At 51.4% G+C, this 60,948-nt stretch overlaps 1 protein-coding gene across 1 annotated transcript; it reads right to left on the bottom strand.

Annotated features, from left to right (window-relative positions):
• Nucleotides 1–751: 751 nt before the first annotated feature.
• On the bottom strand, nucleotides 752–49,927 carry Ntsr1 (neurotensin receptor 1). Its single transcript, XM_004669492.2, has 4 exons — nucleotides 48,841–49,927; nucleotides 9,863–10,064; nucleotides 7,278–7,368; nucleotides 752–6,243 (listed from the first exon to the last, which is right to left on the bottom strand). Exons 1-4 carry the CDS (start codon nucleotides 49,555–49,557, stop codon nucleotides 5,994–5,996), a joined length of 1,260 nt encoding a protein of 419 aa, XP_004669549.2. The 5' UTR covers nucleotides 49,558–49,927; the 3' UTR covers nucleotides 752–5,993.
• Nucleotides 49,928–60,948: the final 11,021 nt, after the last annotated feature.

Genomic DNA, 60,948 nt, shown 5'->3' with positions numbered 1-60,948 from the left:
AACCACTGGCTAGAGACCCTCAAGACTGGCATTTTGAAGTTCCCTCGTAGGAGGAGGGTACAGAGGACCATCAGACCTCACCTGAGACCTAGCTGGCCCACTTCCTCCTGTGTGTGCCTCCCTGCCAGCTGCACGTGATTCTGCCCCAGCTGCACAAGGTCTTGAGGCGCTGGGCTGTAGAGTATGTGGAAGGTTAACTAAAGAGGGCACCCATCCATGCAGCTATGGGGAGGGTGAGGCTTTCTGGTGATGTGGCTGCTCCCATAAGTAACTCCTTGCCCATGCTCTGTAAGTAAGCCCAATGTACTCATTGGTTCACTAAGTTGGACTTTGATGGAATCGTATTTTGGTCTGTCATTGGTTCCCTATCTCGCAGGAAAGACATGTGCTTATGTCTTTCCAGGGAGAAGTCACACAATAGCAGATGGGACTGGCCCCTGAAGTCAGTGGATCCCTTCATGATCTCAAGAGTTCCTCTGCCTAAAACATTCCAAGCCTTAGCCTAGAGGTCATTCATCAGGAGGCTTCCCGTGCTCCTCTCCTTCTTGGCTCTTGCTCTTTCCTTCTTGTCTTAACCTCCTCTTTCTCTTCCCCCTTTCCTTCCTGCCTTTCCATGCTTTACTTTTAGCCCAGGGCCAGCATCTAGGCTGGGCCCCTAGTGTCTGGGCTCCTGTCTTCACACTGCCAGGCTTGGTACTGTTTGGGGTGTTCTAGTCTCCCTTTTTGCTGGCTGCAACTATTGAAATTGGGGTTTAAGTATAAGTCACTTATTTATTAGAGAGGTGGCCCCAGGAAGAAAGGAGTGGGAAAGGGAAGAACAGGGAGGAGAGCCCATACAGGAGTGGAGGCTAGTGTCCTGCTGGACAGCTGAGCCTTGGCCTAGACCAAGTGATTTGTTAGATTCTTGGTTGCAATAGAGGCACAAACTGCTCTTGAGTTCACATGTTACTGTAACAGATGAGGGAGGAGGAGGGGGAGATGAGGGAGAGAGAAAATGGGGAACATGATCCAGGGAAGGAGCAAGAGGGACTCAAAGAGTGAGAGAGGGCCAGAGAGAGGGTATTTATGGGAAAAGAGAGGAAACTACCCTGCATTGGAGGGGTGCTGGGTGATGGGCTGGCTGAGGTAGGGACTTGGGGGAGGTGGCAGTCCCTCTTCTTAGCTCCAGGTTTCCCTCAATTACCATAATGTGTTGGTTCCAGAACCCCAGACCTTATCTACACCTGGCCAGGCACAGGGAGTGGGAGCTCCGGGACTCTTAATGGCTGCTCTCGGGGAAGTAGGAAGTGGGGTCTTCATCCAGCTCCTATGTGCAGGTGGGCGCAGTCAGGCTGTGCTTGCCCTTGTGAGTTGGGAGCTGGGGCCTCTTGTCCTGCGAATCCTGCCCAGCTGCAGCCTGGCCCCCAGCAGCTGTGGGTCTTGAGCTGGGACAGTCGGGAGAGGAGGGGTCAGAGCTGAACTAAGGGCGCTTCCCTCCAGGACCTGGAGAACTTCTTGTTCTGGACCTGGAGGTACTTCTGGGCCTGGCTGGGGATTCCCAGGCTCCTCAGTGGTTCTGCTAATCTCATTAGTGAGTAGCTTAGCAGGGTCAGAACCAGCAAGTCTCGCAGACCCAAGGAATGCAGTATGCATGCACAAGTGTATATGCACTCTCATCTGCACGTGGCATGCCTGGGTATAACTGTGTTTCACACACCAGTATGTGTGGCTGGTATATGTATCTATGTGTGTACATGTGCCTGCATTGTGTGTGTGTGTGTGCGCGTGTGTGTTGGGGAGAGCCTCCTGCCCCTTGGAGCAGGTGCTGATAATGTCTTTTGTTTGGGGCAGCCTCCTCTGCCCTCTTTGCCTCTGCTCGCCTTTTGCACGCTCCTCTGACGTGGGCCTCCTGCTTTCCCTTGGCCTACTCTCTCTGTGCTGCATCGTTCTTTCACAGACAGCCTGGACATGGTTTCCATGGTGTTCTGATAAAAACTGGAATTCAGATCATAATTGCAGGGAGTGGTGGGGGAAGGGAGAAGAGTAGAGAGAGGAGCTTTGCAGACACAGGAAGCCTGGCTTTCTTTCTTCCTTCAAATGTGTTTAGAACATAGAATTTGCTCCCAAGCCTTGCCTTGTTGCCTAGCAATGGGGATGGAGATGGTGGATCCTCAGTCCAGGTCCTGGAAAAAGGACCAAACTCAGAAGACCAGTGGGGAGGGGCTTGGCCAGGGCTCTGGATTTACTCAGGGTGGGTATTGGGGATGTGTGTCCAGGGTCAGGATTGCCTGCTGGTTGTCCCTACATCCCACTCCTGGGACTGGCCTGGGATTCTGTTGTCAGTATTGCATTCCTTTAATGTTTTTAGTAACACATCTCTTGGATCCATGTATCAGCCAAGTCCTCACTTCTGTGTGTGAATGGGAGTAGAGGGACTCCCCTGCAGAGTGTGGGAACCTCACACCTTCATCTCCGGGCCAGCCATCAAGGGCAAGTTAGCCTGAGGGAGCCAGGCTGCGTTGGCTAGAGAATGGAAGCTAGAGAGGGCACTGGATTGTCCTTATACTTTGGGGAGCACCCCACTCCACTAGAGCAGTTAATGGGATGCAGACCCAGGGTCCCAGGAAATCTGGCTTCACAGGTCCAGGCAGGGCTGGGAGAACCTACTTGGCAGTCTCAGGTGGCTCTGACTGCTGAGCACCATGGAGGAAGGCCAGAGAAATCCCTGAGGCCTCTGTTGGAAAACCTTTATTCATGCCTAGCTAAAGATGGCACTCAGTGGTGGACAGAGCTGTGCCTGTGCCATCAGCCTGGACTGGGTGAGTGTCTTCTATGGGAAAGGGAGGTGGAGGTGAGGGCAGAAAAGGTACCCCAATTCAGGAGGCATCTCTTGTGGATGTGTGTTCCATCCATTTGGTCAGGGTAGCTCCAGAGGGTGGCCCTGGCTCTTCAGCTCATTTTCAGCTAGTATGTGTAGCTGGTATACATGCGTGTATCTGTGTGTGTACATATGCCTGCATAGTGTGTGTGTGTGTGTGTGTGTGTGTGTGTGTGTGTGTGTGTCTACCCACACCATGAAAATGAAAATCTAGGCAACATGATTCCTATCCCCACTTGTCCCTCTGGCACCCTTCGTATCACAGTCCCCTTCAACGTGGCCACCAAGGGGAGAAAGCAACCTTTCTCCTTCCCCGGAGAGGCAGAGATGGTGCAGGCAGCTGGGAAGGTGGAGAGGAGTGGGTGGCTATTGGGCTGGGTCTCTGTGGCAGAGAACTGGGGGTGGTAATGTGAACAGAAGACCCAGAGAGGCCAGGAGGTCAGTGCTGCTCAGGCTGCAGAGTCAGAATCGGGGCAGTGGAGTTGGCGATTTAAGCAGGAGGGTGGCGGCTTCTGAGGCGAGGTGGCGGCTTCTGAGGCTCGCTGGCCCTAAACCAGGTCTCCTTTACTATTTGCTGACAAGACAGGAAAGTGTCTATCAATGCACTGTTTCATTGGCGGGTCTGTCATCCAAGGCCAGCTGCTCAGACTGGGGTCAGTTGGTAAGCATTTGAGTGTAAGCTGAGGGACATTGCTCCTTCCTCTTTATGCAGACTTCTTACTTTAAGTAGAAGTATATTGTCTAAAATCTGAGAATTTTTTAAATAAAAGTTTAACCAGAGTTTCAAAACAGCCATGGTTCAATTGCCTGGGTAGACATTCCCACTAGGAGCAAGCATGAGGCTGAGCAGCAGGTGGGTAGGGAGAGCGAAGGGCTCCTGACCTAGTAGGAAGGTGGCCAGGGGATGTGAGCAACACTCAGGGTGTGGCGAGAGTCAGGAGCTGGCATCTGCTGCATCAGCTCTTCTGAGTGGATTCCTGGGTGCGCACATGGATGCATGCAGGCCCGTAACTGAAGAGTCCAAAATTGGCGATCCACAGTACGCTTTATTGAGATGGTGGTGGTAGGGTATTTTTCTTTGACTGTAGTGTGGCAGGGTGGGGGCATTTTAAGGGATGTTTGAGGCACATACTGGGATTACATTTCACCACTAGGGCTATATGATTATGGACTCATGGCTGAATATTCCAAGGACATATGCCTGAAGACACCCAGTCAGGGTCATGATGTGTCTGGTGGATGTATGTCCTACTTACATTGAACACACTGATAGGAAGGTAAGGACGACACCGAAGACTTTCTGTGACAGCTTGGACCTCCCCTTAAAACCAGCCACAGCATTTCTGGAGACTGGATGATTAGGTGTCAGTTCTGTCCCATCTTGGGAATGTCCCTCTGTCCACAAAGGCTGGTTCTTCCAGGACAGTGTCATCCAGCTGAGATGGGGAAACTGGGGCTTAGAGAATGGTAGCCTGCACAAGGTCTGGGGGCTTAGGGGTGGAATCTGGGGTCAGGTTGCCTGATCCAGTCCAAGTCCTTCTGCAGAAATCCCTGGGCCTGGGACCTCTCCTCCACTGGGTGGGGTGGCCACACAGGGGTAGATAGGGCTCGGGTGTGGAGAGGCTCCTTCTGGGCTGGCCACACCTCCCTGCAGCCAGCCAGGTCCTGATCTTGGTGACCTCAGGGGTCGCTTAGTGATAGCGGGAGTTTGTGGAATTCCAGCAGCCCAGCAGTTCATTAACAGTGTCCAGGTCTGGTGGCCAAATATATCCCTAGAAGGTGAAGTGGACAATCCTGGGTTGGAACTAGGCCTGCTGTGTCCCAAGGTAACATTGTTGTCATAGGCCAGCTGCCTGTCCACCCATCTCATTCCCAGATAACGGGGCCCAAGGCAGTAAAATGTCCTTTGAAAAAGACAGACTTGCTCTTTGGCCTTCCTGCTGCTCCTATTTCACTCATCCAGGTGCATCCTGGGGCCTGTCTCTGGGATTCAGGCAGTCTTATAGCATCCTGGTTGGTCCTGTTCTCTTTTAGAGACAGTTCCCAGAGACCAAAGGCGCCTGCCTGTCCTTTCTGGGCGCCTGGGGCCCAGGCCAGAACCACTGCCTGGCAGCTGGTGACAAATGGACTCATAGCTCAGCCAGGACTGCTGGCCAGCTGGGTGCCTTGATGCTTGCGTCCTTATCTGCGGTGCCCGGCACCTTGTTGGGGGCCTGCCCCGACCACTCCTGGTCCACGTACCCCTTCTCAAGGGTTCCACTCTGGAGCCAGTGCTGTCTGCTGCTGCACCTTAGCACAGATGTCCCCACCAATGCCACTGGGGCAGGAAGAACCAGGGCCTCTGAACTTCCATCCCTCAAGAGGACAGGTCCTATTGCCTGCTACATGGTAGCCCTGCATAGCCACCTGGGCTGGGCTCGGGGGAGGAGGAAGGTCCAGGTTTGGGTCATTGCCAGGCCACTCCCTTTTTATCCTTTTTTTGGGGGGCATGGCTGCCAAGGGTGGGGACAGGGGGCTGGATCTCCGCACATTCAGTCATGGGCCCCAGGCCTGAAGGAGAGCATTAGGGGCTTTGCTGGATCACCCTGGGAGAGGCAGCTTGCTGGCCTGCATGGCAGTGTCTAGATATGAGCCCCAGAGCCAGGGGACCCACTGGACCTGGGCTTAGAACAGAGGCAAAAGGTGGCTGTATGGATGGAGCCCGTGCCCCAGGTCCAGGCCCTGTCCTCTGTCACTGTCTGACCCCCCTGGTGGGGGGCAGATGCTGCTGTCAGGATAACAACAGCCCAGCTGCCTGAGGGCCTGGCCCCAACTCAGTCCTTTCATTTCCTTCTTTCTAAACATCCATTAGTCTGGGAACAAAGGAAGGCGCCCTTGCTGAGCACTAATTTCTCCTTGTTAAAGGCCCTTTTTGGGTCTGGGAGAGGAACAGCCTCTGATGTGACTTTTAAAGGGTGGAGGTAGACAGGGGCAGGGAAGGAGGGGGAGAGGAGGGGGAAAGAGAAGCTTAAAGACACAGGCCTGGGTGCCAGGCTGGCCCCAGGCCTCACCAGCATGGTCCAGTTTTGCCACTGGCTGGACCCCTGGAGGCCCGGACAGGATGCTGCCCTGAGCACAGGTTGAGGCCTCCTTGGGCCTAGTACAGCGTCTCCCTTGTGGCACCGCTGGAGAAGGCATGGTTGCTAGACACACTGTTGGGCTTCCTCGAGAACGCAGGCCTCTTCCTCCGGCGCCGCCACCCAGGGCAGAGGCAGGCCAACGTGGACAGGAAGACCTGGCGGAAGTTGGCAGAGACCAGGTTGTAGAGGACAGGGTTGACGGCAGAGCTGACGTAGAAGAGCGCATTGGTCAGCATGTAGAAGTAGTGGTAGGAGTCATACAGGAACCTGGCGGGGGAGAGGCACTCGGCTCAGACCCTGCCCGCCCTTGGCACACGCAGGAACCCAGGCGTGGGCCCCAGCGGTCATCGTGGCCAGCGGTGGCTTGGGACCACTCTGAGGGCTTTCCTCCTGGGGTATTTGGTGAACAATACCAGGGTCTGGCTCTGACCACCCTCTTGCCTGGACTGGGCCACATCTCCCCGCAGCCCACCCAGACTGTGCGCAGAGCACTACTGAGAATCCTAGCCTTGTAAGGCGGCCAGGCCCACAGCTCCCTGGCTTAATCACACAGGCAGGAACTACAAGGCTCCAGTGGCTCTTCACCTTGCCCCAGCTGGCTTGCAAACCCCGTGTGGATCTCAGTCCCTTGCTGGGCAGCCCTGGGTTTCAGAAGCCTTTACTTAGCATAGCTCTTGTGTCCTCTAAAGTGTCCTCTCTGGGACTTGAAGCCATGTCTCCCACACCAGTGCCCAGAGACCCTGTAACTGTCATCTGGCAACCATAGTGAGGGAAAGAGCTTAGTGTGGCCCTTCGGCTGGCATCTGGGACGTGCACTCAGGGAGGGGTCTCACTACCTCCTCATGGAGGGCTCTGCCCTGACTCAGTCGTGCAAACTGTGCTCCTGTTGAGCCACCTGCTTTGCTCTGGGCGCTTGGTCTTTGCCGGAAAGCAGAGACCTCTGTGACCGAGCCTCGTAAGAACTGGGCACCAAAGCTACAAGTTGCTCAGTTGACAACATCCTCCAGGTGGTGTCCTGATTTGCAGCTGGGAGTTGAGCCCATCTGTCATGCCCTGGCTTTGCCCATGACTCTGCTGAGTTTGCTATGCCAGCTCACTACCTGTGTGACTCTGCCGAGTTCTCCAGTGCAGCCTGGCCTGAAGGCTACCAGTGCTCAGGAAACCCTGCCTTAGACCTGACACAAATATTCTGGCAGTACTCTGAGGGCTCTGACCTGCCCCCCTCACCTCTCATGCACTCAGCCTCGCAGCCACGGTGCTCTCAGAAGCTCCGCCCCCACCTGCCGGGCCCAAGTACTCACGGGGTCCACTGCTCATCTGAGATGTAGCAGAACATGAGGCGCCGGACATGGTAGGGCAGCCAGCAGACCACAAAGGCGATGACCACGGCACCTGCAGGACAGAGACAGGCCTCAGAGATGCAGAGGGCCACGGCTGCAGGAGAGCCAGTGGGCATCCTGGGATCATTATTTTTTATTTTTTACTTATTTTTTTTCTTTAATTTTTTTTGTCTACTAAAGTTTAATTTTATTTATTTTTTATTTTTATTAACATTTTCCATGATTATAAAATATATCCCACAGTAATTCCCTCCCCCCCACACTTTCCCCTTTGAAATTCCATTTTCTATCATATTACCTCCCCAACTCAATCATTGTACTTACATATTTGCAATATCATTATTTTTTTAAAACATTTTTTTAAACAGGATCTTACTCTAGTCCAGACTGACCTGGAACTCATGGCAATCCTTCTACTTCAGTCTCCTGAGTGCTAGGATTAAAGGCATCACCACCATGCCTGGCAAGGGGATAATGATTTTTTGAAATTATTTATTTGTGTGTAATGGGTGTGCCAGGGCCTCTTGCTAATGCAGACAAACAGCAGATTTTTGCACCACTTTTTGTGTTCATATTACATGGGTGATGGGAATTGAACCCAGGCCAGTAGGTTTTGCCAGCATCTTTAATTGTTGATCCATCTTCCCAGCCCCCAGCCCTTGTTTTGTTTGTGAGACAAGGAAGGTTTCACTATGAGTTCCAGCTGGGCTCAAACTTGCCATCCTCTTGCCTCAGCCCTCTGAGTGCTGAGGTCGAGCTGGGCAGCACTGTGCCTGATTTTTATTCACAAGCTGTCCCCATAGCCACATGGTTCACACACACAATGGGATCTCATTCCATTGCATGGGAGCACCATACAATGGAATAATGCTGAACCTTGAAAAGGAAGGCAGGGGCTGGAAAGATGGCTTAGTGGTTAAGGCATTTGCCTGAAAAGCCAGAGGATCCCAATTCGACTCTCCAGGACCCACGTAAGCCAGATGCACAAGGGGGTGCATGCATATGGAGTTCGTTTACAGTGGCTGGAGGCCCTGGCATGCCCATTCTCTCTTTCCCTCCCTCTGCTTCTTTCTCCCTCTCAGATAAATAAATAAATAACTTTTTTTTTTTTTTTTTTGTTTTTCGAGGTAGGGTCTCACTCTGGTCCTGGCTGACCTGGAATTAACTCTGTAGTCTCAGGATGGCCTTGAACTCATGGCAATCCTCCTACCTCTGCCTCCTGAGTGCTGGGATTAAAGGCATGCGCCACCGCGCCCGGCGTTTTTTTTTTTTTTAAAAAAGGCTATCTGAATACATGCTCCCACATGGATGCACTTTGAAGGGTTTATATGCAGTGAAACTGAGCAGACACCAGGGGAAAACCTTGCATGATTCCCTAAGGCCCCGCAAGGGCCGGAGTCACAGATGGGCCAAGGGCAGCTTCAGTTTGGGAAGATGGAGAATTTTGCAGGTGGGTAGTGGAGATATGATGGCTGCTCAGCAATGTGAGTGCTCACTGGTGACACTGATTGAGACAGTGTAATTAGACTGTGTGCTTTTAATATAAATTAAAGAAAAACAAGCACTTTCCCTCCATTCACTGCTTGTGGTCAGGTGTCCCCAGCAACGAGAAACTACCACTGGTCTCTGGGACTCCTCAGCTGTCCTGTGGTGCCTCACACTGGGAGTGTCACAGTTGGCAGACAGTCACCCAGAACAGGCCAGAAAGAAAAACCAGGAAGGAGCCCATGGTCTTGTCTGTCCCGCCCATCACATCTACTCAACACTTATCACTTCTGGAGGCTGTACCAATAGATGGAAGCAGCCTTTCCTTCTGCCCAGCTTCCTTCCTTCCTTCCTTCCTTCCTTCCTTCCTTCCTTCCTTCCTTCCTTCCTTCCTTCCTTCCTTTCATCCTTCCTTTCTTTTATTTCCTTTATTAAATCATTATATTTATTGAAGGAAGTACAGAGTTAAGGAGAGGCACCCACGTGGCTAGAGATCCCATGTGGAAGGCCTGGGAAAAAAAGCGTGGGAAGAAAAAAGAAAGTTCAAGGAGCTCCTGCCATGTTGAGAGCTGGAGAAGATAAAGGAGCCCATGCAGAGAGTAAGGGCTAGGGGGCCCTCCAGCTGGGACTGAACCCAGGCCACTGCCCAGCTTTCTTGCCAAGCATCTTCTGACCACAGAGCCTTTGCACAGCATGCCCTCTGCCTGGAGCTCTGTTGTCAAGACCAGCTTCTAACTCTAAAGAGCTGGATGTCAGCTCCCAGTGGACCTTAGCTGCAGGCAATAGGCATGGCTTCACTTCTTGTGAACATCCCTAGTGTGTGTACTGGCTCCTCAGTGGAGCCCTGCTCCCCAACACAGGGCTGAGCGCACATCTGAGAGCGAGTTGTCCTGCCCAGAGTTGGTACACAGCCCTCCTGATGAGGGAGTAAAGTTGGCAAATCAGCCCCCAGTGCAGCAGGCACTGGTGGGCTCAGCTCCATGTTCTATCCCATGTCTTCATATACTGCACCAGGTTGGGCCCCACAGCACTGCCCACCTCCCAAGGTTCAAGTTACATACGTAAGACGCGGACACCGTGGCGCAGGGCCTGGATCCGGCCGGGATCAATGGACATGCTGAACGTGCTGTGCTGGGCGCCCACCGTGCCTACCCGGCCCTGCTCAGCAGCCTGGCGCACCATGACGGTCAGCTTGTTGGCAATGACAGTGTTCAGGACTGAGATGACCACCATGGGAAACACGAAGGACATGAAGGTGTTGACCTGAAGAGAGCAAGAGGCAGCTGTCAGACCTGGGCAATGGCGTCTCAGTGGGGCCAATGTCTTGCCCAGGCCACTGGCTCAGAAGTGGTTGGACCTGGATTTGTCCCTTGGCCTTTGTGAATCCAGCCTGGCTCCATCAGCACTATCCAGCTGACATGCCATGCTTAAGCAGGCCCATCCACAGAAGGCATTGGCAGAGCTGCCCCCCCTGATTGTCAGGAGAGGAACTGAACGTGAGCGTGGACATGGCCCATTTGGGAACATGTACAGAGTGTGGCCAGTGCAAGTCTATGACCCGTGGGGAGGACAGCATAGCTGTATGCTGGGCATGAGGGCCATGGGTGCCCAGCTTGCAGGAGGCTGGCAGAACTTAGTAGGTTCATTCCTGAGCTGCCTTGGGGCCAAGATGAGACCTTGCTGAGAGCCTGTCTCCCACATGCAGCTCTGGATCCCGACCCAGAGGCCCCAGGGAGGAAGTAACCCTCTTCAAGTTCCAGTCGCACAGAGCTCTTTCCGCAGGGAGGGGACAAGCTTCTCAGGGGACTTGGACTCTGCCCGTGCCTCCCAGCTCCGACTCACCCCTAGACCCTTTGTGCCCTACCTCACCCCACAGCTGTAACCCTTCTGATGCTAGGGTGAAGTGTCCTTCCACACTCTCCAAGGAGCTCCAGAGCCCAGGGTTGTTCCCACTTTATTCTTTCAGATGCTCATAAGGTCATGGCCAGGGGGCAGGTGGGAAGCCCTCTGCTGCTCTGGGGCCAGCTGAGCACCATCCCAGGAGACGTGCTGATCTAGTTTCTGGTGAGTCACTACAGCCTAGTAGAATTAAATAGCGAGTGTATCCAACACAGATTTAAAATGTCAAAACATTTAAAATACCACACCTCGTTCAACACAAACGGCAGGCAGCTGTCTCAGGCCAGCAGGAGCCAGAGCTGAGCAGTGAGGTCGGAGTCTGGCCCCAGGCCCCAAGCAGTCCCCCATGCGCCTGACCCTGAAGTTCCCAGGGTGAGCCTTTCTCTTACCTCTGCTAGGTATAGTCCCCTCCCCCCAGGCTGAGTGTCTGTCTCTAACCCATCTGGATATCCCAGCACTGGCCACATGGAGTGGCCCTGAATAACACTATCTCATAGACTCTTCTAGCTTGAGGGCCACACTGAGCTGGCCAGCAGCATACTCAGGTGCCACCCCACCCAGCCTGAAGCACCCCAGCACCTTGCAGTGTGCCTGGAAAGGGAGCATCATCCAACCTGGCCCTGGGTGCCCTGGGTACATAGGAGAGCTGACTCTAAACCGTCCTGATTCGTGACTTTCAAGCAGCAGGGAGGGGCATGGCCAACAGCAGAACTGCAGGTGGGGACAGTGCTGCCCAGGACCAGCTGTGGGAAGAACTATGTTTTCACAGCCAGGGTCTCTACTTGCCGCGTGAGGACGCCGGACACAGCTGGCAGGCCTCGGGAGCAGCAGCACCTCTCGTTGTCTCTGTCTCTCCTTCCATGTTCCCGTTTCCACCTGTCTGTCTCTCCCTGCATCTCTATCTATCTGCCTCTCTGTGTGTCTCTTTCTCTCCTTGTGTCTCTATCTCCTCATGCCCATCTCTCCTGTCTGTCTCCCCATGTCTGCACTTTTTGTGTCTGTCTCTCTGTATCTTTGTCTCTCCCTATATCTGTTTCCCCATGTCTCTTTCCCTCAGTCTCTCCTTAACCCTCTCTCCATGCTATGTCTCTCTTTTTCTGTCTCCATCTGTATCTCTCTGTATGTCTCTGTCTCTCCCTGTCTCTCTGTGTGTATCTCTGTCACTCCCTCTTTCTCTTTCTGTGTCTGGCAGGCACACCAATGCCCATGGCTGTTAGGCACTGGCTATGGTATCCTGGGGCCAGATGGGTGCTCAGCCACCATGTCTGTGGGCCTCTTTGGCCAGGTGTGAAGTTGGGCTGGGTTTGACCAAGAAGAGGCCAGGGGAGAGAGCAGCACCAGGACAGGACAACTGAGGGCACACCATCTCCTGGTGTCCCACCTTCTCCTCCTCCTTGGCCACTACCTTGCCTCTTGGCTCTGGGTTGGGGCACCAGGTGAAGAAGCTGGGAAGCAACAGAGCCTCTGGGAGCTGGGGTGCTGGAGATTGGAGTGTGAACCTGAACCCCAGACAGACAGGAGTGGCTCCAATGGCCCCCAGCCCACCTGCTCTGGGCTTTATGCCATCACTGGACTTGTTGAGGGCTTAGAAAACGTTTGCTGCTACTTAGCACACATCCCATTCTGTCCTTGAGCACCTGTGACCTTGGGCAGTTTGTGAAAATTCTTCAGGAATATATACAAATATACAAAGGGAGCAAGCTGGGGCTTCTGCTCAGGAAGCTGGTATGGGCTACTCCGAGGGACTAGAGCAACCTCCGCAATATCCATGCTTTTGTGGGGGAGAAGGGAAGCAGAGTGAAGGGCTAAGAGTAAAAAAGAGAACCAAAGATTGCTTAGTGGTTAAGGTGCTTGCCTACAAAGCCAAAGGACCCAGGTTCAATTCTCCAGGACCCATGTAAACCAGATGTACAAGGTGGTGCATGTATCTGGAGTTTGTTTGCAGTGGCTAGAGGCCCTGGTACACCCATTCTATCTATTTGTCTTTCTCTCTATTTGCCTTTCTCTCTCTCAAATAAAGAAAGGGAGGGAGAGAGGAGCAGGGAGAGAGACAGAGAGAGAGAAAGAGAGAGAGAGAGAGGGAGGGAGGGAAAATGGGTGTTCCAGCCACTGCAAACAAACTCCAGACACATGCACCACCTTGTGCATTTGGCTTATGTGGGTCCTAGGAAGTTGAACAGAGGTCCTTTGGCTTTGCAGACAAACACCTTAACTGCTAAGCCATCTCTCCAGCCCTATTTTTTTTTTAAAGTTTTTATATATTGGGGCTGGAGAGATGGCTTAGCAGTTGGGGGTGCTTGCCTGCAAAACCTAAGGACCCATGTTTGATGCTCCAGATCCCATGTAAGCCAGATGCACAAAGGTGAGGCAAGCACACAGTCACACATGACCAGTAGGTGGCACAAGTGTCTGGAGTTCAATTTCAGTGGCTGAGGCCCTGGTGCACTAATTCTCTCTCTCTCTCTCTCTTAGAGAGATTTCTTAGTGGTTAAAGGTACTTGCTTGCAAAGCCTGATGGCCCAGATTTGATTCTCCAGTACCCTTATAAAGCTAGATGCACAAAGTGATGCATGTATCTGGGGTTCACTTGCAGTGGCAAGAGACCCTTGTGTGCTCATTCTTGTTGTCTCTCTCTCTCCTTGAAAATGAATGAAAAGAATAGAAAAAAGTTTGGTTAGAGATGGGTGCAGCCTCTGGACACAGATGGTGCAGGTGGGGTTACACACAGCTGACCTGCCAACAGCTGAGGGTATACTTGGCTGGTGGAGTCCTGACATAGGCTGCCAACAGTTGGCCTTGACCACTGGGGGGAGGGGTCTCATCACATCTGCTTTTGACCTCAGAACAATTCCTTGTTTTGCACTGGGGACTTTTTCTCTCTAGTTGATCCCATCGTGTTTAGATAAAGAGATAATACTGCTCACTGGTGCCTTAGCAGCAAGCAGCCCAGGGGGAGTGGGAAGGTGCTCAGGGAGTTACAAAGCCCAGGGGCTTAGATAGACAGAGGAGCACAGTGAGAGAAGAGACCTCCTGTGCAGACCCTCCTAGTGTGGTGACTGCTGGGACCAGCCTGTGCTGGCCTGGTCGGGGACTGCCCCTGAGCACGGGTAGATGACGAGCACCAGCCAGGTCAGGCCAGGCTCCGCAACGGCTCTCCGCTGCTGGACGGACTGCAGAGAGAAGACAGCAGCCCTTCTGACACGGGCAGTTCCTGTGCCCCCCCTGCCTCCTGGGCTCCCTTCTTCAAATCTGTTAAGGTCAGGGATAATGGAATTAGGAATTGTAGAAGTTATGAATGTTAAGGTTGTTGACACAGCCTTATTAAAAATAGCAAACACTGAGAACAACTCAAAAGTCCAGCAATGAGCTGGCCAGTCCATCCCGCTGTACCTGTCCATGGGACACTGGCCGACCTCAGGGGATGGGTGGCCAGGGATAACAGTTTAAGGAGAAAGCATGCAAGGAGAGCAATGGGAAGTAGCTTTGCCTCCAAGGGCTCCTCTAAGGCTCAAGCTTGGCTCTGAAAAGAACCCTAAGGCCCACATGGGCAGGGGCCAGCAATGCAAGCCTCTAGGAACGTCCTCTGGTGTAGAGCCAAAGGAACTCCCTCACAACACCAAGTGGAAGTACCCAATGTCCAGTGCCACCTGTGATAGGTTCCCTGCGATGACCAACAGCCCATATCACCCCAAAGCCACCCGACATCTTTTGGCCTAGGCCTGGGAAATATAAGAAACAAAACATCTGGTGAGTCTATTTTCACAGCAGCAATGGGATGCCAGGCCCAGAAAGCAGAAAGGGGCACGCAAGGTTACACGGCCCAGGATTTGCCACGATGACTCTACCAAGGTGTGTCCTTAGAGCTGGACTGGAGAAGAATACAAAGACGGAGCCTCCCAGGAGACCCTCAAGATGCTGAGTCTGGAAGGAGAAGACTTAAGGAGCAAGGAAGTTGCTGGAGCGACTTGCCCTAGAAGGTTCTGAGGAGTGGTAGGACAAGGAGGTCATGTCACTCCAGTCACCACTCAAGCCTCCGTCCTTCCGCACCTGGTACGCAGGGCCGGTGGCTTTCACCCAGAACAGCTGCAGTTGAAGCTGGATCTGGAAGCCAAAGCTAAGGAAATTGCACTTGGAAACACCGTGACAGAAACTTGACCATGGCCAAATGAGGTAGGTCCAGGGTCCTCATCTCTGAAAATGAGCATGCTGGCCACTGCTACTCACTCCTGGGGGATAGCTGCCAGGTTTTGGGGAACATGTGGCCAAAGGCTGGGAGTCATTGGGCACCTTTTGGGATGGACCTGGCCAATAGCTTCTGCCCACTTCCTTCCTCTCCCATGGGTTGCTGTCCTCTTCTGACTTGGAGTTGCTGGGTCTCTGGCCCTAGACAAGAGGTCAGAACCATGGACAGTATCCAGCAAGCCATGGCAGCTGACCATCAGCCTTGAGAATGTGGGCAGGGCCCTGCCTCCCCTCTGGTGAGCTGTGGAGCAGCCAGCAGCCCCCTCAAACCCCTCACCCCACTTCTCTGGGCGCAGGGAGCCTTGGATGGGGGAGTAGGTGTCTTTTCTCTCCTGGTGGGTAGAGACTCAGAGGCTGCTGTCTGAGCGTGAACTTAGCAGGACAGAAAACCCTCACCAACCACATCCTGTCTGTGCCTGGCTGCATTACAGGCCTGGCACCAGTGTGGCTGTGAGGAGACCACTAACGTGGCCTGAAGGCCTCAATCGGATTAGGGAAATGGACTTCCCAACAGCTCTGCCCTTGTCCACCTGACCCCAAGTCCCTGGGGAAGACTTAGTACAGCAGGATGGGTGCAGAGCCTGGGCTTGGTCCAGAGCCCTCAACACAGGTTGGCATGGGGAAGCGTGTTTGCTGGGCCGAGATTATCAGCAGGAGTGGCAAGCTGCCTTAGGGTTTCTACGCCTCTCAAAGATGGCATGTAGCCATCTACACTGGGGAACTAGCTGTTGGAGATAGGGGGTAGATGCTAAAGATTTGCTCCACCTTCAACTATCTGTTGGCCAAAAAGCCCATTAGAATGCTCAAGTCTGTGGGACATGTGCTAAGTAGTAGCAAACATTTTCAAAATCCTCAACAAGTCCCGTGGTGGCACAAAGCCTGGAGCAGGTGGCCTGGGGGTCACGGGAGCCATGGTGCCAGGTCCCGCCTTTGCACTCAACCACGGTTGACCAGGAGGCAGGCTGGCTGGTGCTAATGTGCCCTTTGTTTCTATGTCAGGAAAGTGTGGCCTGTGCCATGCCCACTGAACTGAGTCCACAGCTATGTCCACTTCAGGCTGCGACCATAGACCTCCCCTCTCCTGAGGACACGTGTCTTTCATAGTGGCCTCCACTTTCTAAGAAGCTGTACCGCATGCCTGCCTCTGAGACTGGAGCCAACTCAGTCCATTTTGCTGATACACTTTTTGCTTGCTGTGCCTAAGATGCAGGGTGCTAATGTGACTTTGAGGGGCTAAACACAGGGCCGGTGCATTCAGCACAGTGCATCTGGAGCCACTGTGCTTGCAGAGTGCTTGTGTCCTTGACAGAGGCGGAACCATCCAAAACAGTTCTCCGCTGTGAGCCAGGAAAGCCTGGGGACCTGTGGACATTGGCTTGGATTTCCAGCATTTGTGCAAAGCTCTCAGATGGGCCCAAGGAGGCGAAGCCCTACAAGGCTAGGACAATGCTGTTGGCTGGGATCTAGCAGTCATGAGCCGGATGTCACATTGCATCTCAGAGTACAGGTTCAGTGCTGGGTGTACAGCACGTGGCCCTTTCCCCTGCCCCCCATGCACCACCCACCATGCTGTTCCGTTCCTATCATGGCTAGCAGCTGAATCTCCAGCCCAACAATTTGCCGTGTATTTTCTTGCCATGTAATTGTGTGGGCAGTTCAGCAAATATTCTGCCCATTCCTCCCAACATCTAATTACCATCCACCACCAAAGCTGGCCACTATGCTTCCCCGTGGACATCTGGCTCTTCAGCATTGGAGTCTCAATGGGATTAGTGCTCTGTCCTTGCTTAGTAAATCTGATTATGATGGATACAGAGCAGAGTGTCCTCAGCCACTGGAAGAGGATTTGGGGGTGGCCAGTGTGAGGGAGGAGGCCGGAAAAACATGCTCGCAATCCTCACCCTCAGAGCCTCAGGCATGATAGAGGACTCAGACCAAATCAGACTCTGGCCTCTTCCTGCTTGGCAAAGTTCTAGGACTCTCCTCTGGCTAGGTTACACTTTGTGCCTCACCCTAACCACCTCCTTAGCATGACTCTGCCCCTGAGGGTAGATAGGAGCAAGAGCAACTTAGAAACGGTAGCAGGAGTGGTGCTGGACCTGCTCAGAGCCAGCTTGCTCGCCTGTGTGGAGTCTGATGTTGATAGATGTGGAACTCAAATGGCAAATTACAAGGGTACTGTGGCCCATGTGCCATGGGACAGGGTGGACAAAATGTGCCACCCAGGAGGACCCCAAAGCACTTCTCTCACTTAAAACCACTTTGGGGGTTGGACAGTTAGCTCAGCTGGTAAAGTACTTGTTCTGCAAGTACAAAGGACTGAGCTGGATCTCCAGAACCCACATTAAAGAAAAAGCCAGACTGCAGAGATGGCTCAGCAGTTAAAAGCACTTGCTTGGAAAGCCTGATGGCTCAGATTCGATTCCCCAGTACCCATGTGGAGGTAGGTGTAGAGTGACACATGCATCTGGAGCTCCTTGGTAGTGGCAAGAGGCCCTGGCACACCCATTCTTTTTTTCCTCTCTTTCTGCCTGCAAATAAATAATTTATTATTTATTCATTTGAAACAATATTTATTTCTCATTTAAAGTCAAAATCAGCTGGGGTAGTACACACTTATAGTCGCAGTGTTAGGCAGGTGGAGACAGGACAATCCTTGGGGGTCACTGGACAGTCTATCCTACTTGGTGAGTTCCAGGCCAGTGAGACACCCTATCTCCATAAGAGGTAGACCAGCACCTGAGGTATGTGTGCACACATGTACACATCTACATCATGAACACACACGTTCACACAAGGCTGCTTTTCCCTGGTCCTCCCAAGTCCAGGTCTATACTAGGTGTCACATTGGTTTGTCCTTCATGGCCACATGGGGCTTTTCTTCCCGCTAGCAGGGGCTTCTCCATTTTATGAATAGCAGGCGTGGTAACTCAGGCTCTCCACATGAGCGACTGCAAGTCGGATGGTGGCGGGTGGAAACCCTTGGCTTTTCTCTCTCGATGGGGAAGAGGAAGTTTGGCTAGATCTGATCTTGCCAAATGACTCTGAGCTCCTTCCTGACTTGAACTGGGCCCTTCCCTCTCTGAGCAGGAGAGGATGGCTGGTCCACCCTGCAGCTCCTTGGCCCTGATCATTACCTGCATGACCCTCAGTGAGCTCTAAAGCCAATGGCCAACCCACCCTCTGAGAACCCACTGGGGCAGTAGGGAGGCTGATGCCCGGGGATTGCTCACTTGTTGCATGACGGGAGCTGATGTTCTGAGTCTTGGGGCCAGGGACCTAGGGACCTCTTGAGAGCCCAGACACATGACTCTTGGGTCCTGTCCGTTGGCTTCCTGGAGTCTCAGGATGGTGGGTCAACAGCTGAACTTTATCCCACAGGAGTTCAGAGGGAGGCAAAGTGACTCCAGGAGCCATAGCTGAGCTGTATGGGCCTCCCCTGTGGTCAGCTGATTGCCAATTACTGTTCCCAGCTGGGCACAAGCCCCAATGCAGGCTGCAGACCTAAGCAGGCTCGTCTGGCTCTGCCTGGATTATTCCAGAACTTATGGCTGCATTTGCCTCCTGCCTATTCATCTTCCTGTGGACCCACTCACTCCCCTCCCCCATTCTCCACCCTCTGGCACCCTCTAAAGCATCATGTACCTCAGGCATTATTAAATACCTGCGTGCAGAAGTAGAGAGCAGAGCAGGTGAATAAGGTCCTAGTTTGCCATCTCCTATCTGAAGACATGCTCATATGGGACATGCACAGTATGCTGATTGTGAGGAAATGGGGACTTGAATCTCCATGGAGCCAGTGTGACTGCAGAGAGGGCCCAGTGTGTGGCAAGAATTTAGAGGGTCAGAAGAGGAATCAGACAGTTGAGTGTGAGAAGATGCCACCTAGAGACGTCAGGACACTGTCCTCCACCTGCCTTTGTCTTCCCCTTCACAGGCCTCGATCACAGCTTCTGATTCGAGGGTGACCAGTGGGCACTGGCTGGCGGCACAGGTGGCTGAGGATCTGACTCACTCTCAGGGAGCCTGGAGAGAGAAAACCCCTCTCAGGCTAAAAGGGAAACATTCTGTCTTTCCCTTCTTACCTGGGTGGTATAAAACATCTCTAATTTCTCTCTTGGTTTAATGGTTTAATCCAGCCCCTCCTTACCCTACTGCCTGACACGCGCTGAGGGTGGCACCCCCACTGCTGTGCACCCAGTGCTGTGGGAGCTGAGCCTGCTCCAGGCCAGGCAAGGCTCCTTGCATATGTCTCCACTGCCTACCGTGTCCCAGGCCAGCAGCAGATTTGACATTTTTCATCTGATAATTGGAGCCTTGCCCCTATAGACATTTCCCAGCAGAACCTGCTCCTGTGTCACTCAACAAGTTTCTCTTCCTGCAGGCACTCAGCATCCTAATTTCCACTGACTGTCACAGGCTGTCAGTCACCTCCACTAGGAAGCCTTGTCAAGCACATCCAAGATGTACGTGGAACAAGATTTGTTCCATTCCAATGGAACAAGTAAGCCGCGGAGCAGCGGCTCTCCCAGCCTCCCTCCCAGGCTGACTCAGATGAGCTCGGCTTGCAGGAACACAGGACAGGAGGAGAAGGAAGAGGAAGGAGAGGATGAGGGGATGAGAAGGGAGGAAGGAGGAGGACAAGGAGGAAGAGGGGAAGGAGGAGAGAGAAGGAGGAGAGGAAGGAAAGGAGGAGGGGGGAGGGAGGAGGAGGGCTCCATGTTTCCATTTGTCTCTGGACAGGCTAAGCCACATAGAGCCGAACCGTCTGCTCTCCATGCTGCCGGCGTTCATCAGCCATTGATGTGGATGCTAATTGCAGCCCCAGGAAGCCTTGTTCCAGGCACAGGCATGCACCACATCCAGCCCAGCTCCCTTAGGGTGGCTGCCCTGCCCTGCCAGTCCTGATCCTGTGCGGTGAGATGAGTTTCCGCTGGTGGCTTTGAAATAGCCACTCGAAGGCACTCAGGCCTTAGCCTGCAAATTTCTCCTGACCACAGTGGCTCAGGGAAAATCCACACCAAGGCTGAACTAAGTGGTGATGATGCATTTTCACGCTTGGAAGACAAAGCCGAGGTCTGGAGGGGCAGCAGGGAGGTGGTTCATGCAGCCATTTGCTCAAGACTCACACAAGCCAGGCCCTGTGTGCTGCTCTGTCCCCAGCCGGAGCTCTATGCCCCACTAGTGACATGCTTGCTCGTACACCTCAGCACAACAGCCCCATGTCCTTGAAGCTGTACACAGGGATGCAGAGAAGCATATGCACACTGAGGCATGAATCTGCATGAGCACCCACACTCAGGTAACCCCCAAACCTCACAGGGTTCCTAGAGCCTTGCAGCCATCACGGAGGTGACTGAAGTGGAACAGGGGCTTTGCTGGAGTCCGACTGCGTTGCAGGACCAGCCTTCCAGCTCCATGAGCACACAGTGCTCCAAGTCGGTATGTTGCAGATTGCTTTGTTACATAGCAGAGGCTGACAGAGCCACTGCCCGAGGCAGCCCTGCCCAGCCTGCCATGTTCTCTCTGTTCAACCAGAATATAATCCCACCTGTAAGGGCTGCCAAGATGTTCTAAAGGGCTGAGGGGCACCGTGGGATGGTAGGCAAGGGTCTCCTTCCTCTCTCAGTTGCCTGAGGATTGAAACTAGCTATCTTCTCAACAAAAAATACTTTTAATAACAACTGGTGTTGCTTTTTTAAAAATGTTATTTATTTATTAGAGAGACAATAGGCATACCAGGACCTCTAGCCACTGCAAATGAACTCCACCATGCACCACCATGTGCATCTGGCTTGAGTGGATTCTGGGGAATGGAACCTGGGTCCTTAGGCTTTGCAGACAAGCATCTTAACTGCTAAGTGTTATCTCCAGCTCCAAGATATTTTATTTTTAACAGAAAGAGAAAATGAATATGGGTGCACCAGAACTTTCAGCTGCTGTAAAAAAACTCCAGATTCATGTGTCACCTTTTGTGTCTGGCTTTATGTGGGTGCTGGGGAATTGAACCTGAGTCCTTTGGCTTTATAGACAAATGCCTCAACCACTAAGGCATCTCAAATTATTTATTTATTTATGAGAAAGAGAGAGAGAGAGGGAGAGAGAATGGGTACACCAAGGCCTCCAGCCTCTATAAATAAACTCCAGATGCATGTGCCTCCTTGTGCATCTGGCTTTACATGGGGACTTGAACCTGGGTCCTTTGGCTTTATGGGCAACCACTTGAACCACTAAGCCGTCTCTCCAGCACCCAGCTTTTTTGAGGCATGGTGTCCCGGTAGGTTGGCCTGGGACTCATGGTGACCTTGCTACCTCAGCCTCCTCAGTGCTGCGATTATAGGCTTGAACCACCATGTAGAGCTTGGAGCACAGGGTACAGTTTTCTTTTACATTGGCTTCTTGTGAGAAAACTTTGTCACTGGATTCAAACTGCAGGTCCCACTGAGGACCCAGCAAAAGATCCTTAAACCTTGGAAGAGAAGAGCTGGCTTATAAGCTGAGCCTGGATGCTGGGCCAAGTCAGGACACTGTTCCCACTCCTCAGGGGACTGATGGCTGACCAGGTCCACAGGGCTGTCCAGAAGGCACTAGCAATCAGCATCTGACAGTTCAGCTTTACTTGGCATAAGTATGTATGTCTCTACATATACATGTGTGTCTGTGTGTGCGTTTGTGTTTCAGAAGTGCCTATGTCCATGTGTCCGTGTATCCATGTTGTATGCTTGGGTGTTTCTGTACATGCATGTGTCTGTGTGTGCACGTGCATATCCATCTGTGGGGCTTCCATTTGCTGCAGGGTCATGTAGAGCCCTGACTACCACTTTGAGAGGCAACATTTTGTGGCTGCAAGACTCCAAAAGGTCCTGGGACCTGGACGCCACTGCGTGGCCATGGAGAGGGATCTGTGGAATCATTACTCATGGATGGTGGTCCCATTTCCCCACCCCTCTCAGGAGGATCTTGTGTCATTCCCTGGTAGCTGCATACCAGGCCCACAACCCCACTGAAGGAAGGGGCTCTCTGGGCGAGTCTGTGCCCTGTCTGCTCCCCTGCTGCTGCTTTCCCAGCCTCAGCCGTGGCTGCCCACCAGCACACCAGGCGTCCACACTACCGGAGGGCTTCTTTGGGCAGAAGAGGAAGAGAGATTTGGGTTCTTGTCTTTTTGAAGAAAAAGCGACTCATGCTTTTCAACTGCTTGTGCTTAGGTATTGAGGAGTGGGGCTGCCTTCCAGCCCCTGTGGCCTTCCCACTGCCAAGCACTGCCACCCAGACCCGGGCTTGGAGCAAGTCTGATTGCCCATCTGGCTTAAGGACTTCGCAGAGTACTGCAGCCAGCCCTTGGGGGGCGGTTAGGGGCCAAGCTTCCACCTCCCTTTCACCTTAACAAGCCTCCGTGCCTCACCCATGGGCAGGCTGCACAACAAGCTTCCCAGCAAGCCGGCAGGGGCCTCCACCATCACCCCATGCCGATTCCCACTGAGGGCACAAGCTAGTGGATTAGATGGCAAGCACAGGCTGTGAACACAGCCGTGGGGAGGGGATGGCTGGTATGGGACCCAGAGCGGGGATTAGAACAAACCCCTTGGAAGGACACTTTGAGCTGGGAACTCTTCCACTCCTCTGCCTTCAACCCTCAGGTGTGAGGGTGCCCTTTACCCCACACCAGCCAGGGCCACATCTGTCCAGTGACGCACGCTGCTCTCTCTTCTACCTCCATGTCACCCTCCTATCACAGTGACATGGTGGGCTGGGGGCTGCCTGGCACCCACCTGATTGCTGGCCTAATGAGCTCGAAGTGGGGAGGCAGGTGCAGGAACTGTAAAGGGAGGTGTTCCTCTGAGCTCGCACTGCTTCCCTCTGCATCCTGCCGCACCCACAAAAGAAATCTCATCTCCCTTCTAATAATGAGTTTGTCACAAAGACATAATTGGTTCATTTGTTAGACTGAGTGTCTCCAGGCTTTACGTTGGTTTTGTGTTGTATTTTGTAGAGTCGTAATCTTGCTCAAATGCCACCAGGCTTTGAGGCAAGCAAATGAAGCATTCATCCTCCCCTGCCAAGGCCTCCATCCTGGCTCCCACTTCCACCACAATCACGGAATTTACAAGATCGTTGTGGTTGTGAATGGGGCTTCCCAGGGGATTTTTGTGGTTGTGAATTGAGCTGCCCAGGGTGCTCCGCCTGTGTGTCAGTCTGTATTGGGACAGACTGACCTTCCAGTTTCAGTCTAGCACAGTCTCTTCTGGGCGTCTGATGCTCCCCTCCTTAAGGCCCAGCAGGCCAGGGGTAAACTGAGGACCTGGATGCAGGGTTACAGGGTGGGACTTGGCCCTGAGCAGAAAGTGGGAAAGGGAGCTGTGTCTTCCACATGCACCACTCATGACAGAGTGCTGGCTTGTTCTGAGTCGCTGCCATCCTCCATCCTCCCCTAGGACTGGCTGGGGACAGAGCCTGCTCATTTCATCCAGAGCTAGTGAGCACCTCCTGCCTGAGGTGGCCAGGCAGGCTTTGGATTCCCTAGATAAGCAGTCACGTGGCACAGGCAGCTGGTCCTTGTCCTGAGGCAGGGGATTGACAGGATATAGGCTGTAAGGAAGAGAAGCTATACTATAAGGATAGCTTTAATATTTATTTATTTGCAAGAAGAGAGAGAATGAGTGTGTACACCAGGGCCTCTAGCCACTGCAAACAAACTCCAGGGGCATGTGCCATTTTGTACATCTGGCTTTATGTGGGTACTGGGGTAGTGAACCCAGATTATTAGGCTTTAGGTAAAGTGTCTTAACCACTGAGCAATCTCTGTAGCCCTAAAGGTAGTTTTTGAAATGAATAGGATTTTATTTTTGATAGGCTCTTGCTAGCCTGGGCTGGACTTGAACCCTTGATCTTCCTATCTCAGCCTCCCAAATACTGGGATTTCAGACATCTACCACCACACCTGGCTGAAAATAATTTCAGTAACTTATTTAACTCAGTATATCAGAAACATTGTCATTTCAGCATGTGACACTCTTAGTGACCCATGCATTCTCTCTTGTGTGCTGACACCTTGAAATCTGTGCCAGTTCATCTGAACAAGGCAGTCCACTGGGTCTCACTGGTGATTTTTAGGGTGTCCATCCAATGGCCCCACAGGGTGGCACCCAGGCCAGGCACATTGTCCTCTTGCCACTCTTCTGATGTACCCTCAGCCCACCTCTGGGTCAGGCATGACCTCAGACCTCTATGTGACCCCTACACAGAACATGTGCACCTATACATGGGTCATTCATCTTGAACCACTTATAGAATAAATGTATAAAAATGGGTGGGGACATGCCTTCCAGAAGTGGATTTGGCCTCCCTTCTGACTGTTCTAGGGCCCCATGTAGCAGGGCTGGAGTGAGCCAAGCAAGCTGCACAAGACCTCACTGGGTAAGGGTAGGGCGCGTGCTCACACCAGGAGTTTCACTGGCGGTCCTTTCTCCCTTTAATGTTACTGCCACCAAGACTGTACAGTGGACCTCAGTTGGTTGATCCAAGCCAGGGGCCAGGGACTGGGGATCAGGCAGATCAGAAAACAGGTTCCTAGCATCCCCAGCTGTGCACCTCTGAGTTCCATAATGGGGGGATGGTCAAGCGCCCCAGCCTCTGGGCTGTATCTGCTCAGCACCATCTTCCATGTGAGGAATTGGCTCCAGGCTGCCAGAATGCTTTATTGAGGTGTATGCTAATTATGTACTCATGGCAGCAATGACTCCTCACAGTAACTGCTTGTCACCAGAAATCTGCTCTGAGACTGTAACTAGAGGAGGGACTAAAGTCAGGCAGTGACATACATGCCTGTAATCCCAGCACTTGGCAGGTAGAGGCAGGAGGATTAGGAGTTCAAGGTCATCCTCAGCTACATAGTGAGTTGAGGCTACTCTAGGCTGCATGAGATCCTGACTTAAAAAGCAGAAGGAAGGGCTGGAGAGAAGGCTTAGTGATTGTCTGTGAACCTAAGGACCCATGTTCAACTTTCCAGGTCCCATGTAAGCCAGACACACAAGGTGACAGCAGGCATGCAAGGTCACACATGTACACAAGGTGGCACACGTGTCTGGGGTCTGATTACAATGGCTGGAGGCTCTATTGCACCAATTCTCTCTCTTTCATAAAAAAGGCCAATCTGTTGGGCTTGCCTCAAAAAAAAAAAAAAAAAAAAAAAAAAAAACCTTTAGGAAGGGGCTTAGCAGTTAAGGTGCTTGGTTTCAAATTCAAAGGACCTAGCTTCAATTCCCTAGTACCCACACAAAGCCAAATGCACAAGGTGGTATATGCATCAGGAGATTGTTTGCAGTGGCTAGAGGCCCTGGTGCACCCATTCTCTCTCTCTATCTGCCTCTTTTTTCTCTCTCTCTCAACTAAATAAATAAGTAAAATATTAGAAAAAAAACTGAAGGGAAAAAAAGAATGGGATCCAGAAGGTAGACTGTTTCATGATCCCCCCCTCACCTCTTGCAAGCCTTCCCTCTGAGCTGTCATGAGACAACTTTAAGCGTGTCCATCACACTTGATTTTTTTTTTTTTTCTCTGGGATCTGGAATGAGAAGGTAGTGGTGGAATTTGGGATTCCACCTGCCTGGGAGAAACCAAGCTGAGATGCTGTGTGGCCATGGACAGGAGCTCTCAGGGCCTCAGCCAGTTTCCTTGGAGGGAATCACAATGTCAGGCACCTGTTTAGCACTAATTTTCACCTTCCCGTAGAAGCTGCATGGTACAGAGGGCCAGACGCTCCTCCCTCTTGTGATGGTTAAAATCAGAATGCATTTTCTCTGACAGATCCTCTGTAAAAGATGGCCACAGGCGCTCATGACATTTAAATTGCTTGGCATTTGCAAGTACAATGTTTACATGAATATTCAGAACCCTGCTCTGCTCTGAGAGACAGACACTCAGCCTCCCCAGAGTGCTTTGCCACTGGGCAGTGAGATGGCAAGTCCTATTGACTCCTGTAGAACATCCTAGAACCTGAAAGCTGCCCAAACTGCTGCAAATGTTGAATACTGGGTCACCCCACTCAAGTCTGGGGAGAGACAGTGAGGAGAGGCAAGGGGGCAACAAACCTGGGGATGAGGGGCGGGGTCTTTTGCCTCTCAAGCCACAGCTGGCTAATTGGGTCTGGTATCACCCAAGGGCTCCAGTCCCTTGGTGGCATGGCAGGGTCGCTGGGCCTGGCCAGGAGACCCCACATAGTAAACAGGGCCTGTTTCTCAGCTATACCCAGGGAGCATGGGCTTCTCTCCCAACAGTCATGGACCATGAAGGGTCAAGCTGTCGTGTCCATAAAGCATAGTTGCCACATCTCAGAAGCAGTAAGAACTCAGGGTCAAAGGACTTGGCACAAACATCTGACTTTTGGCCCCAGTTCTCCACCAGCTGGCTCAGTGGCATTTCTGCTGCATGGCTCCACGTCCCTTCTTGCTTATAGGTGACACCATGCATACATTTCCAGCTCAGGACCTCAGCCACTGGGAGCTGGAGGTGCTCCAACTGAACCAAAGTAAGAGCATTAGTGGTCCCAGGCCAAGTTGCTGTTTAAATTGTCTTGCAGTTGAGAGCTCAGGGACTCTTTTTAGAAACACCAACGTGGCTCCCACATGTGTTTCTCAGCTCTCTGCCAATTTGAGCTCATGCAACTCTCTCAGCAGTCTGGATGGGGAGACTGAGGCAAGGAAAGCTCAGCCACCAGTTAGTGAGCGTGTCCCAGCTGAGCTGCTATGCTGTCTTGCCCCTGTGGTGGGGGGTCCTACACAGAGTTCTGGGCAGTCCCAGTACTACTAGAACATTCTGGAAACTTCACCACATTGATGTGGTTTCTTTTATAGCACCTTATTTTGAATTTCAGCTCTTCACAAGGGTGTGCCCTATAGGCTTATGGAGTGAGGCTCCCCCAGTGTAGCAAGTGAGCATACATCCTGGCCCACTGAGTCTGCAGAGGCCTCTACAGAGCATGCAGGAGCTCATTGCATATGAATGTGCCACCCTCAAATGGTCAGAGCTAGCCAGACTGAGTTAAAGAAGTCACATTCGGGCTGGGAGGTCGCTTGGTGATTAAGGTGCTTGCCTGTGAAGCCTAAGAACTCATGTTGAATCCCCAGGTCCCACATAAGCCAGATGCACAGTGATGCAAGCACACAATGTCACACACGTGCACAAGGGAGTACACACGTCTGGAGTTCATTTGCAATGGCTGAAGGCCCTGACATGTCCATTCTCTCTCAACCACCATGTTCAAAAAAAAAAAAAAAAAAAAAGAGCTGAGTGTGGTGGCACACGCCTTTAATCTCAGCCCTCAGGAGGCAGAGGGAGGAGGACTGCCAAGAGTTTGAGGCCACTCTGAAACTACATAGTGAATTTCAGGTTGGCCTGGGCTAGAGTGAGACCCTACCTCAAAAAACAAAACAAACAAACAAAAAAAGAAGTCACATCCTAGAGAGTTCTACTCCAGGCTGCTTGAAAGTAGCTCTCACCTTCCCCATTAGCTCCCAGGCAAAGCTACAGGAAAGGAAATGGCTGGTGCCACCACATGTAACTGTCAGGGGTCACAGTCCCAGGCACCATGCAAATGCCACAGCTGGCATGCCAGTAAGCTTTCTGTTCCTGAGCCCACCTGAGAGATAACCACTGTAGGACTGGTTACACTTGAAACTGAAGATGGAAAATCAACAAACCCAATACCCGGCCCTTTTACACGATCAGTACAACAAACAAAGCTCTAGCCAGGCTAATACAGGGAAAGAGAGAGAGGACCAAAGTGAAATCTGGATCATAAATGGAGGAGGGGTGGTCTCTGTTGACACAATGGACATCAGAGGGTGATGAAGGATCCTATGGGCAGCTCTGTGCAAACAAATTTGATAGCTTAGATGAAACGGACCAATTCCTAGAAATGCACAATTCACCAAAACTCCCGGAGAAGTGGACAACTGAGGCAGGCCTTTATTAAAGAAATGGAATTGTTAGTTAATAACCTTCCAGAACAGGAAGCACAGCCCTGGTGGCTCACTGGGGAATCCCACCAAACATTTAGGAGCAACTGACACCATCCCTTTATAGTTGAAGGAGAAGGAACACTATACAGTTCTCTCTAGGAGGCCAGCATTGCCCTAGTACCAGAGCCAGCTGTGAGGAAGGAAGAATGATATCTGTGTCTCTCAGGAGTATAGATGCAAAAACCCTTAACAAAATGTTAGCAAATTTGACTTGATGATACAAATGCTATGGTTTGGATGTGCTCCCCAAAGTCTGTCTATTGGAAACTTTTAAAATTTATATTTTTATTTATTTACGTGTGTGTGTGTGTGAGTGTGTGTGTCAGGGTCGCTTTCTGCAGCAAAGAAACACCAGATTCATGTACCACATTTTGCTTCTGGCTTTATATGGGTGGTGGGGAATTGAATCTGGGCCAGCAGGCTTTGTAAGCAAGTGCCTTTAACTGCTGAGCCATTACTCCAGCATGTACAAACTTAATCCTCAGAGCACGAGCATCAAGAGGTGGGGCTGAGTGGAAGTATGTAGCTCTTGAGAAAGAGCCCTCAGGAGTAGACTACTGTCATTAGGTCAGAGTGAGTAAAAGCAAGTCTGGTCTCTTACACCATGCCAACTTGACCTCATAGTAGACATCCTGGCTGTGGTAGCTTGAATAGATGGCCCCCAATATATTCAGTGTTTTTATTAGTCTGTAGTTTACATCTGCAGCCACCTGGCTGGAGGTGGTGTCACTGGGTGGATCTTAAGGTCTAGCCCTAAGGTGTGGTGGTGGGTTTGAAATTCAAATCTAAAGATATACAAAATGTGCATAGCTGGAGTTCTTGAAGTGTGCTGTGCAGTGTGGCTTTTGGCTTGTGGCTTCTCTCTCTCTGTCTGGACCCATGAAAGCAGGCCAGCTTCTTCTGCCATTATTATGGAACTTCCCCTGGATCTGTAAACTTCAAGAAATATTCCTTCCTCCGTCACTCTGCCTGGTCTGGACATTCATCTCAGCAAACCTGAAGCTGTCTGCTATACTGGCCAATAAGATAAGACAAGAAAAGGAAATAAAAGTTATATATATGTTGGGAAGAAAAAAATCTTTGTATGTAAATGTCATAATTTTCTGTGTATAAAATATCAACAAATAGGACTGGAGGGATGGTTTAGTAGTTAAGGCAGTAGCCTGCAAAGCTAAAGGACTCAGGTTTGATTACCCAGGACTCACATAAGCCAGATGCACAAGGTGATGCATGCTTCTGGAGTTCATTTGCAGTGGCTGAAAGCCCTGGCATGCCCATTCTTTCTCTCTCTCTCTCTCTCTCTCTCTCTCTCTCTCTCTCTCTCCCTTTCTGTCTGTCTGCCTCTTTCTCTCTCAAATAAAAACAAAAAGAAAAATACCAACAAATAAACTAATTCTTGGTAGCAACATGTGCTACAAGCAACAAGTTGTAGGATATAGAAGTTGTAGGATATAGAATTAATGCACAAAATTCAACTTCTTTCCCATGTGCCAACAATGAACAATTAGAACTTGAATAAAAATGCATTACCATTTATATTAGCATGAAAAAGATGAAATATGGACTTGGGTGTGACTCAGAGATGGAACACTTGCCAAACCTGTGCAAGGCTCTGGATATTCCATCCACAAACCACTATAAAACAAAACAAAAACCATGAAATGCAAAAATATGACATAAAAACAAAATTTGAAACAGTTTAAGTAAAATATAACAAAATATGCATGAAGTCTATCTAGAAGGAAAGCCATAAAATTATGATTATAAAAATCAAAGATCTAAGTGAGTGGATGGATATTCCATATTCATGAATAGGGTTCAACTCAATCCCACTCAAAAATACCAGAAGGAGGGCTGGAGAGATGGCTTAGTGGTTAAGCGCTTGCCTGTGAAGCCTAAGGACCCCGGTTCAAGGCTCGGTTCCCCAGGTCCCACGTTAGCCAGATGCACAAGGGGGCGCACGCGTCTGGAGTTCGTTTGCAGAGGCTGGAAGCCCTGGCGCGCCCATTCTCTCTCTCTCCCTCTATCTGTCTTTCTCTCTATGTCTGTCACTCTCAAATAAATAAAAAATGAACCAAAAAAAAAAAAAATACCAGAAGGAAAGCCGGTCATGGTGGCACACACTAATCCCAGCACTGGGGAGGCAGAGGTAGGAGGATCGCAGCGAGTTCCAGGCCACCCTGAGACTACATAGTGAATTCCAGGTCAGTCTGGGCTAGAGTGAGACCCTACCTTGAAATATTGAAAAACAAACAAACAAACAAACATACCAGGAGGTTACTTTGTGGCTGTAAATAAAGTGACTGTGAAGTTTGTGTGGAAAGGAGGATGCAGACCAGTCAGCAGAAACTGGAGGAGGGAGGAACTGAGGACAGAGGCCACTGATTCCAAGGCTTACTACAAGGCTATGTGATCACAACGATGTGGCCAATGGAGCGGATGGAGAGCCCAGACATGCACCCACACAGGATGGTCAGCTGCTCTCTGATGAAGATAGTCTATGCAGAAAGTGTAACCCTTCCAACAAATAGTGCTGGACCCACTGGATGAGCTTGTGTGAAAAGAATGGTCCTGTATGTTTCAAAAAGCTAAGTTAAGATGGTTCATGGACCAACTGTGAAGTGTAGGGCAATACAACTAGATGACAAAACAGAGCAAAGGCTGAGGTGACTTTGGGGTTGATAATTAATTAGTTAATTAGATTGGTTGGTTAGTTTTTGTTGTTGTTGTTGTTTATTTTTTGAGGTAGTGTTTCACTCTAGCCTAGGCTGACCTGGAATTCACTCTGTAGTCTTAAGGGTGGCCTTGAACTCACAGTGATCCTCCTACCTCTGCCTCCGAAGTGCTGGGATTAAAGGCGTGAGCCACCATGCCTGGCCAGTTTTTTTTTCTTTTCTTTTTTATTTTTTTTGAGACAAGGACTCACATGGCCCAGGCTAACCTTGAACTTGCTATGTAGTTGATAATGACCTTGAAGTCTTGTTCCACCTGCCTCCATTTCCGAATGCAGAGATTATAGGCATGTGCCACCATCCCTGGCTGACTTTTAGATACATTGGAGGCATGATCCATGAAACTAAAAACTAATGAATTAGACTTTATGAAAATTAAGATACTGTTAAGAGAATCAGAAGACAAAGTTGAATATGGTGATTCATATCTAAAAATCCCAATATCCAGAAGTCTGAGGCAGGAGGATGGTAAGTTTGAGACCAGGCCTGGCTACAAAGTGAGAACTTACATCATAAAAAGAGAAACAAAACTTGAATAAGAGCTGGGTGTGGTGGTGCACCCCTTTAGAACCAGCACTCGGGAGGCAGAGGTAGGATTGCCCTGTGAGGATGCGAAAGTGTGCAGCTGCTGTGGGAGAGGTTGGCAGAGCCCTACAAAGCTAACCCTATTCTCATCAGGCACTTCAATGCTGGCACTCCTTGGTATTTACCTGCGGGAGTTGAAGACACATCCACACACAAAAGCCCTGCCCAGTAGCATTTGCAGAAAACCGTCCTAAGGCGGAAGTGGTATGCACGCCGCCACGCCAGCACTTGGGAGGCTGGGAACGAGGGTCACTCACTGTTTCAAGATCAGCATGGGCACATGGCCAGATCCTGTCACAAACAAATGCAAACCTGTTCTAAAGACTGTCTATTAATAATTATAACTCCCAAACCCGAAGTCCCCAGGTCCTTGGCCTACAGAAGCCTTGGGGCCTGCCTGCATTCTTCAAGGTACCTGGGAGAAACTCACCAGGGGTCGGGCTCTTGGCCCAACCAGAGGTCACTCACACCGAGGGCTGCACATCTGAGACAGCTCCCCACAGGTAGGAGCTATAGCTTTCTGTGCTTGTAGGGTTCTGTTTCTTCCTGAGGGATGGAAGCCTCAGGGCTTCTTTCCCTGCCCAGCCCTCCACCAGTGTCCTGTGTTGGAACGCTCTGTGTCAGACACTCACATGGCCCCTCCTGGGACCCAGCATAGCAGACAGGCACACGTTTGGGTAACTCTGCACGGTGGTCCCAGAGGAAGGGTGTTTAAACATTTTTTTAAATTTAATTTTATCTATTTGACAAGAGAAAGACAGGGAGAGAGAGAGGGAGAGAGAGAGAGAGAGAGAGAGAGAGAGAATGGGCGCATCAGGGCCTTCAGCCGCTGTCAATGAACTCCAGGTGCATGCACCACTTTGTGCATCTGGCTTACATGGGTTCTGGGGAATTGAACCTGGGTCTTTGGCTTTACAGGTAAGTGCCTTAACTGCTAAGCCACCCCTCCAGTCCAAGAAACGGTGTTTAAAATACACTGTGAGTGTTTGGGGCCAACTCAGCATCCCAAGGTGGACTTCCTCTTGCCCACAATCCCTAGCTAGGGCTGGACCAAGGCCTAAACTCTTGATTTCTGTTTTGAGGCAGGGCCTCACTGTACCCAGCTTCACCCAGAGCTCACTCTGTAGCCCAGGCTGGCCTTGAACTCATTGAGATCCTTTGCCTCAGCCTACCTAGTGTTGGGATTATAGGCATGACCATGACTGGCTTCATCTCTTAATTTTGCATGCAGCTTTTTCTGACTCTAATCAAAAGTGGGGAGATCAAGCCAACTGGGCAGTTCTGGGTTGCTTCAAAATAAGCTAACTCAAATGTTTCCACACCTGCCAACATCCCTACATCCTGAGTGAGGACTTTACTGAGGACTGGTACTACATACAAGTGGCAGAGCCTGGATCGCAGCTGGATGGGCACCTGGCTGGGCTGACCAGATAACTAGTGGGTTTGACTCCAGCATCAAGGAGCTGGCATTAGCTGGACTGAAGCAACCATGCTGAACTCTGCTTGGCAGAGACCCTGGCTGCCTGAGACTGACTCCTCTCTTTTCCTTTCAATTTTTAAAAACTTTTATTTATTTATTTAAGAGGGAGAGAGAGAGAGAGAGAGAGAATGGGCATACTAGGGCCTCCAGCCACTGCAAACAAACTCCAGATGCATGTTCCAGCCTATGCATCTGGCTTACATGGGTACTGGGGAATCTAACCTAGGTCCTTAGGCTTTGGAGGCAAGTGCCTTAAGCCCTCGGGCATCTCTTACAATTTTTAAGCAAGATTCACCACAGAGGCAAGCTTCAGCCAGCACGTACTGTATTCCACAGAGCACTTGTCCAACCCATGTGATAACAGCCCAGGATAGAAAGGCAATGAGACCATAAACTACTTCATTTTGCATCAAAACCCAAACTCTGGTGAGAGAATGAGAGTTTTTTTTTTTTTTTGCCATTTTTAAAAGCAGAATTATGGGGCTGGAGAGGTGGCTTAGTGGTTAAAGCACTTGCCTGTGAAACCTTGGCCTCTCCAGTGCTGGGGTTATAGACATACACTACCACCCCTGGCTCTGTGCTTGGGTTTAAAGCTAGTTGACTGATAGCTTTAGAGCACATCAGAGTGGCCCATCCAGAAGCCCATTTTTTTCTGTTAATTAGTTACAAAGGTCAGGGGAGAATGTCATTCAAACCTCAAGGGAGGCCTGTAGGAAGGGTTGAGATGGGTTCTGGTGTCAATCGCAGCTGCTCGCCTTCTGCCTGGTGATGCTGCAATGGTTCCGGCCTGTCTGGAAGATGGCAGGTTCCCAGCCAGAAGGCAGATCCAAAAGGTCCATTCTATTACACCCAGCATGCTCTACTGTATCTTGGCCCAGGGCAGGGACCTGGCATCAGCATACTACTAAAGGAGGTGGATGGGACAGGGATCTGAGGGTACAAGGCACAGCCTCCAGTCTACCAACCAGTGCATGCTGTGTCCTCCCGGACTCTGGTCCTCTGGCCTATGACTGAGGGTCCTCTACATCACATCACAGCCACTCGACCACCGTCTAGTTCCATTCCTCCTTGCTCCCTCTGGGCTCCCCTGGGCCTCAAGGAGAAACAATGGTAGGAGCTGATCCTAGTAACCCCCAGGGCTACTGGCCTTCAGTATCCCCATGGTGACACTTGCCCTGGCCTGGCCCTGGCCGTACTGGTCTGAGACACACTCCTAGTTCTAGAATGGAAGTAAGGACTCAGGCCATGACATCACCACCCTCCTCTTACTGTGGCAGTGATAACCTCTGTGTTGCCACTAAATCAACCTGCACTAGATTTTGTCACCTTTGGAACAGGATTCTGCTGGAACTAGCCAGCACATTCTCATTGGCAACTGGAAAGACCACGTGGGCAGGTAAGGCAGCTGTTCAGGGCTGGTGTGAGAGCCCAGGGCTTAAACTGAGGGAGACCTTTCCACCCTAGGCCCAAGCGGGTGAGAGGCATGGGCAGTGATGGAGCACAGAGGAGTGACCATGGGGAGATGGCAGTACCAGTGTGGCGGAGGAGATGCAGCCAACAGAAAGCCCTCTGCCTGCCTTCCTCCAGTGCTTTAAGCCCTAACCCATCTCTCCAGCCTAGCTCTTACATTCTTTCTTCCACCTATTTGGCAATGATCCTGAGAACCATCTTAAGACCAAGGTGAGGCAGAGGCTGGAGGGGTACAGCTATGAGCCAAGGATGCCCGAGACCACCACAGACTAGGAGAGTAGTAAGAAGCCTTCTACACCCCCAAGGGAGGGCTTGCACTTCTGGCCTCCCGGGCTGTGAGAGCGTACTTCCCACTGTGGAGAGCCACTGCCACCAGACGGTTGGCTACTGCAGCCTGGTGCTCCGAGCGCTCTCTCAGGACCCTTGTGACAGGACACAGGTGTCCGAGGCTCGAGCTTTTCCAAGCGTGGACACCGCCCCTGGTGGCTTCCTGGAAGATCTCAGCATCGCTTGGCTGATCTGACACAAACGCAGGTATTTTTAATACCTTCGACACTTCCTTTTAAACAAGCTGTCAGGGAAATTAATTGCAGGAAGTTTAACAGGCGTTACGTTGCCTAAGAGCCCTGCAATTACCAGCTTCCAGTTCGCAAGAGTTTGACAGCCTAGGTTGCCCTTGGGGGGTGGGGCTGTCTCACTGCTCCAGAAACGCTCTCTTCCGCTGGGGGTGACAGGCCTGACCCCAGGCCTATCACTGCTCCAGTGCTCGCTTGGCTGCCTGTGTTTGTCTCCAACCTTCTGGGTCTCTAAGGTGTAGAGGGCCTGATGGTCCTCAGGGCTTTTGGACTAAAACTGTAGCACTCCTAGCCAGGTCCTGGTACCAGGCACCTACTGTCCCCATCTCCTGCAATTCCCTCCAGTTTTGACGAAGGGAGGTACCTTGGGAGGGAATACAGTCTATCTTAGTGAAATGGGTGCTGAAGCTTAGCAGAATATGGGATCTCAAACGTGTGCAAGGCCTGTGGGACAGAGGAGGGCTTGGGGACAGCTGTCGTTATCTGTGCCTCCCACTCGCATAACAGCTGGAACACAGCTGGAATGTGCTCGAGCCTGTTACTTCCTCTTCCAAAGGACACCGATGTTGTGGGAAGACCTCCTCCAGGCCTCGCATGGGGCAGAGGGCCACTGAAGCCAGATTCAAACTATTTGAGTGCTTTCTCCAGGTGTGGCCCTGGCCTTGTCCGCCCAGGCTCTTCAGTGGACGGAGAGTCCCAGGGCTGATGTTTGGGGCTCGTGTACTGAAAACAGTCCAGAGAGGGAGCTTCAGGTCACCAAGTCAGAGCCCCTGGGGAGGAAATAGCCCTGCTCCCACTCACTACTTCTGTCCTTCAAGAGTGTTTGGGAGACCAGTGGCCGGGAGCTGAGTCCAGGGTCCAGAAGGAAGGTCCCTGAAGACCATCAGCCAGGTGATGACTCCTTCTCCTCCTTAGGTAATAAATCCACCTTCTGATAGCTATTTCCTACTGTGCATATCTGGGCAGGCTCATTGCCTGTAGTGGACAGGTTTACAAATGAGCCAGCCTTGCCTGCTCCAGACCAGTTCCAAATCCTGAACGGCTGGCGTTGAGCTTCCAGGATGACACGACCCAGACAGGCTTCTAGTCCCCACCTGATTTTCGGGAGGGAGCTGGAGACTGTGTGGACAGATGACAATATCCTGTGGCTTGTCTTGAACACTTGTAACTTCTAATTCCCAGGCAGAGATTGTTCCCAACTAGGTCTAGGGCTCTCTGACCCTAGGGCTGGAAGTGTGGGGTCTTTAAATAGAGGAACCAATTTTGAGTTATAAAAACACAAAGCTCTCCAAAGAATGTTCTTAACCTTTAAATATGTCAAAGGAGAGTTACTGAAATTTACAATAAGTTCACCTTTTCACAGACAACGGGCTAAAAATGTTTAAATCCAAATAACACTGCTCTTTTTCTAAGCCTTCCTTGTAAACTGTATTCAAACTGCTTGTCTGGTAATTATGGTTCTTTGTTATGTAGACTTCTGCAACATTGTTTTAACAATTCCTTCCAGCCAGAGTCTTTCATCTTAGCTGCCTTAGATATTTGCAAAAGTAGACAGTGTTTAAAGTCCGTAGTTGACTTTCATTTGGAGTGCTGGACAAGCTCACCTGCTATAAACAGTCGTAAAACTGCATACCCGATGCATTAAGGGTCCTGTTCACACACTGGACAGTCCTAATTCCCCGCCAGTACTCCCCACCAGCACAACGACGTCTTACCAGTAGACCTCTGCTTGGGGGCGATTTCCTGATGGAACCTTCAGGAGCTACCTAGCATATGGGCAGGACACAGCTACTGGAGCTGCTCAAGCAGTTTAGAGACAGGACAGTGAATCTGCACAGCCAAGTGCTGGGGCGGGGGAGACCTGTGGCCTAGGAGGGGCTTCACTCAGGGTTCTGGGCCGGTGGGGTTGGGTGCTTCTGAGAGGGTGAGACCAGGGCTATCAACACACCGAGTCTCCAGCAGAGAGGTACAAAGTCTACATTGGAGTGTGCAAGGATAGGCTCTGGACCACTTACTCTGAACCCACACTCCAGGTCTGAAGAAAACCCCCAAACTCACAGAGGAGCCTGGGTTAAGCCCTCGACCACTCAGCATGCCCTTGTCCATCAAGTCAAGCCTACTCAAGCTCAGGACGGTCCATCAGCCTCAGAGCCTCCTGCTTGGACAGCAATTGGCTCTCTTCAAGGGAAGGTGACAGAACCCAGGCTTTCTGTACTGCATTGTATTGTCGCGCACAATGTCCAGTAGGAATTTTAAGAAGAAACTACCACATATGCAAAGAAATAGGAAAACGTGGCCCACTGATAAGAAAAATGAAATTGCTTGGAATAGACCCCAAGGTGACTTACTGAGCAGTGCAAAGTATGGGTATGACAGCGCAGAGCTGCCCTGACCAGTCCCTGTTGACTCAAGTATGTAGGGAATGCCCCTTGGACACCAACAGGTCCAGATGGAGAGGTAAATCTGAAAAGCCAGCAGAGGGGAGAGAAAGGAAGACTGGCTTCCTTGCCAGAAGTATGAGAGGAATCTGAGAGGAGAGAGACAGAGAGGGACCCCTCCCACTGAAATCTGTGTGTGACCCCACACAAGTCCCAGGATTGCCCTTGAGTGGCATATACATGGAATATACTTGAAGGACCATGATAAAGGTTTGGAAACCTTGGCACCACCAAGAGCCAAGACCACTACTGCATGGTGCCATATGAGAAAGAACCGAGGACTTAGAAACAGTACCGTGTTGGAACTGCTGAAGACAGATGGAGCAGCAGAAGGGGCAGTTCTCACTGGGATGACTGCCCATGTGAGGAAAACGCCAACATTCTCCAGAGGGTTTTAACATACCCCAAAATACCACAACAAAGTTGAAGATGCTCAGGATGTGATCCAAAGTTACTCATCACCAAAAGAACCAGGAAGAGACGACTAACCGCACAAGAAGACAACCACTACGTCTGCCCTCATGATGACTCGGGAAGAACAGGCCAGAGTTTAAAGCAGGCACTGAGCTGGGCATAATGGTACCCACCTGTGAACCCAGCCCTTGGGAGGCTGAGGCAGGAGGATCACTGTGAGTTCTAGACCAACCTTGGCTACATTGTAAGACCTTGTCTCAAAACAAAAACAAAGCAAGTATTATGACCATGTTCCCTGAGGTACAGAACACTCTGAAACGAATGTGAAGACAAAAGCTCTTAAAACAAGGGCTGGAGAGATGGCTTAGCAGTTAAGGCATTTGCCTGCAAAACCAAAGGAACAGGACCCACGTAAGCCAGATACACAAGGTGGCACATGAATCTGTAGTTTGTTTGCAGTGGCTGGAGGCCCTGGCATGCCCACTGTCTTCCTCTCTCTCTCTCTCTCTCTCTCTCTCTCTCTCTCTCTCTCTCTCTCTCTCTCTGCCTCTTTATTTCTTTCTCTCTCAAAGAAATAAATAAATAAGCATTTAAATATACTTTTTTATTTAAAAGCTCTTAAAACAGAAAAGGAAAGATCGGGGAGATGGCTTGAGGAGAAAGCACTTGCTACATGACTCTGAGCACCTGTGTTTGGATCCCAAGACTGCACATAAAAAGCCAGAAGCTATGATGGGCTTCTGTAATTCTAGTACACTGTGGTGAGAAGGGAGGTGGAGACTGGAGAATTTTCTGGAATTTTGCGAAGGGAGCAATGAATAACAGTGAGAGACCTTGCCTCACAACGAGATAAAAGGTGAGGATCCACATGAAAGATGTCCCATCACACTGCCCTCTAAATATACTTATGCCCATATGTCCATATATGAATGCTGCTCTCATTTTGGTGGAGAAGCTTCTCTTTTCAGATGGTGGTGACCAGTAGGGTGGTTCAAATCTCCCCATAGCGCTGAGAAGTGACAATGGCATATTCAGCACCAAGTGAGACATCTCTATCGCATGCTCCAAGGCTCAGAGAGCATTGTGGAAGAGATGGAAAGAACGTAAGAGTCAAAGGAAGGAGAGGAGTGCTCACAATGCTACCTCCCAGACACAAATGAACTTGACATTCATGACCTCACAGTGGCTGATGCTGCCTACCCAAGACTTAAGTAACAGGAGAAAAATATGATGACACCAAAATAAAAGAGAGGCTAGTTGGAAAGAAGGGATTCAGTGGAGGGGTATTTGGGAGAGAGGAAAAGGAGAGTAACATGAGGGGATTATAATCATGGTATATTGTCTATATTTCCAAAAGTTGTCAATAAAAATTTTAAAGCTTATTTATTTATTTTCAAGCAGAGAGATAGAAGAGAGTGAGAGCAAGAGCAAGTGAGCGAACGAGAGAGAGAGAGAATAGGCACGCCAGGGCCTCCAGCCACTACAAATGAACTCCAGATGGATGTATCACCTTGTGCATCTGGTTTTACCTGGGTACTGGGAAATTGAACCCCAGTTGTTAGGCTTTGTAGGAAAATGCCTTAACCACTAAGCTATCTCTCCAGCCCAATAAAAAGTATGTTTTTTTTTGAGGTGGGGCCTCACTAGCCCAGGCTGACCTAGAAATCACTATGTAGTCTCAGGCTGGCCTCAAACTCATAGCGATCCTCCTACCTCTGCCTCCCAAGTACTGGGATTAAAGGCGTACACCATCATGCCCAGCCAATAAAAAGTTTTAAAAAATAAAATAAAATGGGAAATTTTATTTGACATACATTTTTCCATAATAAAAAGGTAATTGCTATTTCTGTGTTCAGGCAGGAGTGAGCATCTGGGCTGCTGCAACTGAAATTGTCTGAAGTAATGAAGAGGAAAAATGATAGGACTGGATAGGAAAAGTCACTCATCCATATAGTAGCTCAGATGATGAGGCCCATAGCAAGAACAAAGAAAAAGTTGGCAGAATGAATGGCCTTCCTCCTCAGCCTTATCAGTGGAAAACTTCAGTGGTTTTGCAATCATCTGGAGCGTAGAAAAGTGAGCTACTCAAAGAGGAGCTTGTGAATGAATTAAAAGGTATGAATGGGTTCAGCAGCGTGCTCAGCAGACTGAGCTTCGTAATGGCAGCAAGGATGGGAGGAAGGTGACATTATTCCCTGGAGACAGCATCGAGCAGATGGTGGGGTATGAGTGGCAGTGGTATGAAGATGGTGGCTTTGAGAGCCCATTTTATATAAAAATAGTCTAAGAACGTGTTAGAGATCGGGTTGAATTTGAAGACATTTCCCAGCACGAGAGTGAGAAGCTTGGCACTGATGATGCAGTCAGGGACAAGAGGAAAGCTATGCTAACATAGACAAAGGCTTTTGTTGGGGCGGAGGGTGAGCAGGTGATCCATGTGACTCGACACACTGTCAGCACTTTACTGCCCTTAAATGAGTTGAAAATAAATAATTTGAGACCTTTTAAAACAGTAATTTAGCCAGGTGTGGTGGCACACACCTTTATTCTGAGCACTCAGGATGCTGAGGTAGAAGGGATCACTGTGAGTTAGAGGCCAGCCTGAGATACAGTTTCAGGTCAGCCTGGGATAAAGTGAGACCCTGCTTTAAAAAAAAAAAAAAGAATTGATACATTCACCACATTAACTGACTAATGGAGAAAAGCCACAATCAGGAAGAAAACTCCATAGGACAAAGGACTGTGCACTCCATGCGGGCAACAGAGGGTCTCAGGTGGGAGTTGAAGTGGAAAGTCAGACACCAGAAGCCTCATCCCCACTCCGTGTGCATGAGTACTGGATGGAGCCAGGCCAGGCTGGGGCTGATGGGCACTGGACGAGGGTGGGGTGAGCAGCTACAGAGTAAGGAGTGATGCTGGGAGAGCCCACTGTCTCCATAATTTAAATCTGAGGTTATGTGGCTCAATATCTGCCCAAATTCATAGACATAAATGAGCAAAATGTTATTGCTATGGATGGAAGTTGAAAAATGGAGAAATGGCTCAGTGGCTATGGTATTTGCCTGCAAAACCCACTGACCTGGGTTCAATTCCCCAGGACCCACGGAGAGCAGGACACACAGTGGCACATGCATCTGGAGTTTGTTTGCAGCAGCTGGAGGTTCTGGTGAACCTATTGTCTCTGTCTCTCTTCTCTCTCTCTGTTTGCAAATAAATAAGATTTTTTTGTTTGTTCGTTTATTCAAGATAGGGTCTCACTCTAGCCCAAGCTGACCTGGAATTCACCACACCCGGCAAGAGTATTTTTAAAAAGAAAGAAAAACCAGGTGTGGTGGTGCATGCTTTTAATCCCAGTACTTGGGAGGCAGAAGTAGGAGGATGGCTGTTAGTTCGAGGCCACCCTGAGACTACATGGTGAATTCCAGGTCAGCCTGAGCTAGAACAAGACCCTATCTCAGAAAACCAAAAGAAAGAAAGAAAGAAAGAAGGAAAGAAAGAAAGAAAGAGAAAAAGGAAGAAAGAAGGAAAGAAAGATAGATAGATCTGAATATGATAGCTAGTCCCTATTTGCTTTGCCCCTGGCCCCAGTGCAAGGTGTTCTCTGGATGGGGCAGCTGGCTCCTCACTGTTCTTTCTGACCCAAGCAGCATTTCCTGGAAGATACTCAGATCAGTGCTTTTATAGGGGAAGCTCCACACTGTTCTGCTTGGAAGCACTATGGCTGCTCATTTCCTAGAGTGAAAACCACAGCACTGGGCAGAGGCCCTCCCTGGCCAGCCAGCCTCTTCTGGCCCTTTGCCCAAGGCTCTGGCCACTCTACATTCTTTCCAGGTCCTTGGGCAAACCCAGCTTGGGCTGGCCCCCGGGCTTTGTACTTGCCCTTCCCTGTGCCCGAAGCACTCCTCCTGGCACTGCACATGTGCTTCCTGGATCCTTTGAGTGCTCTTCTCTGACTTGTCATCCCAACACTTCCAGGACCTCAGAGGGGCCTTTCCCACATTGAGCCAGACCCCTGCCTCAGGCAGCAAGTATTGCTCAAAGGAGGCCAACTGTGTTGCCTGATCTAGTGGAATGGGAACTGTGTGGAGTGTTGCGAGGGGTAATAAAACTGCTCCCTGTTTATTGTCTATAATTATAGAAGCTGTCAAAAGAAAGAAAGAAAGAAAGAAGGAAGGAAAACTGCTTCCTGGCTGCACAAAGGGAAGCATTCTAAGGGGATCTTCTGAGAGTGCTCTTTTTTTCTGTTGAAGCAACACAGAGGCCCGTCCTACCACGATCCTGTTCCTAACCCCTTGAGTAGCAGGAATCCACATGTTGGAGACTGAGAGCTCCTGGGGCCCAGCAGTTGCAAGTGTCGAATGTGAATTGACTCCTCCTCAGTTGGCAAGTGAGGGAACTAAGGCACAGAAGGTTACACTAAGGGCCCTAGGTTCTGCAGCTGGCCAGCTGTGAAGCTGAGATCTGAACCCTGCTCTGGACAGATGCTCTGGGACAGCCCACAGATTGCCCATTCCTGAATGACATTTTCAGTGCCAGAGTGTCTGCCTGCTGAGTTTCTATCTTGTGCCCTTGCTGCCTTCTGGGCCAGCCCTGGCACTGATAAAGTGGCCTCAGGTGGCCCAGGGGGGTCCAGCCCAAAGCAGGCAGGGAACAGCATCAAATGAGCTGGCCCCTGAGGCTGCACTGGGGACCCAGCAGTGACAGCAACCATCAGCGGTTTTTCACCCCCACCCCCAGGTGTCCTTTGGTCCTCTGAGCTACTGAATACTTGTAGCCTTCCAGGACAGAAGGACAACAAGGTGTGTCAAGGCCTTACAGAGCAAGTCCTCCCTCCATCAGAGACAGAACTCCCTGCACCTTTGTTACCACAGTCTCAGCAGCAGGGACCAGCCCTGAGGACTTCCCAGGGCCCAGAGAGTTCCACAGATGCTCAGCCTCCAGCATCCCTTCCCCACCCTGCCTTGGGTCACTGGAGGTTGGGCACTCCTCCAGGCTTCAGCACTCGCGGGCTCCCATCTGCTGCCTGTGTCTGCAGCTCTGCCTCTTCCAGGGCTGGAGTCACAGCAGCCTCCTGGATCTGCGTGAAAATGCCCAGGGAGAAGGCATGATTCTGCCCTGTGCACTGCCAAACCCAGTGATGGGAGGAAGGTTGGAGCAGGAGCAGGCCGGGTAGGGGCCAGGCTGTGATGGGGGCAATGTTGCAGGGAAAAGGAAGTGCTCCAGAGGTGGATGGGGGTGGCGACTCTTGGATGCTTCTGAGCTTCACGCTCCCACCAGTCAGGACACAAACCTTAGGCTTGATCCAAAGAAGGATTGAGATTGCCTTCCTTCCTCTAACACAAACAGCTAACACAAACCCTGGGTCTGGGGTGATGGCTCAGGAGGTTAAGTGCTTGCTGTACAAGCGTGAGGATCCCCAGCACCCACATAAAAATGCTGGGTGTGGCCGGATACACTTGCAACCCAGGTACTGTGGAGGTAGAGACAAAATCCCTGCCTCACTGGATAGCTAGTCTAGCTGAATTGGTGAGTTCTAGGTTCAGCAAGAGACTGTCTCAGAAAATAAGGTGAACAGAATTGAGGAAGACACCTAATGTTGACCTCTGGCCTCCACAGATATGCATGTCCACTGGCACACACACGTATGTCCCCACACATACCATACATATGTAACATGCAACACAGGGCTACGTATCTGTGTAAACATAGGCAGCCAGCTGTCCGACATTGGTATATAGGTCTGACGTACCCATAGTGCCTGGGGCCCCCCTGTCACACTGTGACCACAGTTGTGCCCCTGCCACAGCCCTCATTAGCTGGCATCTCAGTGTGCCCAGCATGGCATACATGAGAGTGACATGATACTTTGCTCAGAAGGCATTCGTCACTGCCCTCGGCTCCCTCAGGGCTGCAGACTGAGCCTCTGGGTGCACCCTGTCCTTGGGGAAGAAAGGTCCTTAGAAAGCCATCAGTCTGAGCACAAGACAAGCTCAGGGGAGCCCAGAATTTGGGAGCTTTGTGGTCACACTCACGGCTGAGGTGCTGTGGACAAGCTGTGAAGACTCATGCCAGTAGGAGCCAGCCTGGCCAGCTTGTCACGTGTTCCTCCTCTCCACCCGTCTCACCGAGGACACCGACCCTCTTTCCCGCCGGGAGAGCACTGTAGGTCCGCGGCCACCTTGGCCACGTGCTCCAGTTTCCATCTCTCCAGCCATGTGAAGGGCGTGTCCAAGTAGCTCTGCCTCCTGCCCCACCCCCTGAAGATGCCGGTGTCGACCCCACTTGGCTTGTCTGCACATCTTCACCCAGAGTCTCCCACCTAGCCATGGCAGGCAAGGCCAACCCCAACAACAGGGCTGGTGCTCGCCTCCCCAAGGCGAGGGTAGACCGCCCTGAGACCTGCCCCAGCCCCTCCTCCCCTCGGAGTCTCCTCCATGAGGCTCAGCCACAGTCAGAATAATGATTCAGACACCAAGTTAGGCATTGTCACCATCGGGCACGTTCTCACTTTTAGGTGGGGGCTTACTGCGCAGCCTTGTCTGGCACTGCCGTCGTCCTATCTCGGCCTCCCGAGAGCTGGGACTACAGGTGTGCACAGCCAGAAGTACACAGCATGTCAGGCTTAAAAAGTCTCTGCATCATGAAGCACTGCAAACATATGTAAAAAAAAAAATCCATATCCAATTTGTACCATTAATTTACTCATTGCTTCACGTGGGACCCCACCTGCGACCTTTCCCTGAACTGTGTTGCTGTAAATGTGAGAGGCCACATAGTTTTGTGGGTATTTTAGGTGTCCCTGAAAGATAAGATTGTCTTCAAAATACTCCCACAATAACTGCACATACAAGAATCAATTCACAGGGGAGGACAGCGGGGGAGGGGATGAGTGAGAACAAAGTATACGATGCACAGGTCTGAAGATGCCATGATGAAAGCCATTATTTTGCACTCTAGCCAAAAACAGTTTAAAGGGTGGGGTGGAGTCTGAAGAGATAGCTCAGCAGTTAAGGAGCTTGCCTGCAAACCCTAACCACTGGAGTTCGGTTCCCAGTACCCACGTAAAGCCAGATGCACAAAAGAGCTGCATGCATTTGTTTGCAGTGGTTGAAGGCTCTCTGACAGTCTGCTCAGGTTACACCCAGCGTCCTGCTGCTCTTCATCCCACAGGTGCGACTCTCCATGCTTCTGGGGGCAAGGATGAATCGGGAGACACCTGACAGGTTTCCTATTGTCAGCTGAGGCAGGTAGCTAAGGACAAGACAAGAAGCCACAAGGGGCCATGGCTGGGACACTCTGTGTCTCTGTGCACCAAGCTACAGCACATGTGTGTTTCTGAGCATGCATGCTGTGATCCGTGTGTGTGCATCGGTGTGTGCATGTACCTATGTATACATGTGTTTCTGTGTGCATATGCCTTACATCCTTTGTTTCCATGTGTCAATATGTATACGTGTTTGGTTGTACATATGTTCTCACAGTGTGAATACCCAGTATGTGTGTTCCCAGGGCCCAGAGCCTTGGGTTGGAGACGGTCAGTGATGGAGGGCATCCCAGCCCCCATGCTATAACTGGGTACCCGCAGAGGGCTAGCGTGTATCCATGGTGATGGGGCTGGACCTGGAATGGTCCTGAACCTCAGAGCGCCTTGGGGCACACAACAGAGATCTCTCTCAATCCTGGGTTGGGTTTGGGGATCAACTGGGGTGAAACAATCCTAGGTCAGCCCCTGGCCTTGGTCAGGACTGAACCAGAAACCCCGCCCTCGATGACAGTCTGTCCTTGGGCTTGCTTGTCTTCCTTGAGTGTGCACACTTAGTACAGGTGCCCAAATGTGTGAACGCTGGGCCTGCCTGAGCTACAATCTGGACCACCAGCCTCAAGGCCAGCAACAGCGAGCAAGAGGCTGGCTGGGCATAGCCGGGCTATATGCGGCTCAAGATTGAGGAGGGACATGTGACAGTCCTGGGGGAATCCTTGAGCGCTCTGAGGTCCTTGAGCCTCCAGTTTCTCCTGCCAGCCACTGGCAAAAGGACTAGGTCTAGGACGTTTAAGAGAAGCCAGGTGGGCTGGAGAGATGGCTTAGCGGTTAAGCGCTTGCCTGTGAAGCCTAAGGACTCCGGTTCGAGGCTCGGTTCCCCAGGTCCCACGTTAGCCAGATGCACAAGGGGGCGCATGCGTCTGGAGTTCGTTTGCAGAGGCTGGAAGCCCTGGCGTGCCCATTCTCTCTCTCCCCCTCTATCTGTCTTTCTCTCTGTGTCTGTTGCTCTCAAATAAATAAATTTAAAAAAAAAAAAAAAAGAGAGAGAAGCCAGGTATCAGGCCCTACCTGCTGCCCTGCCCCTCCACTGCCCACTCTACTCGCATACACCTCAGGTGCCTGATCTCTCCAATGACTATTTTCAGTTGCTCAGAAGTTTTGCCACCAACCCTCAGCTCATTTTCAAAAAACTTTCTGCAGGGCTGGAGAGATAACTCAGTGGTTAAAGTGGTTGCCTGCAAAGTCTTAACAACCTGGGTTCGATTCCCCAATACCCACATAAAGCCAGATGCACGGTGTGGCACATGCATCTGGAGTTTGTTTGCAATGGCTGGAGGCCATGGCTCACTCATTCTCTGTCTGTCTCTCTTCTCTCTATTTCTCTAAGCTTGCAAATAAATAAATAAAATTTTTAAGTCTCTTTGCAAATATTCCAGACAGAATTACCTGAGAGGACAGCAGACCTTGTGGGGCATACTCAGACAGGGGTATGCCTCTGTTTTGGAAAGAGTTCCATTTTATTGGCCAACACCTCTATAGTGCTTTCAAACATGGTGGACAGGAGGGAGACACAGGGATGAAGATATCCAACCCCACTGGGCGACATCCATCAGACCAGAGGATGTTGACCCAGATCTTCCTCAGATACCCAGAAGCCCACTGTGGGCACCAGAAATCCTATCACTTTTTCAGGTAAACCTCCCCAAGAAACACCTCCTCAGATAGCAGGTGGTGACACAGATCTCTTCTGCAAGGAACAGTCTTGTCAAGTGTCCAGAGCAGCTTGGGTTCTCAGGCTGAGAGGTTGGGTCAGAGCTGTTAGCATCATATGAGTGAAGAGTGTCCTGTAATCATTGCTCCAAGAACACAGCTGAGTCCTTTAAGCAATAACAATGGGATATCTGTTTCCTAAGGGTGCCAAGGCAGCCAACAGGCACTCAGACGCTCAGCCAGTACACGCAGCTACATAAGAAGAGCCTTCCCAGGATGGGTGCTCCATAGGCACTGTTGAGCAGACAAACAACCTGCACCCAGATAAATGGGTCCTGCAGCTACCAAGGAAGGAGACCAGACAATGACACTTTGGGAGGAGACATCCTGTCACATGCGGATTCAGCTCTGTGCCCCCAACAGAGGGGCCACAGGAATCCAGAGAGATAATGGAGGAGGGGAGCCATGGGGAGGGAGGGTGAATTGTCTCTGCCTCCTGCAGAGACCCTGCAAGTGAAGCCCTGGAGGCAGGTGAAGGGGTGGCCACCCCTTGGCTCCCAGTGTGGACTGGGGAGCCCCCACCCCCAAGCTGATCAAAGACAGCAGCTTGGGGAGAGGCCTCAGGGGAAGCAAGGAAAGCTATGGTGATTTCCCACTGTTTACCATGCACAGCTTCACGGGGGATCTCTGGAGAAGCTGAGCGCTGACTCATACCCCCCCAACCCTGCTGCTATGGTGGCTGCTCAGAAGGGGTCCCCATGCAGGGACACTTGTGGAACAAGTATATTTCCATCCCCATGACCCACCCCAAAGGTGGTCAGCGGAGTTAGACACTGCCCAGCATCCGAAGACAAAGCGCTGCCCCACCCAACATTACTGACTTCTGGGGAGGACCCAGACCACTGGGAATTCCAGGGCAAGCACAGAATCCTGCTAAGAGAACTGTGGATGGTTTGGGGCAAAAAGGAACAGCTAGATGGGGACAGCCAACTACTCTGGAGGCCCTTTTAATGGGGGACAGCACAGAGTCCAGATCCTTCTATTCTCTACTTCTTACCCACCATGGGGTGGAGGAGACCCCACACGTCCATGGCTGTCCAGAGAGTGGGGTCAAGATACCATTCAAAGCTTTTGCTTTCCTTTCCTTTTTGTTTCTTTTTTTTTTTTTTTTTTTCAGACAGGGTCTCACTATGTAGTCCAAGCTGGCCTTGAACTTTCAATCTTCCTGCCTCAACCTCCAGGTGCTGGAATTACAGGCCATCCCATCATGCCCAACTGAAATATCCTTTCTGCTCCAACTTCCTATGTGGATACCCTCCTTCCACTTTGGGGTCCTTTCTGAAAAGTTTCCCCTCCCCAAGAGTGCCATGTTCCTATGCTCAGGACCCTCAAGGATCTGGGTCAGTTGTCCCAGTTTTGGTCACCTCACCACACCCACACCTTAGTCTTCCTGGGAGAAACGTCACCACCAGCATCAAGGACAGTTCTGGGAGTGCTTCTGCAATCCCACAGTCTGTTCCCCTCCACCTCTCTCTCCAGTGCTTTGCCTTCTCAAGCTAGTGTGATGATCACCCCACTTCACAGATGGAAAAATGGCTGCTTAACTAGGAATGAGTCCAAGGGTTAGCTTAGCCTCCAGGGTGTAGGCTGAAGCAAGGCACCTGGGAGGTAGCGGGGAGCTGGGCTGGGGCTCTTGCTGCAGAGGACAGTGGAATAGCCTCATGAAAAGCTAGTGAAGGACCTCTGCCCAGAGAGCACTCTGTCGTACATTAGACAGAGGAGATCACTGACCGAGCTCTGGCCCCCTTCAACAGGAGTGGATGATGCAGGTTGCTGTCAGCCACTGTAAGTGAAAGGTGGGAGTAAGAGGTCCTGCTGCACAGAGCTGCCCTGTTCCTTCCCATCTTCCCCTTGAAAAGCAGCCTTGCTCAGACCTCTCAGTTCCCAGCACCCAGAGGAATCCAACTGGGACCTACTTTGTGGCAAAGGAGAAGGAAGTGATGATGAGGAGGAGGCCCAGTTCCCTCTAGCCTGGCTCTGCTGGGTCTCCTCAGGCGGTGCCCTGCTTCACAGGGGCTTCTGAGGCCACTGCAGAATCCTGCCCAGAGGCTGTGTGCCACTTGGTGTGGAAACGGACAGCCAGAGGCTAACAGTGAATGCCCTATTGACCCCACTAAGGTGGCGCACCTCAGAGAATTCCCACTCAGACCATTTTACCTGGATGACGACCTTGACGGTGGCCGTGTCTACAATGGGCGTGCACACCAGGCCTCCAGGGTGCTGGCCATCAGCACTGCGATTCTGCTGGCCCATCGTGAACAGCATGGGCACAGCCAGCAGCCCCGAGGCCAGCCAGATGGCACTGATGAACTTCTTGGTGCGGCTGCGGGACATGAGAGTCTTGGCCTTGAAGGGATGGCAGATAGCCAGGTAGCGCTCCACACTCAGGCTGGCCACATTGAGGGCCGTGGCATAGGTGCAGGCATCCCTCAGGAAGTAATAGCCACGACAGCCGGCGTTCCCAAAGGCCCAGGGGTGATGCACCCAGATGAAGTTGTACAGTTCCACAGGCATGGCCAGCAGCAGGATGAGCAGGTCGGACAGCGCCAGGCTGCCCAGGTGGTAGTGCACCGTGCTCTGCAGGCTCTGCAGCGACTTCTTGCGTGCCAGTGTGAACGCTGTCACGGAGTTGCCCACAGTGCCCACCACGAAGAGCGCCAGGTACACGGCCGTCACCAGTATCTTGGAATAGATGTCAGTATTCACGTCTAGGTCGCTGCTGGGCTCCGCCAAGACGGGCTCCGACCCGTTGCCGGAGCCGTTGCCCAAGCCCGGGGCCAGGAGCGCCGCTTCCAGTCCCGACTGGGGCCGCGGGAAGGGCTCGGCGCCGGGCGCGCCAGAGGTGCCCGGCGGCGCGGAGCTGTTGAGGCGCATGGTGGGCACCGGGTCTGCGGTTTTGTCCTATCCCTCGAGAGCTGAAGTCCCAGCCAGGGACGACAAGGAGGTGCCCTGGAGGAGTCGCCGTGGCCAGGGGGCGTGCCGCCCTGAAGGGAAGCGCGGAATCCGGACCAGCCGCCCAGGGGCTCTGGGGCTCGCGCTGCGGCTCGAGGCTGCGCTCTCCTCCGGATACCCGGCTCAGGGCTCGGGCTGCAGACTCCGCGGTTTCTCGGGCTCCCTCCGGATCCTGCCCCGAGATTGGGGCTGCTTCTGACCGCCGAGCCCCGTGGCGGGGTTCTGTGGGTGCCTGGGCGTCAGCACGGTCCCTCTGAGCGGCGCCCGGGCCGGCCCTGATCTGAACGGAGCACACGCCCGGCTGGGCTGCCCCGCGCGCTCGCCTCCCTCGCTCCCGCTCGCTGCCTCGCGCTCTCCGCGCACCCCGGTTCCGCACACCTCCTGCCGCGCCGGGTGGGTGCCGGTGCCGTGCGCCTCCACTGAGCTGGCGGCTGCGCGCCGCGCCCAGCAGTCGGGTAGGGGGAGGCGGAGGGGAGGAAGGGAGGCGGCCCAGACTCTGTCCCCACCCCACCCGGACACTGGCTGACGGTAGTCCCTACGCGCTTGTCAGGGGCGAGCACCCCGAAACCAGGATTCCTTATGGGGTACAGCGGAATGATGGGACATTGAAGTTTTCCTGTCACCCTCCCGCAGGCATCTCTCCCACCTTCTCCTACCCCTAAGAAGGGATCTGCCCCCAGTCGCCTCGGGCTCACTCGGGGACGGGAGGGTGTGATGGGAAGGGCGGGGAAGGAGGAGGCTTCCCGCTGGCATGGCTGGGTCTCTGCACAGCTGGCTGGGGCCTCTCCTTCCTGGGTGACTGCAGGGTGCCAGAAGCTGAGCGCCCGGGGGGTGGGGTGCCCTAGCCCGGGAGGGAGGGTGAAGCAACCCCGCAGGCAGGAACGACTGACATTCTGGCCGGAGGTCCCATGCCACTCTGGGGTGTGAATGGGCGCCCTTTAACCCTTCATCACCCTCAGAACCTGTGCACTTCAGGCCAGGCCTGCGGGTGGAGCAGAAGAGATGGGTCCCTACAGAAAGCGCTGTCGCCTGTGCACTCAGCCTAGCTGAGCTTCCCAGGGTCCTTGAAGGCTCCTTCCTGACTTACTTGTGCCACAGGGGTGCAAGATCTTCGTGTTTCCTCCTGTCCTTCCTGACAGAGGCTTGTTCCAGGCCCTTCAGCTCTGTCTCCTCATTGTACCCTCCCCACCTTTCCCCTGAGCCCCTCCTCGCAACAGCTCATTTTAGATCGTGGGGAGTACAAGAGCAAGAGGGCAGGCCCAGGGGTCACAGTCCTGCATGCACCCAGCTGGCTACACTGCTGTGCTGGGAACAGGGATCCTGCGTGGGCTAAGGGGATTTAGGGTGTTGAGAGAAGAGGCTGAAGCCAGGGTGCCTGGCCCAGACCTGAGACCCAGAGCCCAGGTCCAGAGCCATCAGCAGAGAGGCACTCAGAGTAATGAGGCCACGGAAACATGGGTCCATATTTAGTGTTCTGCACTCCGCCAGCTTCAGGCTTGCCAGGGAGTCTTAGCACATGAAAGGCAGTGCTGCAACATTTGGTCTTCAAAGGAAACCACTGGGTCCTTTGCTAGAAGCCAGTGCAATGAGCTCAGAGGCAGACAGGTAGGTTTTGGATCCCAGCCTTTAGTGTTGAGCATCTTCTCTGAACCTCAGCGCAGGCATTTGTTGAAGGAGAAGTTAATCAGTACTGCCTGGGGCAGGACTGGCAGGATGGGTCTCCTGGGCAGCAGTTGTTGAGTGGATTGCCCACTTTGAATTTGCAGTTTGAGATAGATGCCAATCCAATACAGAGAAATGAGGCTCAGGCTGAGCCAGAAGCTCCCGCCCAAATGGCTGGCTTCCATAGTGTGAAAGGTGCTGTGCAGCTGCTGGGGGAGAATTGTCACATCTAGTCCTACTCAGCTGTGGACCCTGCATGCTACACTATAAAAATTCCTGGCAAGAGGTGCACTCAGCACTGCGATATCTCTATCACATCTTCCAAGGCTCAGGGTCCACTGCAGAAGGTGGCGGAAAGAATGTAAGAGCCAAAGGAAGGGAAGGACTCCTTACAATGTGCTCCGCCAAGCACAAAATGGCCTGGATATCCATGACCTCACAGTGCCTGACACTACCTACACAAGACCATTCTAACAGGAGGAAAAGATCATGACATCAAAACGAAAGAGAAACTGATTGAGGGGGGAGGGGATATGATGAAGAGTGGAATTTCAAAGGGGAAAGGGGGAAGGGAGGGAATTACCATGGGATATTGTTTACAATCATGGAAGTTGTCAATAAAAATAAATAAATAAAATTTTAAAAAAGAAAAAAGTCCTGGTAAGATATGCCCATTGGCACAATAGTGACGTTACTGTTTTGGAAACAACCAACAGCTTTCTGAATGGCCTGAAGGCCTCCTGCTTCCCAGGAGGGAACTGCACTGTATGTGTGGTACTGCTTCCCAGGAGAGAACTGCACTGTATGTGTGGTGCTGCTTCCCAGGAGGGAACTGCACTGTATGTGTGGTGCTGCTTCCCAGGAGAGAACTGCACTGTATGTGTGGTGCTGCTTCCCAGGAGGGAACTGTACTGTATGCGTGGTGCTGCTTCCCAGGAGAGAACTGCACTGTATGCGTGGTGCTGCTTCCCAGGAGAGAACTGCACTGTATGCGTGGTGCTGCTTCCCAGGAGGGAACTGCACTGTATGCGTGGTGCTGCTTCCCAGGAGGGAACTTTACTGTATGTGTGGTGCTGCTTCCCAGGAGAGAACTGCACTGTATGTGTGGTACTGCTTCCCAGGAGGGAACTGTACTGTATGTGTGGTACTGCTTCCCAGGAGGGAACTGCACTGTATGCGTGGTACTGCTTCCCAGGAGGGAACTGCACTGTATGCGTGGTACTGCTTCCCAGGAGGGAACTGCACTGTATGCGTGGTGCTGCTTCCCAGGAGGGAACTGCACTGTATGTGTGGTACTGCAAGCCAGAGCAGAAGCTTGGGTCTGGGGAGGGTGTAGGCCCCAGTGGGAAGGCCACCGCTTTTATTTTATTAAAGTGGATGTGATGTTCCTGTCAAACTGCCTTCTAAACATTATTTATGCCCCTAGATTAGTGCTTCGGTCAGCCTCAATTGGTCACAGAAGGAAACTCATTCTTTGTAATAGTAGGTATACTGCAGGGACTCATAGCCTGTCAAGTTCCTAAGATTCAGTGACTGTTGTAGTGACAGCGGCTCAGTGTTCAGCCCTAGATGGAGGAAAATGAGTATTACATCACAAGGCGCAGTGTGGAAGAGGAAGTGGAAAGAATGAGAGAGTGGGAGGAAGAGGTGGGTTGTGGAACGCTGTCCTCCAGGCCTGGCAGCCATCACCACCTTTATCAGAGTAGCCATGAGTGCTTGCAAGAAACCATCAGGATTGGGCCAGTAGACCTCCTCTCATGAAGGGAGGTGGGGTTTAAGGAGAATCATTACACCCTCACCTGAGATCTCAGCTGCTCCCTCTTGCACCTCCCTAAGCTGTATGTAATTCATTCTTTATTTGCTTGAGAAAAAGGGGAAGGAGGGAGGGAGAGAGAGAAAATGAGCATGAGTATGCCAGGGCCTCAAATCACTGCAAACGAACTCCAGATGTGTGTACTATTTTGTGCATCTGGCTCATATGGGTACTGGGGAATCGAACTTGAATCCTGAGGCTTTGTAAGCAGTGCCTTTACCACTAAGCCATCTTTCCAGCCCTTGTTTTGTTTTTGAGGTAGAGTCTCACTCTAGCCCAAGCTGACCTGGAACTCACTATGTAGTCTGCCTCAAACTCACAGCGATCCTCCTACCTCTGCCTCCATAGTGCTGGGATTAAAGGCGTGCGCCACCATGCCTGGCCAGCTGCATGTAATCCTGCCCAGCTGCATGAAGTCTCAGGAGGTGCTCAACTATACCGAGCGTGGAAGGCTAACTGAAGGAGGGACACCGCCTTTCTCGCTGGGGTGAGACTTTCCAGTGACACAGCTGCTTTGGGGTCAGCCATGTCCCCCTCAGTAAGCCCAGTAAACTCATTGGTTCATCAACCTACACTTGGGTGAAATTGTTTCTTGGGTCTGTCATTGCTTGTTCCTGTTTATGACTCCGCAAAGAAAGGCCATTCAACACTGCCCCATGGTGGCCTCAGTCTCATCCAGGCCCGACTACCACAATACCATCTGGCCTCCTCCACCACGAGTCCCCCAGAAAAGGATCATATCCAGCAGCCATGAGATCTGTCCCTTAGCCAGCAGGAGCTGCAGCTGCACAGGAGTCACCATCGCACGGGCTGCTTGAGCGCGTGTTTGGTTTTATAGCTCTGACCTTTTGGCTAAGACAGCCTTCTTCCCAGAGCTTTCTTTTTGTGCTAGCAGGGGGGCTTAAAAAATCATAAATGGCAACTTAGCACAAATATTAGGACAAGGCTTTTGCTTAGAACCAGCTAGGAAAATGCCACCTGGGGGGCCTGGCTGTATGCAAAGCCAGTACAGGCCTTCGTTGGGGGCTCCCCAGGGACCATGCCTCTGGGCCTTTCCAAGTTGTTCTTCCTGGGACAATCCAGGAAGGCACAGCGCAGAACCTCTAATTCCAAGTTGTATTTTCTCTGCTGCTTCTCCGGCAGGAGCCCTCCTGAAGAAAGGTCAGAGCAGAGCAGCTTGCAAAGAAGGGCAAGCTGTGCCCAGAAGTGACCCAGCCACAGCCTTGGTGGCTCAAACCCAATAGACATTGGCAAGCAAATCTCTAAAGCATGTTTTACTGCTAACTCCAGGTCTAAGAATGCTGGCCTGCACCTTAACACTTCAAATGACAGCTCTGACTTGTCCCCTCTGCAGCAAGGGCTAGGGTTCATCAGTGGGGTCTGTATTTCTTGGATACAACCAGAGGGTGTGATGATTTGACTTCTTGGGATTGTCTGTGTGATATAGGCAAAGTGAAGCTCCCATCAGCAGTCAGTAATGATTATCTGAATATGAAAATCAAGCCTAAAGAGCTAACAGATAAAAGGCTCCTGAAAGAACCCTCCTGCGGCCTGGTTTTGTTTGTTTGGTTTGACGACTTAACCCAAGCCCACCAAGCACTGGTCAGACACAGTTGGCTCTCAATGAAGGAGATGATGCAGGCTAAGCTTTGGGTAGCAGTGGTGCCACCTGCTTGCCAAGCCCAGCAGGCGCCACTGCACACAAGCCATGTCCCTTCAGGAACTGTGCACCTTTCCTCTGGTCCTTAGCCTTCTACTGAGCAAGGCTTCTGTGGTGGTTCACCTCTGGTTGTTAACCGGACAGCACTCAGCATCTCTATGGAGACAAACTTCTGGAAAGGTCTTTGAGGGATTTTCTAGATTGAGACACAAAAACCCACACTAACTATATGCGAGACATTCCATGGGCTAGGGTCCTAGACTAAATAAGAAAGGAGAAATTGGGATAGGGTGGTGGTGAACACCTTTAATACTAGCACTCAGAAAGCAGAGGTAGGAGGATTGTTGTGAGTTGGAGGCCAGCCTGAGATTGCATAGTGAATTCCAGGTCAGCTTGGGCTAGAGCAAGAGCCTACTTTGAAAACAGAGAGAGAGAGAGACCGAACTGACCAGTAGCATTTACCTTTCTGCTTCCTGACTCTGAACTAAATGTGATCTGCTGCCTCTAGCTCCTGCCGCCACACTGTTCCTGCCATGATGGACTGAAACTGGGATCTGTGAGCTGAAATAGATCTTTCCTCCCTGAAATTGACTTTTGTCAGGTATTTTGTTCCAGCAATGAGAAGGCAGCTGATACAGGTTCTTACGAAAGCTAAAGACTTCACAAGCCAGGTGTGGTGATGCACACCTTTGATCCCAGCACTCAGGAGGCAGAAGTAGGATTGCTGTGAGCTCAAGGTCAGCCTGGGCTAGAGTTAGACCCTACCTCAAGAAGCCAAAATAAATAAATGATAAATAAATAAATATATTTTTTAAAGTTCACAATAATACTACATCAGTTATTGCTGCATAACAAAATAGCACAAACCCTGAGGTTTAACAGCAAATTGTGTTTCTTTTTGCACTACTAAGGATTGAACCCATTTCATTTATTTTTAATTTTTTACACAGGGTCTCACAAAGTTGTTGAGGTTGGCCTTGAACTTGTGATCCTTCTGCCTCAGCCTCCCAAGTGCTAGGATTATAAGCATGGGCCACCATGCCTGGTTTCTGTTTATCATTATTTAGTATCCTACACGGCTGCAGGGGAGCTAAGTAGCCTGTGTTAACTGTAGAGCTGGGCTGAATTTTCTGACTCACAACATGGAAATTGCATGCTGTAAGACCTGTTGCCTTCCAAGGAGGAATCTCAAAATAGAGCTGTGTGTGTGTGTGTGTGTGTGTGTGTGCACGCACACACACACACACACACACACACAGCTCCCTCCTCTCCCAATCTCTGGTTGTGCCCACAGTGCTGGGGTTGCTGGCTAGCAGATCCTCAGGGTCATGCTCCAGGTCCACTAAGGCTCAAAATGGGCACCTTTGACCTTCATATTCCTGCATCAGCCTTCACCCTCATTTTAAGAACAGTCCTGGAGGGCAGAAGTTTCAAGAACTTAATGTGTTCCTAAGGGATAAGTTACCCTGGGGAAGGGGTTCCAGAAAGACCCAGGAGAGGGTGTTCTGGAGGGGGAGTGGCTGAGATGGGTCATCTGGAAAGACCTTGAACTAGGGATGTGGTTAGAAGGCTAGAGGGGAGTGAGGCCACACAAGGACGGAGCTGGGTGAGTGTGTGCAGACAGGCCCTGTGGGGAGGCAGAGCCTGGGCTCTTCTGGGTACCTCTGGGCTGCTAGTTACTTGGAAAAGGCTGAGCTCCAGGCTGCCTTGTACAGCCCACTCTGGTGTGGTTAGAAGAGCACATGCTAGGGGACCCCCTACCCTGGAGAAGTGGACGGAAGGTATAGTTCTTATTACTACAGCCATCCTCACAGGAACCTGTCAATCTTCCCTGAAAGCTCTCCAGATGTGTTGACTAGAACAGCCTGTGAAGGCCAGTCCAAGCAGAAAATCCCACCTTTGCTGCCTTAGGTCATGCTGGGAGGGGTTGCCGGTATTGAGCCTGGGGGATAGCCATTTTCTTTTTGTCATTTACTCTTAGGGAGAATAAGGCACACAGCATCCCATCTAACACAAGCACAAAAGATTTTATCTCTTCCATTTTTTAGAGGAACACTGGTTGTCTGCTCCCCCCATGGGGTGAGGCTTCTTGGGGCTCCTCAGCTCCCTCCCTCTCACCCGTCAAGCTTCTTCCAGGAGAGGCAGAGTCTGTACACGCCAAGATGCAGAAACCCCAAGCTTTTTCGTCTGCCGTCAAGAGTTTGGGTTGATGAGAAATTTCTCAACAGGGAAAGCGCCTCCATTTTCCAGTTGCTTCCCATGAGCTCCAAAAGTAACATCTTGAACTGGTTCTTCCTTGGTCCTTACCTCAGAGCTCCATGCCCATCCATGGTACTTTCTTTGATGGGCTGACACCCAGTGAAAGATTGGGGTGTAGCCTGGAGGTCAGAGGGTTGTAGGGCAAGTGTCCTGCTGGCCCAGGTGCTCTGCCCATCTAGCTACCCCGAGAGTCTTCGAGAGCACAGAGGAAGGCCCTCAGGCAGCATGCCTGCATCTTGTCTCCTCTCCACCCCAGCTCAGCTGTTGACTCCATCCCCTGAGCTCCCTCAGTGCAGACCAACACCTTAGTTCTGGCCAGGTTTGTAGGGGAAGCGTGCCCACCTCCAGGCAACTCCTCCTTTGACTTCGCACGGGTGGCAGCTGCAAGTTGCAAGAAGAAGGGACTTGTCTTGGTCCATATGAATGGTCATAACACAATTCTAGAGGCCAAGTGGCTTTTAAGTAACAGTGATCCAGTTTTCATGGCACTGGAAGCTGGAAGGCCAAGGCCAAGGCAGACTCGGTGTCCTGTGAAGGCTACTTCCACTACATGGATACATCTTCTTGCTGTGTTCTCAGTTGGCAGGAAGGGCAGAGAGTTTTGTGAGTTTTAAGAGAACAAATCCCTTCCTGACCTAATCCTATCCAAATGCCACCTCCTTAGGGGTTTCAACATATGAATTGGAGGTCAAACAATGTTCATGTACTATAGAGACCCTCTCTGGTTCTGAACCATGTGTCTTCCTGGGACCCCTTCCCCTGGGAATCTTACCCCCAGGAACCCATTAAGTCCTCAAAACTTCTGCCCTTTAGGACTTTTGGCGGGGGAGGGGGGGAGGTTCTCACTCCATCCCAGGCTGACCTGGACTTCACTATGTAGTCTCAGGGTGGCCTCAAACTCATGGCGATCCTCCTACCTCTGCTTCCCCAGTGCTGGGATTAAAGGTGTACACCACCACTCCTGGCTAGGATTTTCCTTAAATGCAATAATGCTGCAGTTTTCTGAGCCTGGTTTGAGCCCTGACCCAACCCAGCTGGTCTCCTGGACACATGGGTCATATGAACTCTTTAATCTCAAGATAACTTAATTTAGAGTTTTGTCACTTATCCCCAAATATCATTTGCCCCAAATACCTGCTCAATTCTGTGAACTGATGAGATTTCTATCATCATTTATTTGTCTTACACAGGGAGCAGATGTCTGGAAGTCCCAAGACAGTGCAGGGGAGGGACCCTGTCTGCTGTCAGGGGAACCTGACACGTAGAAGATCCTGAGCCTAGCAGAGTGGAGAAGCCGAGGACGAGTGGGGGTTTGCTCTGCTGGGGGTGGCTTGGGGCAGAGCAGGCACATGCCTAGCCTGTGAAAAGTCCTGAGTTCTATCCTACCAGGTGCAAAAAAAAAAAAAAAAAAAAAAGCAAATAACAAAGATTCTAGGCATCTATCCTGGGGCACATAGGGAAGAGTCCTGGCCCTGTCCTGTATTTCAGGTTTATCCATTGCAGCCTCACCCAGAGGACACCCACTCTGAAGGCCAGCTCCCTCTCCTGCCTTCCACCTTCTGGAATACACACTACAATCCCTGCTGACTCAGCTTGGCCTAGGCACTACTCGGGGCTGGAGTGTCTAATTTGCGCATGTTTTCTTTTCAGAGGATGAATTATGTTGAGTTAACATGGATAATTGAGTGTAAAACTTTTCCTAAAAATAACACACAGGTGCAAGGCCTTGCAGGCTGCCTCCTCCTGTGCTTTCTAGAGAGGAAAAGAAAGGTCTAGACCTGGCTCAGCTTCCTTGACCCCTCTGCCTTGCAGTCCTTCCCCTCTCTCTCTAGCCCTCCTATTGCAGGGGCAGTCTTTCTTGTCTGGGATCCAGAACCCAGAGCTTGCGTACAACATGGCCATGGCCCAGCTGGCCCAGCCCAGTCCCAACTACACAGAGGGCTGCTGCATAAACACGGACTGTGTGGTGTCAAAGAGAACGTAACATTGTGCACTCTTCAGGCCAGGCTCTGTAGGTTACTGAAAATAGGATTATCTTTATGGGTCCACAGACACTCAAGACAGTCTGCTGGTTAAATAGCCAGGACCACTTGGGACAAATCACATGGGTTCTGTTTTCACACACCCAGCAGGGTGGCAAGGCTCACAATCCTTATAACTATGAACAAGTCACAGGGGCATGAGGGCAGGAGAGAACCAGCATGATCCCCTGTTTCTTCTGCCAGTGGGTCTGGGCAGCCTCCACTTCTCCCAAGTGCCCATAAGCCGTAGTACCCAGCACCTTGCTTGGAGTCAGTCACAGACATTGGACCAACTGCTCACGGCTGGCCACAGTCTCTGAGTCCCTTCTGGGCTTGGCCTAAAGCCATGTGGCCTGCTACAAACCCCACTGTTAGCAGTGACCATCCAGCAGGGCCTTGGACCTCAGGCAAACCAGGACTTGACTATCATGTGGGGCTTTTTAGGCACCTCCCAGAAGCCCATTAGGGTGCGTCCTTGTGGCCCCTCAGGCTGGGCTCCATTCTTTTCAGTGGCAACTGAGGCCTGGTCCATGAAAGCCAGATCACTTGGGGTTATTAGTACTCAGTTGGCTAATTCAAAACATCAGTCTCCAGGCCAATCCTGCAGGGTCTGAGGACACAGGAGTGGCTGCATGAGCTAGTGCACCAAGCCTTCTCTTTATACAGTGGGTGGCCAGGAAGAACCATGGTGTTGGTAGAGAGACTCCTTCAGCCAAGGAGTAACTGGCTCCCTGGCAAGAAGAGTGGCACTGCATGGCTATATGTCCATGTAATCACGTTTGCATATTGTTTTGTCATTTAGTCCCATGTTCATGTTGTCTGTGTGTGTGTGTGTGTGTGTGTGTGTGTGTGTGTGTGTGTGTGTGATGTTTCTTTATTTAGAGATTGCAGTGGGACCATGTGTTTGACTAAGCCTGACTCAGTTCTGAATCTGGGCCTTCAGGACTATCTGAAGTCGCCTCCTCTTGCCCATGGAAGTGACATGACCCATCACACTTCAGACAAGCCTTCATGTGGCAGCTGCTGCTCCTTCCCACAATGCACAGGACCTGGAGAACTCTGCCCTGAGAGGCAGCCAGTAAAGAAAGCCTGGGGACTGAGCCAGAGCTCTGGGTTCTGTCACCCACACAGTCACTTATGACCAGAGCCTTAGGCCCCTTGATGCCTCAGTTCCTCCGTGGAGAAGATGGAGGCTGGAGCAGGCTTCCGGGTAGGCAGGGCATATGCAGCAGACAATGAATGTGTTGGGCAAAGGTGGTGAGAAGGATTGCAGAGCAGTGACCAGATCAGTGGCACAGCTCCAGGGGAGTCAGCGTGCACTTGAACAAAGCTTCTGAACTTTCCGTGGAAATGGGTGTTTCCAAAAATAAACAGACAAAGAAGGAAAGGGATGTTTCCTATCCAAGCAGACCCTTCGGGGGAACTGCTTGCTTCTCTAATTCTTCTTGTCAGTCCCCTGGGGGACGGAACAGCCGCCAGAGACACACGGTTACTCCTACCTCCACCAGAAAGTTCACTCGCATGTCCCTCAGATGCGGGCCAGGTTGCAGGCTGTGCAGCCAGCACTCAGCTCAGGGTTGTTGCATCTGCTTGTCAGGCTCTCGTCTCCAGAAGTAATGAGCTGGGAAGCCAGATTCAGGGCTGCGATCCCCTCTCTGCCTACCGATGATTCCCACACAGAAGCATCTCCCCTCCTCCACCCTGACCAAGTGACCTTCTCAGTGCCAGCGCCAGCACTTGACAAACTGCTCACCCTCCCAGCCACCTTGACTTCTCTCCTGCTTAAGGAGCTCCTGGGAGCTGCCCACCCAGAAATCCAGGCAACCCTTCTATTCTGGTTTGGATATGACATGTTCCCCACAGCCTCATGTGTTTGAACACCTGATCCCCAGCTAGTG

The sequence above is a fragment of the Jaculus jaculus genome, chromosome 8 (assembly GCF_020740685.1).
Source record: "Jaculus jaculus isolate mJacJac1 chromosome 8, mJacJac1.mat.Y.cur, whole genome shotgun sequence".
Taxonomy (NCBI): domain Eukaryota; kingdom Metazoa; phylum Chordata; class Mammalia; order Rodentia; family Dipodidae; genus Jaculus; species Jaculus jaculus.
Note: the sequence above shows the minus strand (reverse complement) of the source record. Positions and strands in the feature narration are given on the sequence as shown.

Coding starts and splice junctions, on each gene's coding strand:
- Ntsr1 (XM_004669492.2), bottom strand. CDS start 49,557: ATGCGCCTCAACAGCTCCGCGCCGCCGGGCACCTCTGGCGCGCCCGGC. Junction 10,065..48,840: donor CCGTCAAGGTCGTCATCCAG/GTAAAATGGTCT, acceptor TGCTCTCTTCAG/GTCAACACCTTCATGTCCTT. Junction 7,369..9,862: donor CCACGGTGTCCGCGTCTTAC/GTATGTAACTTG, acceptor TCTGTCCTGCAG/GTGCCGTGGTCATCGCCTTT.